Source organism: Pinus tabuliformis, chromosome 4_1 (assembly GCF_031772625.1).
Source record: "Pinus tabuliformis cultivar Carrire ecotype Pingquan chromosome 4_1, CPIR1, whole genome shotgun sequence".
NCBI classification, from domain to species: domain Eukaryota; kingdom Viridiplantae; phylum Streptophyta; class Pinopsida; order Pinales; family Pinaceae; genus Pinus; species Pinus tabuliformis.
The window spans coordinates 347404528-347476616 of NC_142303.1; the positions used below are offsets into that span (position 1 = coordinate 347404528).

At 35.3% G+C, this 72089-nt stretch overlaps 1 protein-coding gene and 1 pseudogene across 1 annotated transcript; one reads left to right on the plus strand and one right to left on the minus strand.

The window, feature by feature from the left end:
* Positions 1 to 15910: 15910 nt before the first annotated feature.
* LOC149175700 (rust resistance kinase Lr10-like) lies at positions 15911 to 40575 on the minus strand. The gene is made up of 2 exons (XM_089421209.1): positions 40314 to 40575; positions 15911 to 17181 (listed from the first exon to the last, which is right to left on the minus strand). Exons 1-2 carry the CDS (start codon positions 40573 to 40575, stop codon positions 15911 to 15913), a joined length of 1533 nt encoding a protein of 510 aa, XP_089277335.1.
* A 10364-nt stretch (positions 40576 to 50939) lies between these two features.
* On the plus strand, positions 50940 to 53049 carry LOC149175701 (eukaryotic translation initiation factor 2 subunit beta-like; annotated as a pseudogene).
* Positions 53050 to 72089: the final 19040 nt, after the last annotated feature.

The window sequence follows — 72089 nt, forward strand, 5'->3', positions numbered from 1 at the left end:
GTCTTTTTGACCTTCACGATCCATGAATTAATCTTTTCGATTCCATGCGTGAAATTTATAGATGAAATCATAAAAAGTTGTGGACGGTGGTTCATGCCCTCCTTCTAGCGCCAATTTGTTGACATGGCGAATTTTTGCTATACCAACAAGGAGAACTAACCCAATCACAGACCCCAATTAGACATGCTTTCGTTTGGAATGGCTAGTTCCAACGAGTTTTAAGGGACCCCGTAAACTGTTAAATGCATTGAAAGATTGCTTCTGGGAAGAAGACTTCAATTAAATCAACAAAATAAAACAGCTAACCACTATGTATTGAATCCTATCTACACTTCTTCTAACTACTCTAGTCTATGTCCTAACTATCCTAATCTATCCTGCAGGAGCAAAACAAAAGGAGGTTAAACAACATATATAAATCCCATGTCCAAATGAATCAATTGCTGGTCCACATAAGAACAAGGCTATATTAAATCCTAATCGCAATCCAATTACTTATACAAGAATATACATTCCTTTCCATACAAATATCACCTGAAACTGATGTTTAACAAAGTCTGGAATCAACAACCTTTCATGAATTATCAATGCTATTGAATTACGTTCAAATAACCAGGAATAAACATGAATTGCTAGTTACCAATATGCATAAAGAAAATCACATTTGTCTTTATACCAGAAACAACAGATGGATTCTAAACATATCAGAGAAAAGGGAAACAAATTTGAAACAACAAGCTCCTTCTTGAACCAAACAGTCCTCTTTATTCACAATAAATGAAAGTTGTTTTCTCCAAATAGAAAAATCCCTTCTCTCCTATCTGGAGGTAATATTTATGCCTCAAGCCCCATGACCTTTCGTCTTCCCCTGTTCTTTTCAATATACCAATTAGAATACACAGATTTAGAGCCATCAGTGTCACTGCTAACACGTAGAAGGCATTTCCTGTCACTGGAGTGCTTCATTTCCTCAAGAAATGAATAGGTGTTGATTAGAAGAGGATGACTATGTGTCATCTCTTCATGATGAAACCTGGGGAAATTTCACCTTCGAAATACACAGGCAACACCTCGAAAGATGACTGCCAACAACTGAAGCCAAATCTTTAAATAAAACATATCCGCATAGGTGACTCTTCGTATTCGCTCATGCATCTTTTATCTGGAGTTATACTTGAAGCTTATGCATCCATTCTTCGACCTCGCTTGCCTTCTCTTGGTCCTCGCCTGTAGAGATAACCAACATCAGTCATACTTATATAATTATAATAAAATTCTTTAAAAAAAACAAATCTTTCCTTCATGAAGTGCTTATAACATCAAAAGGAGCAATTGTGAAAGAATCGCCCCTTGGTTTTAACCCATGCATTGATTAAGTCCTGTAAGAAAAAATCCAATTTACACTGAAAATCATTGCATAACACCAGACCGGATGGTATTTCGAAAAGGGTATGAGTGGTAACTGGTATTGCGAGGAAGGCCCCTGATTCCACTCTTCAAGTGACACATAGCAGCTAGGAGGAAAGAGGATACCACTTTCTGGGCGGGTATTCCTCGAGCAACTCGTTCACCTGAAATATGTGTGGACCGTTGGATCCACAAGGATAAATCAATGGTGGAGGGACTTGACACAGCAAAACATAGAAAACCCCATGGCCGGGTCGTACAGCCGGACTTGAAACATTATAGATGGGAACCTATACCCTATCGAGTCCGCCATATGGGTTTTTCCATTAAAAATTGCGACCACATTGTTTTATCGAATACACAGGAATATATGTGAAAACTTGCAGCCGAGCCATACAACCGGACTTCAAAAATTATATACCGGAGCCTATAATCATCGACGGGTCCGCGGTATAACACTCTCCTTTGAAAATCGGGTCCGGAACGTTTTATTGAAAATACAAAGGAATACATGGGAAAACTTGTGGCCAAGCTGTACAGCTGGACTTCAAAATTTATGCACCCGAATTGATAATTATCAGCGGGTCCGGAATATCACAGCGCACCTTATATAAAGCTCTTGGGTTCCGCTGATTACGATATGCGATATAGCTCCAGACCTGATATATATATATATATATATATATATATATATATATATATATATATATATATATATATATATATATATATATATATATATACTACCCTTAATAGTCTTGGTGAGTCCGCAATGTAAGCCTTCCCTTTGAAAAACCCCGACTTCAATGTTTTTCGAAAAACACAAGAATATACGGGAAAACCCACGTTCGGCCGTAGAGCCAGACTTGAAATACTATATGCCCGGATCTATAGTCATCGGTGGGTATGGGTGATGGCGATGTGCCTTATATATAGGCCCCGGACCTCACTGATTGTGATATGCGATGGGGCTTTCGGACCCGATAATATATATATTGCGGTTAATAAAGCCATCGGGTCCGGTAAATAGTGGTGCACTATATATATAAGCACTGGACCTAGCCGATAGCGATATGCGATATAACTCCGGACCCGATATATATGAAATATGGTTAGTAATGCCATCGGGTCCGAAGTAGAGTGGTGCGCCTTTTATATAAACCCTGGACCCGCTGATAGAGATGTGCAATATGGCTCCAGACCCGAAATATATAAATTTGGGTTGATAATGCCGTCAGTTCCGAAAGAGAGCAATGCGCAGTGTTGATTGCAATAGGCCAAAAAGGGGTGATTTATGCATATTTGTGAAGAGTTTCCATTGTAAAGGGTTATAATGAGAATAAGGTGTGATAGAAGGCTTTTGAGGGTTAGAAAGGTTCCGATGGAGGAAATGAATGGAGGGTTAGGAAGGGCTAGAGATGAACCATGTGGTAGATATTCAAAGAGGGGGTTTCAACCATTAGGAATTGAAGATTTGACTCGGCAACGAGTTAAAGTCTCTAGGATAAAACAAATCACTCGGAGAGGTTAAAGATTAGCTTTAGGGGACCCATTCAAAATTGCTACCAAGGTAGGTTTTGATAGGGTGGTGGTTGTGGCCACAACACTTTGACAATTGTGTTTGTTTTTGAGTGAAAGACCATAAATTGTCATTTTTCATGAAGGGTAGTAGGAGAAACTCTTACTCTATTAATTAAGCATAAAGCACTAGTATTTTTTTATTCTATTTTATTAATTATTTATCTCATCTGACATCTCCTCCTTCCTTTTTTTGTATTTACTATCATTCACATATTTGGATTTGAAAGGATAGCTACGGTTGGAGTCATATAGGCAAAAAAAATTCATCGAAGTACTGCCCAACTTTAGTTCTGGGTTGCATTTGATTTCAAGTATTTCTTTTATTTCTACATTGCAAATCTTCCAAGACCATATATGTTGAGAAAAACTAGCACAAATAGAATTAGGGTTTCTTTAATAATTTTTTCTCTTATTGTATTGACAATTCTTGTGATATAATGTTAGTTCATCATCATCATTATTATTTTGAGTTCTTTATCAAGACAATGCCAATAAAGAAGATCACAATGCAAACAATAACAACATAAATAAGCTCTAGACCAGGGGAAACCCTTTCATAGGGAGAATACCCAAAAAATTCTCTTCTTATCGAAATTCATGGAATACTTCCAAGACCAATGATTAAGACAACTCATCAAGTGATAGGCCAGCCACCCAAAAAACAATGCTTCTCTCAATAACTTGGCTTATTTCTCTTCCCAAGATCAAAATCTAAACAAAGATAGATTTCTTCTCATACATGTGAGCTTTCCAAACAAAGAATTAATGCACAAGCCAATCAAATAGACCTTCTTTCTTTCCTCACTATCATTCACCTCTTTCTAGCTCTTAAATTGCCTATGACTTCTTGAAGAGACCGAATTACATGTGTGACTCAAATGAGGTCCAATACCCCTCCTTCTTTAATAAATCTAAGGCATTATGTGAGTTAGATTCTTCAAGTTGATTTTCTTATATTTACATTTACTTTTAAAGTTATATGTTGATTATGTTAGTGTTCCTTTCATCAAATAAATTCGAACATGAACATCACAAAGACAGGAACATAAGATGTAGGTGTACACACTTGACCCTTTGATTAAAGAAATACACTTACTCTAATCACCAACCTAGTTACACCTACACTTGTCTTTGCAATCATGGTTCTTGGCTCCTTCTGCTTCAACTTCAATATTTTGACCCTCCTTCTACAATAGTCTTGGTCCTCCTACTTTAGAAATCTCAGCCTTCCTGCTTCAGAAATCTCGGCTTCCTTCTACAATAGTCTCAGCCCTTTCTATAATCATGTATGTAACAAGGAACTTCCACCTACCTTTAATTATTTCTCCAATTCACATTTTTGACTTCCTCTATATAATGGTCTTATAATATTCTTGGATTCCTCTCCATTTCTCAGTCATATAATAGTTTCTCTTACTTCTTGAATGAATTCTTCACTTCTCTCCAAATTGTGAAATAGTAGGCTATTTATACATATTTGTCACTTTGCATTTGAGATGACATGAACAATTTGCCTTGAATCCACCTTGATTATCTTCTGTTCGAAGGCCAACTTTGAAGGATTAATGGTAATCCTTTTGGGATAAGGAATATATTTGGTGGAGAATATATTTAGACACAAAAGCATTTTTCATTTCTTAACCTTAAGGAGCCCAAGAAGAGTCTCTTACAAAAATGCCTTTGACTTTGACTCAACAAAATTTTGGCTTCACAATGCCCAAAAAATGTATTTTAAGGCAAATATTTAAGCATTTAGATTTTAGAGGCATGCCCCTTGCTCATTCAGTGTTGTCTTTTCAATGTAAAGTGAACCATTTTTTAGAGTTGATGATAAATGTTGAAAGATATGAAAATTACGTTTGTTACCCAAGTATCAACTCCCTGGAAATTTGTGGAATGAGATATAAGTCGAGCACAACATCCCTTTCAAGACATTTGATGACATTGCTTACTCATGGAGAGGTTACAAAACATGTATTTATTAATCTTGTAATCAATGCTATAGAAAAAATTCAGAATGAACTTAAAGATGAAACAAAGCTTGGAAAGTTGTAAGTAAATATAGAGATTTAGATTGAAGATCACATATGTTTAGAATGTTATCATGTGGAATTCCTTTTCATGAATTAATTCTTATTGGATTGACCAGAACCACCCTTGGGGTACCATGAATGAAATGTGAAGCAACGATCTCAAAATAGGTATCTAGAATAAGCACATGCTCCTAGGGGGGTTGCAGGGGAAAAACTATGGATATATTTAGATATATAACCTATTATAGTTTAAAACTAAAAAGGTCGTTATTTAGTCCCTTGACTCTCATAGGATATAGAGAGGAAAAGCGTATAAGATCACTAGTTAGCGAAAGATTGCCATGACAATAGTAAAATACCTTAATAATTAAATATAAGGTACCTTTATGTGTTTCATTTAACATGGTATTCAAACATTAATGATCATTCTATGTCCAAGACTTCTAACAATTTCACTTGAATGAATCAACTTATCTATGTGAAGTCATTTCTAGCTTTGTATGATCCCTATTGAATCAATCATAAAATACAAGCTCCTAGGGACCTCTTGATCAACTCTAAGTTTTATTAAAGTAAGGACCTTTTTATCAACTCAGAGTTTTAATAAATTTTTTATTCTCTAATTTCGATTATTGACGTAGTGTTTATCTATGATTAGTCATAGTTCACATTTACAGTATGGTTCACACTTAAAATTTGAGGCTCCCACTATGTAGATGTATTTCTAAGCTTCACTCTCTATGGTTTGTGACCATCTCAAAATGATATTATAGTATATATATACTATGATATTTCATTCTTTGTGGTATAATCTTCTAGGACGTTGAATTCTTCATCTTCATATATTCTTCAAAGGGCTTGACTAAGCCTCTTGAGGCTGACTTCATATTTGTTAGCCAAGATGTCACTTTTGTCCACCAAGAATAATTTGAATAAGAGAGCTGAATTGAATTTCTGAAGTAATTCTCAAGGAAGGTTGAAGTCACTACTGTAATAACCAACTAACTTCCTAGAAAATGTACTCGGTCAACTTCAGAAGTGATCACAAAAGGGAGAGTGAATCTCTCTCCAATTCTCGGCAAGAGCACCAACACAAACAAATATATAAGAAATCCAAGTCATTATATCAATGAACCCTTGAGAAGAACCAAACTATAGAAAATATAACCATATTAAGCTTCTTCACAGCTATAGATATACCTTGTAATAGAAGACCAAAATTTTCAATTGCAGACATAATTTGATGACCTTGATGATAGTTAAAATGATAACAAAAACCCCGTTAAGCACAATTCAGGAGTATCCTAGTTAATGAGTCCTGGAAATTTTCAACCATATTAGGTAATAATATACAACATAAATAAAATATAATGTTAGTTAAGGAGGAAAAATCTAGTGGGAATAACCCCCTAACTCAAAATAAGAGTGCTTTTATCAAAAAGTTCAACTTTTAAGAGCCTATGTTCTTCACTCGGAAGAGTTCCCACATAGACGTGAGTCTTTTTTGCATGTAAATATTGGTGAAGATTCTATATAATACCCAAGAGAATGGAAATACTTCATATCAATTACTCATTTATTCATGTTCTCTCTAATGTAGTGCATGCCAACCTTAATGTGCTTGGTTAGTTGTCTCTAAACCCAGTGTCTATAAAAATTGAGTGTATTTGGGTTAACGCATCATATCACTATAGGAAGTTGAACTTGTACACAAATATTTACCAAAATTTCTTAGAAGCAATGGATTGAATAAAAATGTTCATTATACCCCTATATTGTTCCTCTACTAATGAAAGAGTAGTAGTTGTATGCTTCTTGCTTGACCAATACATGGGATTGAAACCAAGTTAGAAAACATATCTTAATGTGGATTTTCAATATGTTATATAGCTATCCTAACATGAAACTACGTAGCCAAAAATATGTAAGGAAGACCCTACTGCATAGTGTAAACCATAAGTTTTAGTCACATGTCTAAGAATCGTCTTAGCTTCTTCCTAGATTAGCTCATATTGCTCATGCATGTATCCAGAAAGTGCTCCAACTAAGTAGGAGATTATTATGATAAAATGTGTAAGGTATAAATAATCCTAATCAACTATTTATATATAATAGGGTACACTAATGTTGTAGCATTTCCATCATCTAGATTAACTCTCAAAATGAAAGAAGTGGGAACCTCCTTGTAACTAATCATCTAAAATATGTCAAAAATGTCACTAGCATTTATGGAATGAATCAAATTGATCCTATAATCACCTTGGATGATATACAAACAAAGAAAAAATGAAAAAAAATCCCATATTAGTCATGGCAGACCTTTCTTTAGGAAGAGGTGCCAATTCCCAAGTGTTGATCTCCATTAAGTAGTTGTACTACTCTCTCATAGTTGCTTCACAAGAGGGGTTCCCCTGAACCTCTGCATAGGTTTGAAGTTTTGATCCAAAAATAAAATATCAATTGATATCACGTTAAATATCCATGATGGGTATATCTTATAGGGGCTCCACAAACTACAACTTGAGTCTCTATGGATTGGTAGGATCATTTGCTAGATCACCAACTACCGAAATTGTTTTTTATACCCTTTAAGGCCTTGGCTATATATCTACAATTTGTTCTACTATTTTGAAGTATTACGACCCAAAATTTGATCAAATTATTCTATGATGAAATATCGTTAATATTCATCAAAAGTAGGGGTGGCGAGGATCAATTAGGATACAATGGAAGTTATTATAAGGACCTTCTTCAAATATACCACTTCTATGGATGAAAAAAGTATTTCTTGAAGAGTCTAATAGTTTGTATATCTTAAATCCATCTAAATATCCCATGAATATGCACTTCATCCTTTGAGGATCGATGGACTTCCTCCTATTAGAGAGAATCCTAGCCCATGTGCATGAACCAAAATATTTAAAGTGAATAACATATAGTTTTTTTGTATAAATAATCAATGGCAAGACTATATTATATTCTTCTTTTAAAATGCAGACCACCATTGAGTATTGGACGAAAAAGGCCAATCATCGAATATTCAATGGCTATAGGTCAAAGTACTCATCGGATAATCGATTCCCGAATCCACGGATAGAAGCACCGATAATTTAGCACTCCTATCAAATAGAACTCTCATCTATCACATATCCAATGCCTCACCACTAACCTACGAGTGTCGATGCGATAACATTCTTGTTGCAAAATTTAGCTATATCATCGATAACATGATGCCTAAATGTTGTTGTTTCCCTTCGGACAAAATGACCTATGTGTCGAATATCTAATTGTGGACTGGCACAAAACCTTTTGGATATTTGACATTCGGTTTGTCACATATCCGATGATTTTTAGCATCACAAAACAAACTTCTAAATGTTAGTTTTTTAATGACCACTTTGGCCTTTTTATGTGTCGGATAATCGACATCTATGTTGTTGAATATCCGATGGTTAATAAAATGTCGATTACTCGACATAATTCCAGCAACGATTTCATGAGCACCTATGTGTCGGATATCCGATTCCAATAATTCGCCCCGTTTGTACTAGTCATAGAAATAATGAAATTGAGGGCCCTCTTGGATAGTCCCAACTCTCACCAGCCCTTCAGCTGACTAATGCCACCTAGGCCACTAAACCACTACCACATGAAGCATGAAAAATATTCCTACAATTCTATCCTACCACATGGCACATTGCGTCTTTGTCACTAATCATAGGTCAGTGCTGAATCGGAGTAAACGTCTTGTACAACAGGAAGACCGACCATAGATGGAAAACAACACATTAGTGAACATAAAGAAGTTTTGACCATGTGGACCAGCTTGATACAATGGTTGAAACTAGTCAAACGACTGCGACACCATAACATAGTCAATAGTCAATCATTCAGAGTAAAGCTAATTCCAAATAGGCTGACCATAGTCGCCTCTGGCTTTTAATATAGGAACAACGTCTTCCAGGTAGAAATTTGTACACATATATATGGTGTGAACTTGGAATAAGACGTCCAACTAAACATTCAAGGTATGTAGGCTAACACAAGTTTATTTATTGAACTGTTCGATAGTAAATGTCACAGTGAATATTATGCTCATAATCGTACATTACATTATCTTTATTTCCTTGCAAATAGATGATTCAGTGGCGGTCTACCCTACTCATCATACATTGAACATCATTGTGAAATAAGACTCAAGGGATCTCAACTAATGAGAATGTAAATAAATATAATTCAAATTTTTTTAAAAATAAATTGTTTTTTCTTTCTAATGTTCACTTTATAAATTGTCTCTTTAATTTTTGGTCAACTAGAAATTAATTAAAGGGTCAACGCAAATCAATTGCATTATATCCTACAAGTGACACGAATAATAATGGGCCAATGGATTCATTTATCATATTATAGATATATAATGTTGGAATACCATATAATATGTATAATATGTTTATATGCCATAAGTATTAATTAAATATATATTTATAATATAATAAATGGGAACATATATGTAAGTGTGCGTTATATTGTTATGATATATGGGTTATGTTATATATATATATATATATATATATATATATCTATATATATATATATATATATATATATATATATATATATATATATATATATATATATATATATATATATATATATATATATATAGATGTAGATGTAGATATATATATAAATAAGAGTTAACTGTGGTCATATGTGGTTGGGTATGACGCTTATGGAGGGGTTGTGGTGGGTCCATCCTATTTTAAAAGTACTTATTTCAATGCATGTATTGAAACAATTAACAATATGGCGTAGGGTAGGCCCACACATTATTTTTATTTAAAGTATGATGATTTGAAAATGGTGAGTGTGTGGTCAGTGTCATGCATGACAAGGTCCCACATGGCTATTATCTATATATATATATATATATATATATATATATATATATAGAACATTTTAATGTAAATTAGTAAGCATGTGCATGCTTTTTGCACGTTGTTTAACAACAAATTACTACAATATATGTGAAATAGTTAATATGGGAATCTAATCAAGGTTGTTGTGATGTTGATTATGTAACTATCAAGGAAACAACCGTACACGACATAGGCCTTGTGGGTCTATGATCATGAAGTACCTAGCAAGGTGGATCACCCAAGAGACTATTAGTCAAAGAAGGGGATATCTTAGCCTGGAAGAGCAAGTAAAACTTGACAACATGATTAATATGTTGGAATGCAAAGGGAATTATTTAAGGGCTTGAATGGTACCTAGAGGCCTATCTGGAGGGCCTAGGAAAAGGAGTAGTTGGAGGCTATTATGGCTTGGTACCCTGGCTAGTGAAGAATACTAAATATGCATTTAGTAATGGGAAAATAGATACCCATGAAGTTAGTTGCATATCATCCCTTACGGATAATTGTTGGTTTCAACCTATTGTATTAGTATATATGTTATTTATTTATGAATCAAAATTATTATAAGGATACAATATTCTTGGTATAGACATGAAAATAATGTGATGGTTTATTTGTTGAGTCATGTGGGTATATGTTAGGGGAATAAGACCCAAAGCACCACAATTAAGTGAAGTACTTAGTAGTGGATTAGGTAGTGAGTTATGGGTTTGAACTCTAAAAGTAATAGAAGTGTAATTATTCAAATAATCATACTTGATTTGATGCATCTTAGTTGAGAGCCTAGGTTGTTGAGAGCTTGGGACTTTGGTTTATATCTATGGTAACTATGGAGTTCTAGCATGAACTTAATTTGATGAGAGTCAATGAGTCCTCAGTTTGGACTCTATAACTCACTAATTAGTCAGTGAACCCTGTGAATGGAATCTATAACTGACTGAAGCCAAGTCATTCAGTTACCCGTGCTAAATTGGACGTTTCCTATTTATATAAGCTACTAAGCAGTTTTGGGAGCTTGGTGGATCAGGTTTAGGGCTCAAATAGTCGTGGAGTAATCATTCCATTGACTCTTGAAAGGCAAGTAGAAATTTTATTGCATACTCTGTTCTTGCATAGTAAAGATATATGATTATGTGTTAAAATATGTAATAATACAATATTATGGGTAGATTATTGATTTAATGGGTAGAAAAATCATTTTTGTCTAGTAAGTAAATATACCAGCACATGTGCCAATTAATCTCCATGGTAAATTGGTCATAGGTTGTAGCAAGAATACAATACATTTTGTAATAGGTGTTACAACTCATTATACAAGATTATAACAAGTGTTATCGCAAGATGGTAATGGGTATGCCATAGGTTAAGACAAACCTTTGACATGTCATGACATGTTTTTTATGCAAGTCATTACAAGACCATGCAGGTGTATGAAAGGATTATTGATAGGTTGGGGAAAGGTTATACCATAGGTCATAATAGGTTCAGTACAACCTCAGACACAAATTTGATTAAAGGTTTACTAGAAGTTCAAGCTATGATTAATCACTCCCATAAAGAAAATAGTCAACTTAGTATAGATTTAGAGAGGAAAATGCTTGAACTTGAATAGAAATGCAAAGAATTAGAGCAAGAAGAAGCTCAAAATTCTTTTAACACACTGCAAATGTTTTGGAAATCAAAAGATAGGAAAACCTCTACAACAATTATGTCAATTGATCAGGCATTAGAGAAATTTTGGAGTCTAAAATGGGTCTCCTAGGAATATTTTAAAATTTTAGTGGAAATAATAAAATAAGATTATATTACATCATCAAATTTTAGAGGGGAAAAAAAGAAAAAAAACTACTTTTTTTCAACTTGTATTTTCAACTTATCTCACTACGGTTTTACATAAATTTTGAGTGGGAGCACTCATTCGATGTAGAATTTAATTGCTCATGGAAGGAGTACTCATGCTACATATTTTTAATGGACCCTGCTACACGAAAAATGAGAAATGCATGGAAAAACATGATTGCAATCACGTTTTTCATTTATTTCTGATTTTTCATGTAGTAGTGTCCATCGAAAGCATAGAACATGGGCACTCTTTGGATGAAGAATTAAATTATGCATCAAACAAGTGCTCAGAAAAATGAAAAATGCATGAAAAGACGTGATTGCAGTCACGTTTCTCATGTATTTCTCATTTTTTACATAGCAGGGTCCAAAAGTATGAAATATGGTTACTCTTTAGATGAGGAATTAAATTATGCATCCAACATGTGGTCCTGCTTGAAATTTGGGTAAACCTATAAGAATATAAGTTGGAAATACAAGTTGAAAAAATAGTTTTCTTTTTTAATATTTTTACTTTTTTACTCCAAAAAATGCAATCTTCCCCTTCGTTGACATCATCATATTGAACCCTATTGGTTGTTATAATTTTTTTTTTGGTTTTATATTTTTGTTTTCGGGCCAATTTTTTCTTCAAAATTTCTCTAATTTTAACTGTTAATTGCATGTAGGAATTGTATACAACAAAAGTAGTAAGTAAGATTGTACGGAAATTATTTGCAAGAGTACAACTAGAAATTGTATATTGGGACATTATACAATGTTGTACTATAAGAACAATGATTCTTAGTTGAGGCACACTAATGCTAGAATGGCATAATTTTTTGTACCATTGCCACGTTACAGGAATATTGTAGAATTATGTTCAGTATTTAGCAGAATGTTTGCACGCATATGACTAACGTTGTTCTTTTTGAAACCCCATATGACATATGACCACGTTAACATTTAAACCCCATTTATTTTTCTAAGTTGAAAACTAGCTCCAAATATTAAGTTTCTTATAAATCTCAATTAATGAAAAAATATTATTATAAATATTTTACTGTTAATTTTTTTTTTTTCTATATTTTAAAATCAAAATAATAATTATTAAAACTATAAAATATTTCTAATTTATATAATAAAATAATGATTCTATTAATCCAAAATCAGTATGCTTATTTCAAATTTATAATATAAAATAAAGAATGAGTAACCAAGGGAATCTCTAATAAAATACAAAAATTTTATTAAATTATTTATAAATATTTCGACACAACACAACTAATTGTAAATTTATAACATAAAATAAACAATGAATAACTTCTTCTTTTTTGTGAGTAAAAAAAGTTCTATTAATTTTGCAAAATATTACATTTGATACTCAAAAAAACATTTGCTCTCCAAGCTTCAATCCAACCAGATTTGTTGGCAAGGATAAGAATGCAAAATTTAAGGAAAATATGCCATGCTTTAGATAAAGACCATAAACTAACCAGCTAGATATCCTAGAAAACACACGAAATGAAGAGACAAACAACCAAATTCACAAAACTATAGGTACATTTGGTGCATTACTAACACTGTGACCATGATGATCAAAATCTTGATGGGCATGAAACTCAACATGGGTCAGACGTGCCTCCAAATCATCTAAATTGTTATTGGTTCACCTCTGGCCTCTTAGCAGGGAAGTTAGATCATCAAGAATGTCCCACTGATTTTGTTACATATCATTAAGAAATGCAATCACTTCATTCATGTTGTCATGGTGTTGTCGATGCATGTCCTCAAGCGTGGTGAAGGTAAGATGAATTTGCATGTCAAGGAGTCCAAAGAAAATGGCTAAACGACATGGCCTGGGGATTGGACCGAGACATGCTCGAAGTATTCACCTAGCTCTACTCGAGTGATCCCCATAACTTCATCCCCACTTGCTTGATCGTCTCTTCCCCTTGGTGGGCCATGGTGCTCCATCACCCTCCAAGCCTGGCCTCTCTACTGTGACATAACAACCCAAACACTAGGGCTATGACACTGATTATACTCGATGATTTTTCTCCTAGGCTCTATCTCTTGAAGCCCCAGTTGAAGGATGGTACCGTCAATCACACCAAAATACACGAGCACCACCTTAAGCCAGGTAAAATGCCCCCACTTAATAAGTGCTCTAGAGTGGACCCTTGCACTTCTGCAAACCACAAAGAAACTCCAGCCAGAAACCCAGAGCCAAAATTGTCTTGACTTGTTACGCACATGCCAAATAGAATTCACTAGTAAACAAATATATAAAGCACAATTGAAACACACCACCACAGAAAGGGCCAGAAGGAACTAAGTACAAGTAGGGGAACCAATAAGAAACCTTACCAGCAACCTTCAGAGCATTTCCAAAACTGTCAAATTTCCGCTCACCACAGGGAAAAAGAGCGCTTCAACTCCACTCGGTTTTGAGAGCCAACCACCGAGAGAGGCTTCGGGTGCCTTATCACCAAGGTCCCAAATGAAATGACAAATTCCACTATTAAAGGAACATTGAGAACCCTAGCACCAATAACAACTACCGATAGTAATCTTTTCGAGAGAGTGATCATGCACAAGTTTGTAACCTATGCATACTCCATGATGTTTGCACCACCATCCCCATCTCCTATAACCTAAAAGAAAAGAAAAATAAAACCAGACATACCACAACCCTTTAAAACTTGTTGTGGCCTTCTCAAAGATTATAAGCCACACTTGCGAGTTGTCCAAATCACCTCCCTTGTACTCATTCTCTATCATTCACACAAGTATATTCCACACCAGCCCACGCTTCGTGATTCAAGGTCCTCCACCCCATCGAGGTAATGAATGAATTCTTCCAATATATAATAGAAATCTCTAATAAAATACATGATTTTTTTAAACTATTTATAAAATTTCTTAAAAAACCATAGAATATAATTACAATTTATTTTATTTCATACCCTTTTTCAAATAAAAAATATTATTATTATAATCATTATTATTCTAATCATCCAATCATTTAGAGAATATATATATATATATACTATTTTAATTATATATTTATAATTTTTATTATAAATTATTTTTTCATAAATTTTAATTTCATAAAATAAAACAATTAATATATTGTTGAAGTCATTAACTCATATTTGTTTTGTTTAGAAATTTGTTAGATTTATTAGAACTTTTGAATTCTAAATGTGTGATTGACATATTTTCTCAACAAAATAATTCAGTGATTGAGTTATTCAATCTATCTTAGTCGAGCTTAATATATAAATATGTGGAATAAGTCAAGCTTAATGTATAAATATGTGGAATAATGTTATGCGTGAACAATGTGCTCTTTCCTATTTTCTAAAAGATACTGCATAAAAAAAAATCAGTTACATTTGAAAGTCACCAAAGTTTTGTTTCTTTAATGTTAGAAGGGCTCCAAATTAATATACGATGGAAATATGACCTTCGGTTTTGAGCTTAAAGAAGTAGTACAATACAGTTTGGCTGAACCCCAACCCTACGACGGATTTATTCCTGTCCCCATTGGGGGAATATAGACGTAAATTCCTCTGCTACACATCTATGCAACTAACAGTTTATGTGGCCATGACATTCAAATTCCAACAATATACGTGTGCCAAGTCTTCGATGAAGAACAAAGAAACAAATTATAAAAACGATTATTCTATTCAGGCGATTGTAAACAAAAATTTATGAAAACGATTACTGTATTCAGGCGATTGTATGCAATATTACATTATGCACGGTCTGAGGTGTATATACTCACTGCATCTTTTTAGGAAGCGAGCATACTCACTGCATGTTCTCAGTAAACAAATCAAACCTCGAGGGCTGTCACTGCGTATTCAACTTTCCCTATAGTTGTCACCGAATCATTCTCACAAAGTATGGCATGGAGTGAGAGGATCGATTTCGCAACAATGCGAGACTTTGAAATAGCTTGCTCTACAGGCTTTTAGGAAGCGAACATACTCACTGCATGTTCTCAGGAAACAAATCATGGCTTGGGGACTGTCACTGCACTTTGTTGGAGGTCATTAGCTTTCTCCATGGTTTTCCGGGGATCGATTTCGCAACAGTGCGAAGACTGGTTTGCAAAAGACGATCAAATATGGAAAGCTACGAAATAAATTCAACTGAAGAAGAATTTACAGTGGAAGAGAGCATAGGATTTTCAGGCGTAGCCGAGGAATTGAAGGGTAACGGAGGATTGAGAACGTCCTCTCCATTTCCTTCTAACATTTCGACAACCCTCGTCATACAAGGACGATCTCTGGAGTTGTACTGAATGCACCAGAATCCAACTTTTGCGAGTCTCCTCGCCTTCTCCTCATCTGCAGCTTCTATTTCCCCACCTCTCAATCTCATCCCCAACTCGCCGCTCTCAATCAGCTTGAAGGCCCACTCGGGGAAGTATAACTGACTGGACCGGTTTACCTGGACATCGATATTCTTTCTGCCGCCAACAATCTCTAGCAACAACATTCCGAAACTATAGACATCTGATTTATCAGTAACAGGACCCATATCTCTCGACCACACCTCTGGCGCAATATATCCGGGCGTCCCTCTCGGCACCGTGATCGAAATATGATCTTCTCCCTTCCCACACAGTTTTGCTAGACCAAAATCAGCAACTTTAGGGGTGAAGTCGGCATCGACCAATATATTTTGAGGTTTGATGTCGAAGTGTATGATGCGTTTTTCGCAATCGTGATGTAAATAAGCAATTCCACGAGCCACACCCAAAGCAATTGAATACAATTGCTCCCACCTTAAAATTTCCGCATTCTCTCTTTTGGCAAATATAAACTTCTCTAGAGATCCATTGACCATGTATTGATAGACCAGTGCGCTTGTACGGCTTTCGTAGCAGTATCCCAACAGCCGAACCAAATTGATGTGATGGACTCGTCCAATTGTGGTGACTTCATTCATGAATTCTGTTTGGTTGTGCCTATTACTATCAAGAAGCTTGACCGCCATTAAAGCTCCGTTCCAAAGCTTTCCCTTGTACACCACCCCATAACCTCCTTCTCCCAACTTTTCTGCAAAATTGTTCGTGATCTTCTTAAGGTCTAAGAGTGAATATCTGGTTGGCATTGGCGCTTCATAAGCATAATCCTGTAGGAATTTCTCTACCTTTGTAGTAGAGCTATAAGGAGGCTGTCTTCTCTTCTTGGCATAAGACGTTAAGAACAGCGATACTATTGCCGTCAGCCCAACTCCTCCGAAGATGCAACCTGCAGTGGAATGGAGAGATTGGTATGAATGTGACCTTTCTCCATTAACCCCGATGAGAATAGTGGAAACAAGATACAAGTTCACAGTGGTTTTCAATCGAAAGAAATCATAGTTACCTATTACAATGGCAGATTTGGTTTTCCTACCTGCAATGCGGCCATGACAAATACTATGAGTAAAAGCAACGATCCATGGTTTTTGCAAAAATAATGAATACTTGACAATATTGCGAAACACATCGACATATATCCGTGTTCCAAAGCGATGAATGGATTGACCATTTAACACAGCATTGAAAAGAAATATTGAACTTGGTTCTGAATTGTTAGAACCACAACTCCGGTGACTATCCTGTTGGTATACGAACAAAGTCCCTATATTGACTAGAGGATCATGTGACTATTCTGTTGGTATACTACCAAAGTCCTATATTGACTAGAGGATCATGGGTACATAAGGATCATGGGTACATAAGGATGGACAAATATCTCCATTGGTATGAAGCTTTTTGGGGTAAAGCCCAAACATGAGGGCTTAGGTTCAAAGCGGACGACATCATACCATTATAGAGATATGTGGTGTCCAGAATCCTAACATATCCAAGCTGAAGTTATAAAAAAAAATCAACATTTAAATTTCAATATAGGGAAAATTGATATTAAAATATTAAAACTTTTAAAAGAATTTCCATCACTTTTGCTCCTGGTTAACATGTTAGGGAAAATTGATATTAAATATTAAAACTTTTAAAAGAATTTCCATCACTTTTGCTCCTGGTTAACATGTTATTTCTTTTGTAATTTGAAACATTTGTTAATATTAATGGGATTGATATGTTATTCTTGTCTCTAATGTTGTATAATTCTTTTCCAACAAAATCATGAATACACAAAATTATATCCTTTTTTAAAAAGCTGAGAAACCTGAACCTCAAATGAAATTTACCTGTTATTCCATGCCAAACCACTAATTCTCCCCATCTTAACAAAGGAAGAGGGAAATAATTTTTAATAGAGTATTTAATTTGTTACGAATGAGAAGATGTTTCAATAGTGATGAAATGAAGAGGGAATTTTTTTTTTTTATTAAAATATTTACATTGTTACAGATCAGAAGATGTAATTTCAATAGTGATGAAATAGTGTGTATTAATTGGCGGGATTAAAGCAGCCTGGTTAGCGGGTGCACTACGGACTTTGTGAACCCGAACACAGCTTTATCCGCATCCCTAATCATCCCAATTTATCAAAACCAAGACATTTTTAATAACAACGGGAAAATAATTCCCGCGAGTTATAGTTGAAAATAAATCTTTAGTGGAAGGTAAGAAATAGTGCCCGCGGATGGTGAACTATTCAAGCAAGGCGAAAACATGGAAGGAAAGGCTATACGAACGAGTTCATAGATCACGTGCTTCCATTAGCTGCGCGGCATCGGCTATCATTCTGACACTGACAAATGAGCGAAGTGCAAATAAAGCTGGATGGCTGCTACACTGTTTTACCCGTACCGAATCGAACCGTACCGAATCGAATTTGGTGTTTAGCAGTCGAATCGAATTTACACTTCTTTAGCCCTATTCTTTAATTTTGGAATTCCTTAGTTCGGATTCTTTCGTCCAGTTTTTAATTTTTAGATTATTTAGTTAAAATTGTCAGTACGGGGTCCATCGTTGCAATAGCAAAGGAACGGGGGAGTCTCATTTGAAACCGAAGCGTTGTAACCGCATATTCCATGACTTGCTTCACATGACCTACACCTCTTACCATCTTTGGGAACTGAAGCTGCTTGTATTAATGCCCCATAAACTGGTTGTTGTTCCACAGAACAACTCGAAGTCAAATTGCGCTTCTCGTAGTCACGTTGGGTTCTGCTGCAATTTGATTTTGGATCGTTTGCTTTCATGTGGAGAATCCTCCTCTCCACTTCAAGAGAACCTTTCATAGAGACCGGGTCTTAAAGTTTAAAGCCCAATCTTAATAACTTGAGCTTGTGCTTAATGGCATTTGTACCATAGAGCCTAGAGTCCGGGTTTTATACTGTCCATTTAAAAATGTTCAGAATGGCTGAAAAGTGCCTAATCTAGATTAAGAAAATGGTCTAATCATAATCATACTGGGTAAACTCAAAGGTTGTGCAGGGAAATAAAAGCATATGATTAGACCAAGAAGTGGGCATGCTTCAAGAAGTAAAACAGATGTGAAAAATATATGAAATAATGACAGAACTGTTGGTACTAATTTTTTTTTTTTCTCAAAAGATACATGCAAAATACATGCCTGTCATGCTAAAAATTGTGAGGCCTGCCACGAAGAGCAGAAACTGAATTCTTCCATTCTGTATATCCATTCTGGGGAACGCTTAGTTCCCACCTACTGAATTTCCTCAAATCTCACTGCCCAAGAACAAGAATCAATTAACTCATTGAAAACTAAAGACCCAACAAACCCAAAATGTTTGGCAAGCTCGAACGCTAAGGCAAATGAATCAGGAATGGTGACACCAAGCATGACAACCATCTGGGGAGAAAACCAATCCAATAGGGCATTGGTGTTGACTGCGTTTCTTGGTTGTGGATACCCTTCTAGCACCTTGGAACCAAAGAGAGTTCACTTTTCAAGGCATTCTAACAGAAGGGTGAGCTCATCTGAAAGTGAAAGTCATGGCAACGAGACTAAGAAAGGAATCTTTCACCAAAGTATTTGGGACAAGGATTGATTTAGGATTTAAATCATTTTTTTTAGTGTAAGGTTATATTGCTTTCATTTATTCATATTTATATAAGTATGGCAGTGTTTGATTTTATATATAATTTAAGAAATAATAAGTATGGTGGTGGTAGGTTTTATGAGTTGATTTTAGAGGTTATTAAAAAGTAGTAAAATTATATAAATTAAATGTCTAATACATCTTAATAAATGTTGATAGCTATTAAAATATTGATGTGTCATTTAATTTATGAGCTGTTTAATTTATGTTGAGAAAAAGTTGTGTTTAATCTATGTTGGGATTTTGTAAGGCTGTGATAGAAGTGGAGGTGTGAAACACACTACATAAGTTTTGAAATAGAAAAATTGTTAGAAATACTTGATTTCATTATCATCCAACGGTAATTTAAGTCCACAACAATTTTTCCATCTTGTGGATATTCTTTTTCATATAATTAATTGTATGTAGTAATATGTATTACCTACTCATCATGAGGTCCAGTTTTAGCCATTGTTTCCGTTCTTGCATAAGTCAAGGCATTTCCCTTGAACCATGGATCAATTGTAATAACCTACCTATTTTGTTTAATGACCCTCATTGTCTTGACTGAAGCCAATTGAAGACCCCGTTAACATTTTTTGGCTTTGGGATGATTCTTAAAAGCTTACATTGTCAGTTTGGAAAACATGCGTTTTCTTCTTGCTGAACTTTGTTTAGGTCTATGGCAATGCCATGCAATGTTTTAACTAGCCTATATGGAAAGCTTTGCTTTCATCATGGTTGGCAACAAAATGTGAAGTCAGGTAAGAGTTCCATTAGGTAATCTCAAGCCTCATCCAGGGGATACAACATGATGAAAATACAATGAAAAATATACTTGTGTACAAGATATTCCTTATGTAGGTTTCATACCTAGCCCTAGTGGCGTGATTTCTATATGATGGATTGTACAATCATGCCTTACGTTCCACATGTCAAATGCAAGATGTGACCACATTCTTCATACGATTCCTTTTTTTGAAATTATTTCAAGAAGCATGCCCTACGATCAATGTTGCAATGGATAACATAGACTTCCTTTAGCTTAGGTAATAGGTTGCAGAGTTATCTATCAAAAATTTCCCCAAACTTTCACCTGATCTAACCCCTTTTCCTCAACGTGCACAACAAGGACCATTAGCATCCATATATAGCTTTACAATGGAGCCAGTAATTTATGCCCAAAATGTGTCCCAATCTAAAGAATGTAGTCAGTTCTATTTTACATACGAGGGTGGCTTTTAATTCTGTTGATAGTAGATTATCATTATTCTTATTAAAAATAAAGTAGATTTTCCATTCGGATAGTAGGATTATCTTTCAGATAGTATATTTGTCATTCTTCATAGAGGAAGTCATAATAACAAATCTCGAGTTTAAGAAGTAAACAACTATGAAGCATGGGAATTCAGATTAGGATGTGTTGAAATACCCTATATATCATGTTAATCATTATTCTATGGGTGGTGGAATCTTCTAGTGAAAACATAGATTGAATACCCTGGACATGTGTAAGGCTTATTGTGATAATTGCTTTTAATGATCTTAAACTAAATGAGAATATCAATTCGTAGAGAATTTGGGATTTTAGAATGGGAGCTTATTTAGTCAATGAAAGACCAATGAAAATATTAGAATACACTTTTACCCTTATTCTAGTGTTGAATAAAAATGCCGTGAAAAATAATGTGTCTCTAGTTTTGGATAAAAGGACCCTCAACTTTCTTCGCAACTTTTTTGGTCACTGGCCACTTGTGAAAGGAGTAGGCATCTTTAAAAATGCGTTGCTATTTAGAAGGGAAATACTAATAGCAGGAGGGCAAAGGCAATTATTCCATTCATTTATTTATTTCTCATTTGTCTGGTCATATTGTGAGCTGCAATATATATCATGAAATTGTTTTAGTACTAGTAAACAATGATTAAATATATAATAAATTTGAACCTTTGACATTTAAAGGACATTTCTCTCAATAAGTATGAAAATAATTCTGGAAACAGTTTTGAAGTTTGGAGTCTTTTATTTTTAAGTTAACTAATCAGTTTGGAAGATGAAAAACCAGAAACTTGGAAGAGTGGGACTTTTATATTCACTATGGTATTAAAGAAATTATATGCTTGAAACTTATACTAGCGCCTTCTATTGGAATTGATAGTGCATTAATCCGTTGCTTATATTATATCCGAGTTCAAATGCTATTTTCCATGGTGGACAGTTGAATCTATTTCAACTCTAATTGTTATCAAGGGGTTTCACAAGGTTGTCACATGAGCATCTATGATGCCCATTTTGACTTAGATAGCTACCCATACTAAGGCTCTATTTTGCAGTTCCATGTTATTATTTATGAAAATTATTTAATATTGATGCATTTGGTTGGACACGTGAAACTACTTAGGTTTGATTTTGATGATGAAAATGTTTGATGTATGACCTAATATATGACATACTTGGTGATGATTTATCTAGTGCATGACTTATCAAAGCTATAGTTGCTTCAGTATAGCTTAAGTGGATATGATTTATCTAATAAGTAATGTAATGAAATTATGATTTTCTTCCAATATGAACTACAAAATTGACACATGGATACTAGACTTAACAATGTGATGATTATACGTCTTGTTGTTATATAAATGCATGAATGAGAGCTAACCCATAGGGGGGGAATAACTATATGATAGTTGAGATCTACTCTTCCATTGAGGGAAGGTCGAGACATCCCATGGGGAAGGTATAATGTACATTATTCTACTACATTTGGTATCTACTTGATATGCACTCTTATGACACGAGTAAAATGCAAATGACAGGTGGCAAGACGACCTGACTGGATTATTCAATGACAAGTCCAACCAGCTCTGCAATGTGGTCCGTGTTAGGGCGTTGACCCTAGTTCTGAAGGAGGGGTGGAGGCATTTCCCACAGTGTATCCTCCGAAACGTGGAAGCATGGCAGGGCAATGGTGGACACACTCCCCTAGACGTATGATGATGATTTCCAGTTGTCTGTTGGGGAAGTTAGGTCGATATAGTTGACACTTCCACCATGTCGGTTTTATCAGTGGTTAGTATGGCCGTTTCCACTGATAAAGAAGAAGAAGACAGATAGGGTGGGAATGGAAGTAGGTCAGGATGGATAGGAGGATATAGATTAGTTGGAGACTCTTGATGGGAAGTAATGTCATTGTCTGACTTATCAAATTTTACTACTATAACTCTCTCTGGTTTGGTATGCTTTCGAACTCCTTGTATCTTTTCGTTCTAACTTCAGGACGAAGTTTTCTAAAGGAGGGGTGTATGTAATGCCCCACTTAAATCTTATCCTTCAAATTTTATTAATGTTTACATTATCTAAAAATATTGAGAAATATTGATCTAATATAAAATTCATGATTTCTGTTATTCAAATTTCCAACTTTCTTTCTCAAACTGAATCTTAGGTAGAACATGGTCCTCTCCATTTAATTACATCTCACATTCCCAAATGTACTCTCACATTTACTTGGGAGAAGACATGGTCCTCTCCATTTAATTACATCTCATTCCCAAATGTACTCTCACATTTATTTGGGAGAAGACATAGTCCTCTCCATTTAATTATCAATATATATATATATATATATATATATATATATATATATATATATATATATATATATATATTCATCTCACATTCCCAAATGTACTTTCAGATTTACTTGGGAGAAAACATGGTTCTCTCCCATTAATTTCCCAATTTTATATTCATATCACATTTCCAAATGTACTCCGAGCTTTGTTTGGGAGAAGAGAAGTCAACTGTAAGGATGGATGAGAAGTTAATGACATTGATCAGAGGTGGTTGAGATGGAGAAGAGAGGGAGGGTATAAAAAGGGAAGGGGGAAGGGAGAAAAGGGAGGTGGGGTCTTGCTTGATTTTGGGATTGGTTGTGATTTTATGATTGCTATGATTTTTGGAGACCTTAGGAACCTGTGGAGGTTTCTTGGGTTGTTGAGAGGAGGGAATTATTGTTCATCTTGGTCTGGATCAGTCATCTTGGACACACACACTACATCTGGTTGGACTTGGGCTCGGACGGCTGGGGAACCTGTGGAGGTTTCTTGGGCTGGGAATTATTTCCTAGTTGGTTGGGAGGTAAATCCAGTTGGGTCAGTCAAGAGGAGCGTTCAGCAGGAGCAGGAGCTCAAAGGCATCTCTACCAGCCACCGGTATAGGTATTCCTCTATAGGTTACTCATGTAAATTTAATTAAAATGAAGTGTTCACCATAAGTTATAAGGATTAGAATGTAAATGGTAAAACTTTATTTGTTTAAAAGTCTTGTAAGAGTAAACTATTGCCTCTTATTGCATTTAAATTCATCAGAAATAGATCTGTGAGAAGACCCTAGGATAGGGCTCTTACAATAACAAATATCAATTTTTCTTTTAAATTATGTTTCATCGAAAAGGACATAGAAAATGAAAAAAATAGGTTTAAAAATGCATAATTTAATAATAACATCAAAGGTTTTTTTTGTAGAGAATTTTATATACGTTCGAGGTTTTAATCATTTTGGATGAATAAAACAATGGTTAAATGTAACCGCAAATTCAAAATAAATTATCAATTTTTTTTATAGAGGTTGATTGTTTCCTTTGTACGAAGTGCTAAGGTGGGGAGGAAGCTGTTATTGCGTGGAGTATGAAGGAAGCTTTCATTTTTCTTAAAATTAAAACATTTAGTTAGATAATCACAATAATAAATTTTTTTACGTACATTATATGTTTTCATTGGATTTTTTATTTACCATTATGAAAACTTGTAGTTAAGAATACTCATTGCGGTAAAAATAAATCTGCATGACTTAGTAAAATTATTAACATCTAAAATTTATATTAAGCAATTTGATTAAATCGAAGCAAGGAAAACACCAAGGTGCAAAATAAGCTTTCATTGTGCAGAGTGTGGAGGTTCCCGAACACGATGTGGATTTGTGAGGTCTTGCATAGGTGTGGAGGAAGCACAAAGAAATCATTTTCCACATCTCCACACTCTGTACAACATTAAAAGATTAATATGTATAATATTTTCTAACTTTAGAGTAAATAGAACTACAAAGCTTTGAGAATGAAAATAATAATAGTTGTCACACATTATGTGTTTTCATTGAAATTTTTATGTGCCATCATCGTGTTATACCTGTATTCTTGGGAGATGTATGCATGATATCCAAAACTATTGTTCAACCTTCATGTTGGAAACAATGTTTAATACTCAAAGGGGGGAGGGTGAATTGATATTAAAGCTAATTTTAATTGTTATGCCAATATTTCTTTTTTTCAAAAGCAGATGCATACCACATGTATGTGGGAAGAATTTGTTGTTTGTACCGAAAAACAATGTAAATAAACCAAAGACTAAACAATGAAAACCTTGCAAATTAGATTAAAGAGAGAAATAAGATTTTGGTAAAACATGAGAAAAAATACCCTATCCATGTTTATAGATGAAAACTCTAGAAAATTGAGAGAGTAGTTTAGTTATATGTATTAAATGGATGGTAAGCTTAGATAGACATCAATTTATAATAAAGATAAAAATAATTATTTTACTATACATCTCATATTTGCCATTTTTTTTTTTGTTTTTTTGTTTTTAAATTAACTAAATTATAATTTTATTTTAAATTATAACTATTATTGTTATTCTTAACCACTAAGATTCGTTCCCTTTTAAATAGGTTTTATTACAAGATCATGAGCCATACCATGATCTATCAATATCACATACTAGAAAAAAGGCAAATTTAATTTAAATTAAAAGTTTTTATAACATTTTTTAAATTTTAATTGAAAAGCACAAAGGGCATAACTATTTGTGATATAAAGTACCACCCACTATATTGACTACCACTATTAAGTGGATAATCAGATGTTAAATCCCTACAATCCATCTATTAATTATTGATAATTAAATTAAAATTTTGAAAGCCCTTTTTAAAAATAGATATGCCTATGCACATAGTAAGATTTCCCAAAGTAATAAACGTGTTTCATACATATATGTTGTGTTGATTTATATAGAAACACAAAATGAAATGATTGCATCTTGTTATTACGTCCCTTATTGTAGGGATATATACTATCAACTTTACAGTCTTTATCCTATCATATTAGAATGTAATATTTATCAACTTAATGTTTGACTTGTGATCCTAGAATGTGGTGATGAAATGGCCTGGTTTATGAGTTTAGACGGTGTACAAGGGAAGTGGGTGGTCTATAATTTGTCTTCATTTGGTGAATTTCTTGATCTCATATTTGGGTTTATCTAGGAAGATGTTTCACTTAAATTATCACCGTAAATCCTAACCTGAATACATTAAAGGAATAAAGTAGATTACCATCCTTTTATTTTTTATTGTTCGTTCTTTAGTGTGCATAGGTCTACATGTGTGAAAAATTCTTATCAAATATTGCTAATGTAGAGTTGTGATATGATTTCACTTCTATGGTTCCATTGTATTTTTTTTATTCATATTCTCTCTAAAGGTTTGGTCTTAATGATTCCCTGGTAGCGTAAGAGTTCTTGACATCTAAAGGATTGATGAGGTGGAACATATACTTTCTTTAGAAGTTCAAAAATCATTTTGGTTTCCCTTGGAATGGCATACCTTTCCATCTTACCACTAGAGAAACTCCAATTTTCCCTATTTGCACATCTGAAGCATGCTTTTCAACAAATTTTGTTTTGGATTAGAGAGGTCTCTCACATACCTAATTTTGAGGTCCATAAAAACGTCTGACTTCCACTAAGGTAAATGGGCCTACAACTTTGAATTTTCAACATTGTTAAATTTGTATTAAGCTTATGTTCATTAGCTTTCTATGATTGTTATTTTGGATGTGTTCTTGGGCTTGGTGATTCTATAGTGTTGTAGGGGTTTTAAGAGTTCAAAACATCAGCAAGGATGTTGTTCACATTTGGGTTATACTATGTCTCTAATAAGGATTTTGGTAGCATTAGGGGTTGTGGGTTTTAATTTTCTTTCTCATTTTCTTAGTATTGTGTGTGATTTTGTGGTGTTTGGTCTTTGAATCTTGTTATAGTTTAACTATGGTTGATTTTTAATGGTTAACTATTATTGACTATACATTGACTTTGGTAAAATATGGTTAACTAGGATTGACTATAGTGTGTAGTTGAATTTGATTAACATTGGTTGGAAATCATTGATTATATTATGTGGTAAAAGTTTGGCTTAATTTTAGTGATATTGTCATATATTAAGGCCCTAATAGACATTCATTATTATTTTATTTTTACGATAGTATGTTAGCCCAAACCTTTCATCATATCCATTCATTATAATTGTACCCCTTGTCTCCTAGCTATATATATATATATATATATATATATATATATATATATATATATCCCAAGTTGGCTTAGTCTCAGGGGATAGTATCTTGACTTTTCTATTGAATTCATTGTAAGGGAACGTTTTCCCACCACAATTTCATTATATACATTAACTTATTATCATTTTTAAGGTCCATGGTTCAAACCATTTGGTATCAAAACTATGGTCCTAGGGTGGGGTTTTTCTACTTCAATCAAGTCATGTTGGAATTTTCACTACAAGTGCTTTTTTATAATCTTAAGTTCGAGAAATTTTGAGAAGATTGAGGAAAAATTTATATGTATAAGTGGTAAAAATTTCATATTATGTTACAATATACTTTAAAATATATAGCCATTGGTAGTTAGGATTTGTGTTTGGTCCTCAAATTAGTTTCGAGCGAGCCATCTTGGAATTTTCATTATAATTGTTTTGTGAAGTTTTAGATACAGAGAGTTTTAAGAAAATTTAATATAAATATCTACATACACATGGTCAAAATTTCAAGCTTCATTTCACTACAAATTAGGAGATATGGCTAAGGGAAATTAAGGTTAGTGACTAATCCTAAAATTAGTCTCAAATGAATCATTCTTTTATTTTCAGTACAATTTCCTTTCTATGAAGTTTCAAATGGTGAAATTTTATGGAGACTAAGGAGACATATCATAATAATATGGTCAAAATTTTATATCTTGATCCATTATAATTTCATAGATATATTGTACGGAAGGTAGACTTTGTGACGAATTATTTTTAAAACAATGATCTTGGAGTTTTCACTATATTTTTTTTTTTCCAATGAGGTTTCAAACTCTAAAATTTTTAGGATCTTGAGGAAATGTAGTGAACTACATGTGGAATTTATTTTAGATTTTTAATCGTTATGATTTATGATGTATATCTTGCACAACTTTAGATGATTTTAAGAGTATTTTTGGGGCTTAATGAGCTCTTTGTTTTATCTTTTATTGATGTGTTTCAACGCCTTTAAATAAAATAGGATTTTTTATTTAGAAGGGAAAACTATGATTAGGGAACAATACACGTAGGAACTACAAATGATTTCACCCATTTGGAAATAATTTTTGGTACCCCTTCAAGTAGTATTGCATTAGATAATACTTGTACATAGAGTTTAACTTCCACATACCTTTAGTTATTTAGTAAGTCCCGTAGGTATACATAAAACCAACATTAGATAACATATTTAGCTATATTTTTTCTATATTACATTGGGAACAATGCCCAATGATACCACAATATAGTACCTAGGTAGTTGAGTGCTAGGGCTAAGGTAATGGTCGATATTTCTTAGTTAGTTTATTGAGATATTGGAGCGAGAACTATTGTTGGATCCCACACATATACCATAGATGCAAAAAACCTAGAACTCCCTTGAGCTTAGTAATTAATAATTTTTTTCCATGGATCTAAAGAAAGATCCAAAATTGACTTCATTAACCAAACCTCTAGAAATCTCCTCCATGAATCATGACGAAATAGAAGGCATGCAATATCATAAACAAGAGTTGGAGAAGAAAGTTAAGAAAAGCAATGATATTGTGAAGGTTGAATTGTCATAGACGCAAGAATTAGTTAGAAGGGATATGTAACAAAAGATGGACAAAAATAAGTAAGAAATGGACAAGAACATGAAATAGTTGGAACATAATATTATACAAGTCCTATATGAGAGGCTTCCTAAAATTGATAATATGAAGGATGGGGCTCATGAAAATTAAGATAATATCAATTTTGAACAAATTTCAATAGTAAGAATATTTTAGAGGGGATTTAAATCCAATAATGGAGTTACTTATTGATGGTTTCCAAACAAAGTGAAAAATCCCAAGGTTGAATTAAATATTTACCTCCCTAAACCAAATAGAGATCTTTTTTTTTGAATTGCATAATATTATGGATGATAAGAAAGGGATTCACGTAGAAACTTAAAACTTTTAGATATAAACCTATTAATGGTAAAGGAAACCCTATTCTTATAATTTCCTTTGGAGTTTATTTACAAGAGACTTAGAAGCATAATATGGAAAAATTGGGGAACATGACTAGTTCAACCAACTCACAAGAATTAATCAATTCATTGACATTGAAGATTATAATATATAATTTTAGATATTGGCCACAAGGGTAATTAACTGAAGTGATGTAAATTTATTGGAATCTTGTATATGGGTGGATTAAAAGAAGAAATTATTTTCCTAAAATATCCTAAAATATTAAGAAAGCTATCTAATTTTCTCATCATACTCAAGCCATGGATAGGAATATACACAAGTTTTTCATTAGAGAGTACACATGAAGAAAATATAATTTAGGGTTCATAAGGAAACCCTATCTTTGCCTGCATGAATATCATATAAAGAAATGGAGAAAAAAAGAGCATAACTACCATGCTTAAGTTGTAACAACAAATTCTCAAAATGGCATAAATGTATAGAAATAAAATTGTATGTCATGGAAGATAACGATGAAGAGGAAACAAATCTATCTACATAAAGAAGTTAGGAATAACTTGTAAACTTAAAAAAGTGGGAAATAGAGGCCAAAAGTTTGCACAATATTGATTTAGATAGGTGTGAAATGTTTGTTCATGCATTGCTAGGTTTTCCATTACCTTAAATCGTGAAGAATGATGGTTAAATTAAGAAGGAAAAGGGCATGGCTATTATTGACTCAGGTACTGCCCATAACATCATTGATAAAATAGAAGCAATGAAATTTGATTTTTTTGTGTATCGAGTAACAATTTTGAATTTATTGTTGCAATGAAGGGAGTATTCATTTTGTGGGAGAAATCCACAACATTAAAATGAGTATGTGATAATAGAATCTGGAAACCCCAATTTATGTCATTCCATTGGAGGTGAAAATGTTATTTTAGGATTCAATGGTTGAGAACATGAGGTACAATTTCTACAAAGTATGATGAATTATTCAAGAGATTTGAATTGGAATGCTTTCAATATGAACATAAAGAATTAAAATATACATATTCGTAAGTCATCAACTCTCAAAGAATGGAAAATATCCTAAAAATGTTAGAAAGGCAGTTATGGTTAAATTGTATTTTATGGGATTTAAGTGGGAAGATGAAAATATTCTAAAGGAATTAAATTTCACCTTGTAAAATAATTGTAGGGTATTCCAAGAAATTCGTAAGGATATATTTCCATTTAAGGTCATGAACATCAAATAAAAATAATACCTAGAAGTACTCCTCCTAATAAAATGCCTTATAGATAACCCCATCAACAAAAGGGGGCAATTGAGAAAATGGTACAAGACATGTTAGACTAAATTATTATTCACCTTAGTAGGAGTTTATTTTCAAGTTTGATAGTGATGGTGAGAAATAAAGAAAATTCTTAGAGGTTGTGTCCCGAACATAGAGATCTAAACAAAATCACCATTAAGGATAAGTTCTCCATTCAAAATTTTTATGATCTATTATATGAGCTTCAGGACATGGCTTATTTTACAAAGGTGGACCCTCAAAAAATAGAAGATATTACAAAATGGTCTATTCCTAAGAACATCAATAGTCATATAGGACTTTCTGTACTCATGGGATACTTTAAAAAATTGGTTAAGAATTATGCAAACGTTACGGGACCACACACATCTCTCTTGATGAAAAATCGATTTGTATTGAATAATGAGGATACTTTGGAATTCTCTCTCTTAAAAGGGTTCCATGTCCTTTACACTAGTATTGGCAACACTTGAATTCTATAAAACAATCATAATAGAATATGATACGTCAAGACAAGGTATTGGAGTGGTATTAAGACAAGAAGGTATACCATTGGATTTTGAAATAAAAAAATTGAAGGGAAAGGATTTGGTGAAATCATCATATGAAAATGAAATGGAATAAATTTGACATGCAATAAAAAAATGGAAAAAATGTCTCATTGCGAGCCACTTTAGAGTCAAGATAGACCATTGTAGCATAAAGTACTTTTTGGAAAATAATGTTTTCATTTGAAGAGAAAAAAAGGGTAGCTAAAATGCAAGAGTTTGATTTTGAAGTAATCTACAAAACTGGTAGGACAATGTCATACAAGATAATACTTTTAGATTAGAAGAAGCCTCAAGTTTATATTATATTACATCTTTTATTTTTTATGACTATAAGAACCTTACCATCAATGCAAAAGTGGCAAAACTAGTAAACAAAAAATATAGTGTATAGAGGAAGGAATGAACTTTGAGCAGAAGAGAGATATACTTTGGTACAAGGGTAGAATATTTTTATACCCTTAATCAAAGTTGAATCAAGAAATATTAAGGAAGTTCCATGAATCTCCAATGGTAGGTCATATAGGGTTCCTTAAAATATATCAAGGAATCGAAAAAGATTTTTTTGGAGAACGAATGAAGATATTAAAAAAATTGTAAGAGAAAATTAGGTTTTCCAAATAAATAAAAGAGGGGTAGTAAAATATTCAATGCTATTTTAGCCATTACACATACCCAAGAAAATATGGGAAGAGATATGTGTGGACCCTATTATAGGGCTAGCAAAATTTGAAGGTTGGGATGTCATTATTGTGAAACTAAAAGTACAAAAATCGAAATCCAAGTGGCAAAAGTGTTCATGAAGGAAATTTGTAGACCTTCTAAGTTTTCTAAAGTAATAGTAAGTGACAAAGATCCAGAATTTCTAGGAAATTTTTGGAAAGAATTATGGAATGTGAGTGGAACAAAACTAGTGATGATTTCAAAATATCATCCACAAAGCGATGGCCAAACAAAATTAATTAACAAATATGATGTTTGTCCTAAGGATGAACCACATTATTTGGTTCAAAATGTCGACCAAAAACATGAGATGTGATTAATCCGAAAGGAAAATATGATGTTGTTCTTCAATAAAAAAATATCAATGGATGAAGTGCCTTCTCTAATAGAATGGTGGTATAATACTACATATTGCACATCTACTAAAATTACTCCATTTGAGGGCCTTAATGGATATCAAGGCCATATTATCTCATAATTTTTTCAATATAAATCCAAATTATATACAATAGAGACAAATTTGGAGAATACTGAAGAAATTGTGACAATTCTTAAGGAAGAGATTCAGATGACACAAAACAAGATGAACAAGCTAGTCAACATCGAAGTGAAAGACAATTTGAGGAGGGTGATTAGGTATTTGTGTGACTATGACCATATAAGAAAAATACACTCACGCAAAAAAAGAGTAACAAATTAGCTCCAAAATTTTATGGACCCTAGAAGATTATTCACAAGATTACACAAGTGGTGTATGACGTAGATTTTCCTTGATCTCACATTCATAAGTTTTTTTCAAGCATCTTTCCTCAAAAAGGTTTTGGGACAAACTATGCCATTGCAAACAAATTTTCTAGAATTAGATGAATTAGGGATGTTAGTTCTTGAAGTAGAAAAAGTTATAGATAAATGTTTTCTATCTCTTCAAAATATAACCATTATGGAGTACTTACTTAAGTGAGGAATATTCCTTCAGAAGAAGCAAATGTTTTTTTATCTCTTCAAAATAAAACCATTATGGAGTACTTAATCAAGTTGAAGAACAAGTCTCTAGAAGAAGATACATATAAAAATGAATAGTTCATGAAGAAAAATCCTCAATTTCTTACTTTGAGGGGAAATTTATTTTAAAAGACATGAGCTATGTTATTGATCTTGGGTCCCTTTATTAACGCCCTAATAGACATTCATTATTAGTTTATTTCTTATATTTGTAGGTTAACTAGAATATTTCATTGTGCCCCTCTGATCCAGGTGGATATTGGTGGCCACCTGCCAAGTCCACCTAGACCCCCACCATTGTCTTTCTCAGCATTTTCAGTTTCCTTAATTGTAGCACAACTTACTATTTTTAGCAGTTTTTTTGGGTCCTGAACATCCGGAGCCGTTTTGAGGCCCTAAACGACGTTATGTTGCCCGTTCCAACAATGATAGTGCTCGGATAGATCTTTCTAATGAGCTATTGTATGCGTCAAACGGAGATCATATGCCAAAGTTACGACCCCGGGAAGTTGATGTACCAATTTACCCCAAACGGGGCCCACAGTTTGGCGTTTCATCTCCTAGGGTTAGGTTTTGGAATGTTAAGGGTTTTTCCATTGTTTCTCAACAATAAATAGGCCTTCGAGCCTCATTGTAACACAGTTCAGAGGCATGTAGCCATCACATCTCTTCTCAGAGATAAGCTACCATCGCCCTAGCTGGTTTATTTCCATTTCTGGTTGTAAGCATATTTCAGTATTTTCCATTAATGAAATGAAGTATTATTTCCGCTGCATCTTTGTGTATATGGTTATCTCTGTAATCTGTTGCGTTCCTGTCTAAATCCGGATCAGTGGTATCAGAGCGGTCTGCTTTTTCTCTGTTTTTCTTTGCATGTCCCCAACAAGGTCGGGATATAAGGAGTTAGGGCTTGAACTGGTTGAACCTTTGCAAGACCAGCCTCGCAAATCCCGACGGCCTCCCATGGCGGACGAGAAGAAAGACGAGGGGGCAGGAGATCCCATCAAAAGCTTGCTCGAAGAAGCCCTCGAGCGACAACGGAACGCGATGATGGACAGCTTTGCCCAGATCCTTCAGCGGCTACCCAGAAGCGGCGCATCGGCTTCCAGCAGCTCCTCTGGAAACGCCACACCCTTTAAGGTACAAGTTAATTTTGAAATCCCCATATTCGAGGGTCAGATAGACGCCGATGCCGTAGATAAATGGTTAAATCTGCTAGAGGGTTATTTTTCTGTTCATGAATTTTCGAGTCGGGAAAAGATTGTTTTTGCTCTTCTCAAAGCAACCCCCCACGTCAAGGACTGGTGGGAAACCTACTGCGAGCAGAAGGATGAAAGTACTGGCTCACTATTTTCAGCCACACCCACCTGGGATTCGTTCCGGAATGCCATCAAGGAGCAGTACTACCCTGTCAGAAGCTATGAGGATGAATACATAAAGTGGACCACGCTGCGGCAGGGAAGGGACCAAGACGTGCCGGAGTTCACCAATCTTTTCCATACCCTTCGCACAAAGTTGGGTATCAAGGATTCAGAGCAACATTTGATACTCAAATACCGTGGCTGCCTGCACAAGTACATCCAGAAAGAAATACAATTCCTAAATACCCCCTCGCTCGGCACAGCATACCGATATCCCGTCAAGGTCGAGCAGAAGTTTAAACAAAAGAAGCGAGACTTTGGATCTAGGAATCCAAAGCAGGGGAAAGGTGCCCCTAAACCACAGAACAAAGGACAGAGCCAAGGCGGGACATCCCAAGACAACCAGCCGAAGCTACAAGCAAAGAACAACGCTGCGAAGCCGAGAAAGGACACTGGAAAATGGTGCGAGTTCCATAAGAGCTCCACTCACAACACAAGTGAGTGTCGGGCCAAGCAGTCACTGGTGGCTGAGCTAAAGGTTTCAGAATCAGATGCATGTTCCGACTCTGAGTCAAAACCCGATAAGGGGTATGAAAAAGGGAAGCAGATCATTGATGCGGATCCCAGTGCCACTGTTGCTACCACAAAGATCCAGAAAAATGAACCCGAAGATCCAGAGGAGGAGGAGCGTCTCTTCCACTCCCAGATGTGGGTAAAGGGCTCCCCGATACAGTTCATTGTTGATAGCGGGAGTCAAAAGAACCTCATTTCGGCAGAGGTCGTGAAGCGGTTGGGCTTACCGACCACAACACATCCACAACCATACACCATTGGGTGGCTTCACCAAGGGCGAGATCTTCGCGTGAGCCAGCAGTGTCGCCTTCCATACAACATCAAGCCCTTCACGGATGAGGTATTGTGTGACATTGCTCCCCTTGAAGTTTGTGATGTATTACTAGGACAACCATACTTGTGGAAGCGACATGCTGTGTATGAATCAAGGCCCCGTGCCGTTATTATTACATTGGGAAATAAGTTGTTCAGGATACCAGAGGTAGCACCACCTGCCGCCATCTCTTTGATTACTGCAAAACAATGCAGTAAGATCATTTCCAAAACCAGGAAATTTGTTTTCCTGATGATACGCCCTCAAGGGAAGAAGAAGACAGTGGCTGCGGCCTCCAAACGGGGTCCCTCTGCACGACAGCTACAGATGGACAAGATTGTGGAGGAGTACGAAGACATCTTCACCTCCCCGGCAGGGGTTCCTCTGCACTGTCAAGTCAAGCACTCCATCGATCTGACCCCAGGTGCGCCGCTACCCAATGGACCAATTTATCGGCGCTCCGTTCTGGAGAACAATGAAATCAAGAGGCAGATTCAGGAGCTCCTGCAGAAAGGTCACATCCGTCCGAGTTCATCGCCCTGTGGGAGCCCGATCGTGTTGGTACAGAAGAAGGATGGGACGTGGAGACTCTGTATTGACTATCAGGCGCTGAACAAGATCACTGTCCGTAATAGGTACCCGATCCCGCGGATTGATGACCTCCTAGACCAACTAAAGGGGGCGAAATATTTCAGCAAGATCGATCTGAAGTCAGGATATCACCAGGTACCAATCGAACCCTCAGATGTGTGGAAGACTGCCTTCAAATCCAAGGAGGGCCTCTTCGAATGGTTGGTCATGCCTTTCGGATTGACGAATGCTCCTGCAACCTTTATGAGGCTAATGGATGACATCTTGCGGCCATTCACCAACTCCTTTGTAGTAGTATACTTGGATGACATTCTGATCTTCAGCCAGAGTTGGGAAGAGCACCTCCACCACATCCGACAGGTTCTCCAAACACTGCGGCAACACAAGCTATGTGCCAATTTGGAGAAATGCACTTTTGGCATGACCCAGGTTCAGTATCTGGGATACATCATTGATGAACAGGGGGTGCATGTCGATCCAGCCAAGGTCCAAGTCATTCGGGATTGGCCCTCTCCAACCACTCTAACAGAGCTCCGCAACTTTCTAGGTCTTGCCAACTTCTACCGCAGGTTTGTGCTGGGGTTTTCTCATATTTCTTGGCCCTTGAGTCAAGTCACCAAGGGAGGGGCGAAAGCAAAATTCTTTTGGTCTGAATCTCAACAGAAGGCATTCAGGGAGTTGAAGGATCGCCTCTGCACGGCACCAGTGCTCGCGTTACCAGATTTACAACAACCATTTGAGGTCGAGACAGATGCCTCTGACTATGCTATTGGGGCAGTCCTTACTCAACATGGACATCCAGTGGCATATCACAGTGAAACACTTTCAGACACAGTCCGGAAGTACCCCACTTATGATAAAGAGATGTATTCCATTGTACAGGCCTGCCGACAATGGAAGCATTACATTTTGGGGAAGGAAACGGTCATCCACACAGACCACCGACCCCTGCAGTTCATACAGACCCAAGGGAAATTGCAGAATGATCGCCATCAGAAGTGGTCTACATACCTGCAACAGTTTCACTTGAATATCAAGTATAAAAAGGGCAGCACCAATAATGTTGCAGATTGCCTCAGTCGACCACCGATCATGGCGCTAACCACCGTGCTCAACTCTTGTGGGCACGAGACTTCTGATTGGCCACTTCTCTACAAAAGCGACCCAGAATTCGGCCACACATACCAGACACTCTTGGAGGGTCGGCATGTTGCAGATTTTCACCTCCAGGATGCCCTATTATGCCACCTCGGTCACCTTTGTGTTCCTTCAAGCGAGCGTGCCAAGATGATTTGGGAAGCACACTACAGTCGGGCTGCTGGGCATTTCGGGGTCGAGAAAACAGTGGCAGTACTGCAAAATTATTTCTATTGGCCGAATCTTCGACAAGATGTTGGGAAGTACATCCGATCATGTACTGCCTGTGCCATTGCCAAACCGACCATTAAGAAGAACGGCCTCTATACCCCGTTGCCTACCCCTAGTCGACCTTGGGAATCCATCTCCATGGATTACATGTCAGGCCTTCCTTCCACTAAGCATGGAAATGACTGTGTTTTTGTGGTCGTCGACAGGTTCTCGAAGATGGCCATTATGATGGCCTACAAGAAGAATATCACAGCAGAAGCCACTGCTAAACTCTTCTTTGAACGAGTGTGGGTGCACTTTGGGATCCCACAGTCTATCATCTCAGATGGGGACAGTCGGTTTCTCAGCACATTTTGGTCCAGTCTCTGGTCAATGCTGGACACCAAACTCACGAAGTCCACAGCCTTCCATCCTCAAACTGATGGCCAGACAGAGGTTGTCAATAGGATGATTGTGCACATTCTGCGCATGTATAACTCAAAGCATCCACGCACATGGGACGAGAGCCTCCCCTATGTTCAGCACAGCTACAACCGAGCTCTTCACAGCTCCACTGGCCATAGCCCTTTTCAGGTGGGTTTGGGATTCCAGCCACTATGCCCCATTGATGTGGCCATGCCACTTGCAGCTACTCACATGAATTCAGCTCATGTCCAGTCCGAAACAGATAAGGCCACCAGCTTCATTGAGCGCATCCAACATATTCGCCAGCAGGTCCATGACATTCTTGAGAAATCAAATGCCAAGTACAAGCAGCGACATGATCAACATCGGGTGCCACACAAGTTTCAGGTGGGCGACAAAGTCTGGTTGCATTTGCAAAAGGAACGCCTTACTGGAGCCTATCGGAAATTGAGACCACTCCGATATGGTCCTTACACCATTACTAAGGCTATGGGAGACAATGCATTTGAGCTCAGCATTCCCCCATTCCTTAGCCTGCACCCAGTGTTCAATGTGGACCGCCTTCGGCCATACTTTCCACCATTGCTAGACACATCCGACATTGCAGAACAACTCAAACCCACAGAATTAAATCCAGATTGCATGGAACAAGCTGCAACTGATCGAATCATGGACACACAGATCAAGAACACTCGCCAACAGAATATCCAACTGTATCGAGTTGTCAAAGCAGGCCAACTCCTTCAGCAGGGCAAGTGGCTCACCAGGGAACAAGTTCAGTAGAAGTTTCCTCATCTCATGGAGGAGCTCAACGCAATGGGGACCATTGCTTCCTAAGGGGGGAGGAATGATCCAGGTGGATATTGGTGGCCACCTGCCAAGTCCACCTGGACCCCCACCATTGTCTTTCTCAGCATTTTCAGTTTCCTTAATTGTAGCACAACTTACTATTTTTAGCAGTTTTTTCGGGTCCTGAACTTCTGGAGCCGTTTTGAGGCCCTAAACGACGTTTTTTGGGGAATCCGGGGGCAACATGGGTCCATAACATGGACCGATGTTGCTCGTTCCAACAATGATAGTGCTCGGATAGATCTTTCTAATGAGCTATTGTACGCGTCAAACGGAGATCATATGCCAAAGTTACGACCCCGGGAAGTTGATGTACCAATTTACCCCAAACGGGGCCCACAGTTTGGCGTTTCATCTCCTAGGGTTAGGTTTTGGAATGTTAAGGGTTTTTCCATTGTTTCTCAACAATAAATAGGCCTTTGAGCCTCATTGTAACACAATTCAGAGGCATGTAGCCATCACATCTCTTCTCAGAGATAAGCTACCATCGCCCTAGCTGGTTTATTTCCATTTCTGGTTGTAAGCATATTTCAGTATTTTCCATTAATGAAATGAAGTATTATTTCCGCTGCATCTTTGTGTATATGGTTATCTCTGTAATTTGTTGCATTCCTGTTTAAATCCGGATCACCCTCATTATAATTGTATACCTTGTCTCCTTTATATATGCCAAGGAGGATTAGTCTTAGGGGATCATATCTTTCCTTTTTGTAACAACCTCTAGTTGTTTTTCCATGTAAATAAAAATAAGACTAAGGTCACGGGACACATTTTCTAGGGTAAATGTTGGGTAAACATCATAATGGGCATCACTTTGAGTTTAATAATGACTATGGAAATTGGTAAAGGCATTGGCAAAGGAAAAGTGAAAATAATTGACATTTATTTATGAAAATAAAGGAAAATAGGATAAAAGGAAGGTGAAGAGACACAAATTTGCATGCATGGAAATTAGATGAAAAGTGAAGGAAAATGAAGAAAAGAGAGGCCTCAATGATAAAAAGGCTTCTAAGGATCAATTCACAGTTTTTTTTAGTTAATCCCTTTGTCAGTTTAGCTTTGGCTCTCTCATTTCACACTCTCATTCTCTCATACTTTTGCACACTTAGAGCATTCTTAGAACATGCTTGGAGCACTGTAGTATTCACTTGGATTTGGAGAAAGAAGGTAAAGGAAAGCAGGGAAGCATAAGGAAATAGTTGGATCAACAATTACAAGTCGAATGCCTTGCAAGTAACAGGTTACATGTGTGATTTCCTTGTTGATTTTTGGATGCATGGTATATGCAAGTGATTCTCCAGTTAGATTGACAATGGGTTTATCCTTGCCTTGCCATTTCCTAGATACCCTGAAGTTTGGCACATAAACCTGAAGTTTGAAGATTAAAAAGATTGTTGGAGTGCCACTATATGCAGTTTATCATTGTACCTAAATCAAGAACTAGCTTGCATTATACTTTGAAAATTTTTCATTGATAATTTTTGCATTAGAATTTGGTACTTCTGCATGTTCTTTTATAGCAGTTCAATTAATTTAAAATTAGTGCATATTTCTAGGCAAAAAAATGATAACATCATTGAGATGGAAAATTTCCACAATAGAAATGAATCATTGCTGCCGAGAAAATCAATAGGCTCACCATCCATTTAATATAAATTCACAGGTGAAAATATCTTATCAAAATTGAATATGCGGCATATAGATTACAAATTTGAATAAGTAACAAACTTAATATGATTGAAAGCTCTATCTTTGTAGTTGCATTCCCAACGTTCTGGTTCATGGTTCCAATATTTGACATGGCTTCTCTCTGCGTTGGTGGTCAAGTGTATCACAATGGTCTTTTCAGCTTTTGCAAAAGCTTTGTTGATTTCAGCGGTTATGTAAAAACACGGCTCAAGATTAAAATTACCTCATGTGAAGGCAAGTTCCTTTGTGTGTAGAATATTTTCCAATTTAGATTGAGCTTATGTGAGCATGGCACATTCGATCCATCTACAAATAGAAAGACAATGAATCACATAGCCATCGAATTCGACACCTGTGAGAATGAATTAGGTTCAGATCTGGATGAGAACAATTATGATGGCTGAAATGAAACCCTGCAAATAAACGCTGCCTATGAAGACCGACCAATTCTTAAGAGATTCAAGGTATTTTGGACCGAAATTTCTGCTCGGAGATCTTGCCTGAGTCGTTTCTCACTATAGCCTTTGTTGGAGCACGAAGGTCCAAGAGAGAATCGAGTAGGGGCCTGATGATTGGCCTTCTCGTCAGTTCGATTGTCGCCAGAGTGGTTACAAACAATCATGGGTGAAATGAAACGCACAGGAGAATGGCGGGAGCGTTGAATGGTCACTGGCGGTGCACTGAAATCAAACAATTGCTCATCCATGATCGCAGGTCATGGGTGGAATGAAACACACAGACAATCGTCGTTTCAAATATATTACATTCAAAAAATAACATATAACATTTTGCGCAGTTCGCTTCATGCTCCCTTGCAGCAGAACAATAGATATGCTTGTCAGACGAAGCATATTCCAAGCATGTTCGCTCCAGATTTAATCCGGATCATCCAAAATTTTATATTAAAAAAAATCAATATCAGCTCTCCCACCCAAGTTGAAATAAGGAAGCAGGCATACTCGCTCCAAATTTAATCTGGACCTTCTAACTTTTTTTATTAAGAAAAAATCATCGGTTCTTCCACCCCGAGTTAAAATAAGTTAAAATTTTATATTAAAAAAAGTCAATATCGGCTCTTCCACCCAAGTTGAAATAAGGAAGCCAGGCATGTTCGCTCCAAAGTAGTCAACATCAACTCTTCCACCCCAAGTTAAAATAAGGAAGCCTTCCGTTAATCAATTCATAATAAAATATTTATTTTATGATATATTTTATTCAGTCAAAATTTAAAAAAAATAAATAATAATAAATAAAAACTAATTAAATTATAGGAGTTGTTTATCCAGGGTAAAAATGTTTGAAATAGATAATATCTAAATGTCTAAATGTTTTTCAAGTTTTATTTTTTTTTTAGGTTTGGTAGGAGTACATCTTCATCATGTTCAATTTCTCACCTGGATCTGTGGGATAGCACAAAATTTGAACCCAAGACTTCCGATTTAGTAAAATTTTATTTCCACGACCATTACTAATTGAGCTACCTCAAATCCACAAATGTCTTTAAAATTATAAAATAATAAATAAAAATGATAAAAAAAACAAATCTCAAAAAAAAAAAAAAAAAAAAAAAAAAAATCCCCAAACAAAATTTACTATGCCGATAAAAATACACGTCAAGTTTATACCCTGTTGTTGCCTATAATAACCCCATTTCTTGGGTTTCAAAGATCAAATTCATAACTTCTTAAACCCATTTCTTTGGTCTCAAAGATTAAATTCATAACTTCTTACACAAACTAGCACTTGCGAAGTACATTTAAAATAAAACATACCATACCATGGTCATCTTAACTAAACAAGCGGTTCCAATTGGTTGCTTGGAAATTTAAGATAAAGCATATTATAGCAGCCTATGATTGAAGTTTTAACGTCTACATTATGTATCGTTTATGGGATTATTAGTTTGGGTGTTTTTTACCTTTTTTAATTCAAATTAATAATGAGTTGATCTAATCTTCTAACAGTCTTTAGACATAGTTAAAACCTAAATATGTACTCTAAACACTGTTGAAACTGAAATATTGTACCTGCATAACACTTATATCACTCTGATAACCTGTGATCTGCTCCATAAGCTTTGCCTCTACAAGACAACCGCTTACAGATCTCTTCATCTTTCTTCCCATTCTCCATACTCATCATTGTCAGCTTATGCTCGGGCTTAGTTAATCCCACGGTTGGTACACCAATGGGTACATCCTCTCGTTCATCGTAAATGTATAGTTTCCTCATATGGGGAATAATCATCGCATCAAATTCCTTCATGAATTCTATACCCAGTATGGCTTCATACTCATCTATCCGCACTACGGTGAAATTGACTTTCCCTGTCCATTCATCAAGTGTTACATCTACCTTTTCAGCTATACCAATCACAAAGTCTGGAAGAGAATTCAGTGCCTTCATTTGTGCTTGCACTGGTACAAACTTCAGCACAATCCTTCTCGCAGTATCCTCACTCATAAAGTTGTGAGTTGCTCCGCTATCCACCATAGTAATCACATCAAGACTCCTAAACTTCATTTCAACATACTCCAATTTGTTTCTTTCCGGGTCTCTCCTAGAGATGGCTTCCATAGCCACTGCAACTCCCAATATCTGCATAACTCCTACGAAAGTTTCTTTTTTCTTCGCATTGGACTGTGCCAAGGCAGCCACCTTTGGTCTTGAAGGACAATTCTTCACCGTGTGTGGTTCCTCACATATCCAACACTTCAACGGTTTCTTCATCTTCGACTTGTCATTCGATCTCGAAGTCTCCTCTTTCATAGTCTTCTCTTTCGATTTGTCATACTTCTTCTTCTTTTCATCAGAACCCTCATCATAGTGTTCTACCAAATGATCCATAGCAGCAAAAGCCTCCTCAAGTGTCTTAATCTTTTGCCTCTTCACTTCATTCCGCGCCCAAGGTTTCAGACCTATGATAAAGTTGAACACCTTGTCCCTTTCTGCCATGTCTGGAAGTTCCAAAACTGCACTTGCGAACTCTCGCTGGTATGCCTGCAGACTTCCCGTTTGCTTTATATATTTTATCTTCATCCTCGCATCCCATGTTTCGTCTTGTGGACTAAAGTGGGTTTGCAAAGCCTTCTTCATCTCATCCCACAAAGTTATGTCCCCAGCATTGCCATTGGCAATTTGGTCCATCCTCCTTCGCCACCACATCTTAGCATCCTTCGTCAAGAATTAAACAACGACCTTCACTTTGTTTTCCTCATCAGATAATCCCAAGCACTCCAAGTACTATTCCATATCCCATAGAAAGTTGCCAAGAGTTTTCGCACTCCTCGTTCCATCATAAGAATCTGACTCTTTGACTTTGACATGAGTCACACCTCCACCTGAGTTGTGTCTCATGGCCTTCTTCAAAACTACGATCTCATCCAGAGCTTCATCAAGAGCTTGCCACAATTTCAAGATTTTAGCCAAACCTTGATCTCTTGCTTCACCAATCTTCTTGACTTCTTCTTTCATTTGTGTATACTCCCATTCCGTATACTCGTATCAACCCTTGAGGTCTTCAAGTTCTTCCTTCACTTTTGCATAGCCTTCATGTTCGGCCTTTGTTGAAGATATGTGAGAACCCAATTCCTCCATTCGTTCCAATACCCTATTCAAGAAAGCTTCTCCCGCATTATGGCTAGATTCACCTATCATAATCTGAGGTTCCTCTGCCATCTCTACTATCTGCTTTCTTTGCGATCTTGTGTAGACCATAAATTGTAAATCTGAATCACCTTTCAGATTCCTTCAACCTGAATCACCAAAGCCCGCAAGTCACGAACCTCTTGAAACCACCTATCACAAGTGTAGTGGATCTTGCAGCTATGATACCACCTATCACGCCCCTACACTGGCGATACTCTTCCAACTGCGCTATAGGAGGTACGGCACTACCGACCCTTTTCTTGTTAACAATACTAACGATTGTGGACTACACCTACTTTCTATACTTAGTTTATTTTTCAACAGCTAAACATATTTTTCATTAACACAGCAAAAACTTTCATCGTACCATTAATCATATTAACATCATTAACATTCAAGTGTACAACAGATTATCATGGGAGGGGCAACTCCTTGTAATTATGAGTCTTCCTGTATCAATAATGTTAATATTCAAAATTCACATATAAGCTTACATCCAAGGGAAATGCCAAGTTTCACCTTTACACTTATATAAATTCACCTTCCTGCACCTATTGTGCAGCCTTGCCCAACCACTGGGCAAAGTCACCCATTCGTTGTTTCGTCATGTCGCCCGTCATCGTTCACCCGTGCACGGCCCACCATTCACCTATGCACGCCCCACTGTTCACCAACGCCTTCATCGCACAACTCAACCTTCGTTTGGGCGTGCCCACCACGACCGCCCAAACACTTCACCATTTACCCGTGCCTGAGCTTGTCTCATCCGACTCGCCCAACAATTGCACGTTTCACCTTGTTTCGTTTCATCGCGCCTAGGCACGTTCACCCAACTCGCCCTTCCGTCGCGTTCACCCGTCGACCGTGTCATCGTGCCAGGTGTGCCCGCACGACTCGCCCATCAGCACGCCTTCGCACGCCCAATGCCCTCGCCAGTTCACCGTTTAGCCCACCCAACATTTCACCAAACGTTGTGTGTCCGCACCCTGGCTCGCCCTCGCTCAGCTCACCCTACCTTTGTGCACTCGCACCCACCGGCCGTTTAACCGTCCAACCGTTCAAACATTCATTCAATCGCCCGCCGAACTATGTCGTGTGCGCTTGCCCGTGTCGTCTGACCCGCACTTTGAACGATCGTTCAATCGACCTGTTCAATGGTGCCCTCAGGTTCTGCACACCTCCACGACACACCTTCGACCTGCGGCTCGGGTGCCTCGGCCCGTGTCCACTTGCACCTCCGCCTTAACTTTAGAACTCTCCAAATTCTCACTTCACCTCTGCGGCTTGTATGCTTGTTGATTTGCTTGAGTTTGATGATGAAAACTCCCTCCACCATTACCATACTTATACACTTCACCGCCATGGATTGTCACCACGTTGGCTCACCCAGTTGACCATCCATTCGTCCCATCCTTCTAACTTTCCGCACGTCGACTTGTTGGTTAGGCGCCCCCACCCGGGATCACCTCACCTTATAAACCAACCGCTTGTCCAACACTTAGCCAATTTTACATTCAGCGTCGTGTTTTCTCCACATGGCTGTCCGTCTCACTTGGCTCGCCTGCACTCCTCCATCGTGCGCTCTCGCCAAACTCGTCCACACCTCTGGGGCCTTATAATAAGCATCGAAAACGCATTCGGAAGACAAAAATGATCAAGAACTGCAATAGAGTGAGCTAGGCATTCTTAGATAATAGTTATTCTTAAATAATTCAAGAACGTCTCTTAAATTGAACGAATCAAGTTCAGACTTTAAATTAGTTTTTAGCAAAACATCAAATAATGTAATCTAGTTCCATGGCTTTTCCTATCCCTTCCCCGTTCAAATATATGTATTTCGGGGGCTTGTGAGATACATATGTCGTAAGAGATGCCATCACACTGCGGGACGGATTCGGAATTTTTTAGCACGAAGAGAATTGTTATTGATGTTTTTTTTAGTGTGAGTTTTTGAATTTTCAGGTGCCGGAATTTTGTGGAAAAATTTGAAATGAAATTTTGATATGTGTTATTTAAATTAGTTTTTTAACTGCATAAATGGATGATGAGATTCAGCGTCCTGGAAAACTCCTTTGACACTTAAATTGCACTAGATTACCCATCAAACTTGTAATTTTAATAAATTCTTACTAATTTTTTTCCAAAACATAGCACTAAAAACAACTCCATTATTATTAACTTGGAAAATTAACATCACGGCGAAGTCTTTGAGCTTGACAGCAACAGTTTCAGTGAATGTAATGACTTGGTGATCATGAAGTCACGACTCACGAGTGTATATAATAGATATGGCCCTCACGAGTGAATATAATAGATATGGTAGCCTGACACTATAACCAATACACCCTTCAATTCATAGATATGAATGGTAGAATGGTATTTTCGGGCCTCCAGCGTTCTCATCCACACATGCGGATAACACTATTCGAAGTATAAATATCGGTAGACCTTGCTAATACAATGTATATGACTATTGGGAACGTAGAAATATTCAAAACTTGAGAAGTCTAAGTTAAGCCGTAAGAAGCACGTTTCCTCAGGCAAATATCAAAATGTTGAAAAGTTGTTGCACACCACATGGATGTAGACATTATCTCTTGTTTGTACTAAAAACCAAAGTAAATAAACCAAAGACTAAACAACGAAAACAATGCAGATTATAAAAAGAAGATTTTGGTAAACTAAGAGAAAGGCTTCCTTATTCAAGTGTTATGCAAGTGTATTAGATGAAACTTTTAGAAAAATGAGATGGAGATTATTTATATAAATTTAAAAGTGGATTAATTTAGATATATAAGTATAATTACATTAAAAGTATTAATGTAGTTTATATGAGTCGAAAGTTTAATTTATATTCACCATTGATAAATATACTATTTATATCTACTAAAGAAATATTATTGAAATAAAAATCTTATTATTATCATTATAATTAAAATAATTATAATCATTATTATTTAATTTGAAATTATCTAATATAAATATGAACCTTAGGAATATGAATCCTTAGATTAATAAACTCTAGGGATTTATATTATAAACTTAAGAGAATAATATTAAACCTAATGGGTTAATAATAAAACCCTAAGGGATTCTAAACCCAAAGGAATAATATTTAACGAAGGGATTATTCCATAGGGTTTATATTCTCTTGGGTTTATAGTATTAATCTTTTGGATTTATTATTCCCTTGGGTTTATAAAATCAATCCCTTGGGTATATTAATCTAAGTGTTCATATTCCTAGGGTATAATATTATTCATAGGTTTATAATATTAATCCCTTACGTTCAATATAAATCACGGTCAACCAAGGGTGTATATACTTTAAATTTATCATACTATTCCCTTGGGTTTAATAATATTAGTGTCTTTGGTCCACTTGGGATAGCTCAATCGGCAATGGCTATGGAAATGAAGTCTCGCTGAACCAGAAGTCTTGGGTTCAAATCTTATGTTATCCCCCTGATGAGGGTGAGAAGTTGGACATGAAGAATATGTAGTCCTACCAAGCTTACAAAAAAAAAAAAAAAATAAGATTAGTCCCTTCGGTTTATAATACCTTGGGGTTATAGTATTAACCCTTGGGTTTATAATATCAATCCCTTCGGTTTACTAATGTAAGGGTTCATATTCTTAGGGTTTAATACTAAAACCCTAAGAGATTATGAACCAAAGACAATAATATTAACCTCATGGATAATAAACCCAAGGGATTAATACCAAAATCCCAAGGAATTATTAACCCAACAAAATAATATTAAACCTAATATTAAACCCAAGTAATTAATATTATAAACCCAAGGTATATAAACCCTAAGAAAAATATTATAAACTGTAAAATAAACAGGGTTATTCATGGTTGACAATGGTTGATTTTCATTTTCAGACAATCCTTTTCACACTGCAACGTTGGACCATGGTTGAACATGATCAACCATCTTCATTCAAGGGTTTATAATATTTATCTTATGGTTTATATACCTTGGGTTTATAATATTAATTCTTTTGGGTTTATAATCCCTTAGGTTTAATATTAAAACGCCAAGGAATTATAAACCCTAGGGAATAATATTAAACCCTAGGGACTAATATTAATTACAAACCCTATAAATAATATTATACTATGGGAATATTATACCATTGACTTTTTAATATAAAACCCAATGGATTATAAACCCACTGGAATAAAATTAAACCAGCATAATTAATATGATAAACCCAAGGTATATAAGCCCTAAGATATTAAATACCCTCGAATAAACATGGTCAGCCATGATCAACCGTCGTCCAGCATTGTGACAACGATTGTATCAAAATGAAAATGAACCATTTTCAACCATATTTATAAATCCAATGTATATAAACCGTGGTTGGCCATGATTTATATTGAAACTAAGGGATTAATATTATAAACCTACGAATAATATTATACCCCTATGAATATGAACCCTTAGATTAATATACCCAAGGGATTGATATTATAAACCCAAGGGATTAATATTAGAAATCCAAGGGAATATAAACCTTAGGGTTTTTAGTAATAATCCCTTGCGCTTACTATCCCTTGGGTTTATAATCCCTTAGGGTTTTATTATTAACCCCTTGCATTTATTATTAACCCATTGGGTTTATAATATCAATCTATTGGTTTTATAATACAAATATTATAAACTCGAGGCATATAAACCTAATATAAATATTATAAATACTAATATAAACATGGTTCAGGATAGTTAATTTCCATATTGACCATCATTGATTTTCATATCGAGACAATCTTCATTACAACACGACGTTGGACCATGGTTGACCACAATTGATTTCCATATTAAGATAATCTTTGTCACAATGTGACATTCGACCATGGTTAACCATGGTTGGCTATGGTTGACCATGGTTGGCCTTGATTAATATTAAGAACCAAACGGAATAATAAACCCAAGGGATTGATATTATAAACCCAAGACATCAATACTAAAACCCCAAGGGATTATAATCCCAACGGAATAATATTAAACCCAAGGGACAAAAATTATAAACCCAATGTATATAAAACCTAAGATAAATATTATAGACACCAAAATAAGCATGTTTGAACATGGTTGATTTTCATATTGAGACAATCCTTATCACAATGTGACATTGGACCATGGTTGACCATGGTCTATTTACATATCAAGATAATCATTGTCACAATGCGACGTTGGACCATGGTTGATTTTCATATCAAGACCATCTTTGACACAATGCGACGTTCCACCATGGTTGACTATGGTTGACCACGGTTGATTTTCATATTGAGACAATATCTATCACAATGTGATGTTCGACCATGGTTGACCATGATCGTCCATGATTTTCATATGGAAACAATTTTTGTCACAATGCAACATCCACCCATGGTTGACCATGGTTGGCTATGATTGATCAAGATTAAACATGGTTAATATTATAAACCCAATGGATCGGTATTATAAACCCAAGGGGTTAATGCTAAAAGCAAAAGGGATTATGAATCAAAAGGAATAATATTAAACCCAAGGGACAAATATTAAAAACCCAAGGCATTTAACCCTAAAATAAATATTATGAACACATGGGTTGACCATGGTTGATTATCATATTGAGACAATTCTTATAAGAATGCAACATTAGACCATGGTTCACCATGATTGATTTACATATCGAGGCAATCTTTGTCACAATGTGATGTTGGACAATGGTTAACCAAGGTTGATTTTCATATCTAGACAATATCTATCATAATGCGACATTAGATGATGGAAACCCTAGTATATTTTCATATCGAGAAATTTTTCGTCACAATGCGACATTTGAGACCATGATTGATTTACATATTGAGATAATCTTTGTCACAATGCAACGTTGGCCATGGTTGACCATGGCTGACCATGATTGATTTTCATATCGAGACAATCTTTGTCACAATGCGACATTTGACCATGGTTGGCCATGTTTCATTCTATAAAACATGGTTGACCATGATTGGCCATGATTGTCCATGATTTTCACATGGAGACAATTTTTGTCATAATGCAATATTCGACCATGACTCGCTATTGTTGACCATGCCTCACTATGATTGACCATGATTGATATTATAAACCCAAGGGATTAATATTATAAACCCAATGAATTAATACTAAAACACCAAGGGATTATGACCCCAAGGGGATAATATTAAACCCAAGGAATGAATATTATAAACCTAAGGTATATAAACCCTAAGATAAATATTATAAGCATATGGTTGACCATGGTTTATTTTCATATTGAGACAATTCTTGTCACAGTGTGACGTTAGACCATGGTTGATTTACATATCGAGATAATCTTTGTCATAATGTGATGTTAGACCATGGTCGATTTTCATATCAAGACAGTCTTTGTCACAATGTGACTTTAGACCATAGTTGAACATGCTTGATTTTCATATCGAGATAATCTTTTTCACAATGCAACATTAGACCATGGTTTACCATGGTTGATTTTCATATGGAGACAACCCTTGTTGCAATGTGATGTTCGACCGTGGTTGAACATGATTGTCCATGATTTTCATATGTAGACAATTTTTATTAAAATGCGAGATTTGACCATGGTTGACCATACATGGCTACGATTGACCATTATTAACCATGATTGATATTATAAATCCAAATGAACAATAAACCCAAGGGATTGATATTATAAATGCTAAAATAAACATGGTTGACCATGATTGTCCATGCTTTTCATATGCAGACAATTTTTGTCACAATGTGACATTCGAGACCATGGTTGATTTACATATGAAGACAATATTTGTCACAATGCAACATTGGACCATGGTTGACTTGGCTAGAATAATATTAAACCGAAGGTACTAATATTATAAAGCCATGGTATATAAACCCTAAGATAAATATTATAAACACTAAAATAAACCTGGCCTAACATGTTTGATTTTGATATTTAAAGAACCCTTATCACAATGTGATGTTGGACAATGGTTGACCAGCTTGAGCATGAGTGATTTTCAAATAAGGAGAATCTTTGTCACAATGCGACATTGGACCATGGATGACCATGGTTGGTTCTCACATTGAGACAATATTTGTAGCACAATGACATTGAACTATGGTTGACCGTGATTGACTTTATAAAACATGGTAGACAATGGTTGACCATAATTGAATTTATAAAACATGGTAGACAATGGTTGACCATGATTGACTATAGTTTACCATGATTTACTATAATTGACCATCGTCGATCTCTCATTATTAATTTCCTTTCTATCTTTGATTTCTTATTCCAATGCATCAATCTTCTATAAGCATTTTTTGTTTTTATTTAGTTTAAGATGGCACGTTGTCAAAATTTGAGTGCATTAAAAAAAACCAATTGGAACGGAGTCATGACTTTTATATCCCATCTTAATTATTACAATCAAAATTCAAAATGTTTTTTTGCTACTAATTTTGTATTCACTGGGTTGAGGAGAAAGAAAAAGAAGCTTGTGAAAGGAAGTTTTCAAGATGATGATAATGTTGATAGCACAAAAGACGTTATTTGGATGAAGAAGGGGAGGGTATTATTTTGCAAGCTCGATATCCCTCGAAGGGAACTGTTCGAGATTACAAATATGAAGATTTTCTTGGCAAAGTGTTTAATATTTTGCATGAGAACAATCCAGAACTTGTTGGTGAAAAGCGTAGAACTGTTATGGGGCCACCTCAAGTCCTTCACGAGGGTACCAAAAAGACTATATTTGTCAATTTTATGGATGAAAGAATAACTTCGGCGTAAATCACATGTAGATAGACATTTGTCGACGCGTTTCGAACCAACTAGTGTGGTTCATCGTCAGGACAAGTTTATAGATATAAGAAGAGCTTCAGCGTAAATCACATATAGAAAGACCTTTGTCAACGCGTTTCGAACCAACAAGTGTGGTTCATCGTCAGGACAAGTTGAAGAAATAGATCCAGCTTAGCATGTTAAATAGTCTGAGCAGAGACTCCAACGGCTAAATCGAACAACGGCTACTTTTGACCTTAGGACCCAGGTCAAATTATTATTCATTAATTTAATATTATTATTATTTTTAATATTAATACATAAAATATTTTTAATGGTTAGTTTTAAAAAATTAATTAATTAATTTATTAATAATTATATATATATATATATATATATATATATATATATATATATATATATATTAAAGTTATAATATTAGGTTATTAAAAAAAATAAAAATAAATAAATAAATAAATAAATAAAATACTTTTAGAGGTTAGTTTAAGAAGATAATTTACTTATTTATTTAAATTATTTAATAATATAATACATGTATAATAATAGGTTGTTAAGGACGAGAATAATTTCAATGGTTAGCTTAAAAAGTAATTTATTAATTTATTTATTAATAATCATATATATATAAAAAGTTAGGGTTAAAACTATAAATAAATAATTTAAATGGTTAGTTAGAAAATGTAATTTATTTAATTTAATTAAATTATTTATTATTATATATTAATAATATAGTCTTAATATAGGTAAATTTTATAGTTAAATTATTTATTAAATATAATTAATATTATATTAGTAATATAGTCTTGATATTAATATATTAATAATATTAGTAGTCAAATTATTATTTATTAATTTAATATTAATATTATTTTAATATTATTATTATTATTCTTATTTATGGAAATAAGTTAAATTAGGTAGAAATATATAGATAAATAAAATAATTTTAATGGTTAGTTTTAAAAACTTTAATTTAGTTTATTTATTTAAATTATTTATTAATATATATATATATATATATATATATATATATATATATTAAAGTTATAATATTAGGTTATTAAGATAAAAGTTATGTGGGAATTAGTTAAATTGAGGACCTATTTTTTTTACAAACAAGGTAAATGAAAGATGCTAGTTAAATCAAATAAATAATAATAATAAAAATCAGCAAATAAATAAATAATAATAATATATATTCTTTAATAGATAAAAAAAAATAACAATAATAATAATAATAATAATAAGTAAATAAATATTATTTATAATAATAAATACCAATATCAATGAGGAAAAAATAGAGCGACACAAAATACACAGGAGAAGGATTGGAAAGAGTCCAGAGCAAGAGGGATAAACCATAGGAGATAGGAAGGCTCCAGGAGAACCACGAAAGCGAAAAAGATGAAAGAGGGGGGACAGCCAAAACATGTGATGACATTGTTGATTGCAGAAATAGAAACAAGTGGTTCTCTTAACGGACGACAAGGGTTGGTTATTAAGGGAAGGTTCGCCCGTAAGAATTTTGAGGGTATTTTAAGAAGATATATCAATTAATATATAGGATATGCAATGGTTGGAAGAGTCCAGATACTATCCTTTCAAAGGAGAATCGACGTTGTGAATAGTGTGGATGTTCACGCTCTGTGGCACCTATCAAGGTTCGGTTTGTTGCTCTTGTTGCCCGCCATAAAATTGGCAGATAAACCTGAAGTTTGATGATTGAAAAGATTTTTGCGGTGTCACTATATGCAGTTTATCCTTGTACCTAAATCGAGCACTGGCTTGCATTATACTTTTGAAAATTTGTCGTTGGTAATTGTTTGCATTAGAATTTGGTACTTCTGCATGTTCTTTTATAGGAGTTCAATTAATTTAAAATTAGTGCATATCCAAGAGAAAACATCCATGGTAAATGAAAGCACTATTTTCTAGGAAAAAAATGATAACATCCATTGAGATGGAAAATTTCCACAATAGAAATGAATCATTGTTGCCAAGCAAATCAATAGGTTCACCATCCATTTAATATAAATTCACACGTCAAAATATCTTATCAAAATTGAATACGCGGCATAGAGATTACAAATTTGAATAAGTAACAAACTTAATATGATTGAAAGCTCTATCTTCGTAGTTGCATTCCCAACGTTCTGGTTCATGGTTCCAATATTTGACATGGCTTGTCTCCGCGTTGGTGGTTAAGTGTATCACAATGGTCTTTTCAGCTTTTGGAAAAGCTTCGTTGATTTCAGCGGTTATGTAAAAACACGGCTCAAGATTAAAATTACCTCGTGTGAAGGCAAGATCCTTTGTGTGTAGAATATTTTCCAATTTAGATTGACCTTATGTGAGCATGGCGCATTCGATCCATCTACAAATTGAAAGACAATGAATCACATAGCCATCGAATTTGACACCTGTGAGAACGAATTAGGTTCAGATCTGGATGAGAACAATTATGATGACTGAAATGAAACCCTGCAAATAAAAACTTCTTACAAAGACAGATTCAAGGTATTTTGGACTGAAATTTCTGCTCGGAGATCTTGCCTGAGTCGTTTCTCACTATAGCCTTTGTTGGAGCACGAATGTCCAAGAGAGATTCGAGTAGGGCCCTGATGATTGGCCTTCTCGTCGGTTCGACTGTAGCCGGAGTGGTTACAAAAAACAATCATGGGTGAAATGAAACGCAGAGGTGAATGGCGGGAGCGTTGAATGGTCACTGGCGGTGCACTGAAATCAAACAATTGCTCTCGTCCATGATCGCTACACGAAGGTCATGGGTGAAATGAAACATACAGGCAATCATCATTTCAAATATATTACATTCAAAAAATAACATCTAACATTTTCCGCAGTTCGCTTCCTGCTCCCTGGCAGCAGAACCATAGATATGCTTGTGAGACGAAGCATATTCGCTTCAGATTTAATCTGATCGTCCAAAATTTTATACTAGCATTTGCACCTGATGTTGCAAAGAAAAAGCAGTAAGGCATAGAGTGTGGAAGAATAGGGACATGTGAATGGGCATTGTTGAAAGCAAGGGTGGATAATAATGAGTTGCAATTGAAATTGTTAGTTATGTGTATGCTGAATATAGATATTTTTTAAATAATAGTGTGTAGAAGAATAGTGACATGTGAATGGACATTGTTGAAAGTTACACTTGAAACTATTAGTTATGTGTGTTTTGAATATGGATAAGTAATAGTAGTGTGTGGAAGAATAGAAACATGTGAATGGACATTCTTGAAAGCAAGGGTGGATGATAATGAGTTATAGTCAATGTCATATAGAGGTTATCCATTATTCATGTAGCAGTTGTTGTTTATGTGAACATGTTTTTGTACATTATTTTAAGTTTTTTGTTTTGTATTTAGAGATTTTGTTTTTCCATATGTTACATATTTAAGAATGAATTGTCACTTTTAAAGAGGGCACACAAGGTTGCTAGTTGTCACAAAATATTCCACTGACTATAAATATGATTTTATTTGTTGTATAATTCGATTTACCATCATGCGAGTAAAAATTAAATGTCCTTTTCCTACTACGTGGTTCTGTCAACTAGGGGTTTCCAAAAATACAAGTGAATGCCATCAAACTCCTCACTAAAATCAAACTCTCGGTGAAATTTTCGTAGATATAGGGATGCACAAATTCCTTAACTTGCCAAAACTCTATTAAAATGACATTTTTCTCTACTAACTTCATATGAGATGTCGTGAACTTTATTTTGGATAAAAATTTCACTGTGTTTTTAATATCCCAATTCATGTTCTGTAACACTCACTTTTAAAGGCTTGAAATGCAAATTATGGTTCAAGCCACAACTTTATAAGGAACATATGCACAGAACATGCTTAGGACAACCAATGCAAATTATATTTGCATTATTTAGCAAATCCTGCTTAGTAGAAACACTTGTGATAGCTATCAAATTTCCAATTTGTCTATCTTCAACTAAACCCCTCTGACAATACTGAGATTGCCCAAGAAAGAGCAACTAGAATGAAATAACAAGTTGAAATATCATCGAAAATCTATACCTCTGATTGTATATGATGGCTGAAATGTATCATAAAGATACACTTTTGTCAAAGATAGTTAAAAATAATGCTAGAAAGTAGCAACCATAAGCTTAACTGACAACCTCTGCCCACTCATTTCCATTCAAATCCCATGGCAGCAAGGCCTAAAGTGCCTACCAATAAAAAAATTGCTTCGATGAAATAAGTTGAAAAAGACCCCATCCGACAACATACGATACGAATACTATCTTCCCCTGCCTGTCACAGACCAAAAAAGGCCACATATCATATACAGTAAATGTAAATGTGTCAGCTGAGGGAACCAATTACCCAATATTATAGATCAAGTCCTAACAAAACTCCAAAAAAAGGCCACATATCATATACAGTAAATGTGTCTGAGAGACCCAATTACCCAGTATTACAGATGAAGTCCTAACACAACTCCATTGTTCTACGTGCTGGGTAGAATAGGAATGGTCACTGCACCAAACCCCTTTTTCTTGAGTACAATATATCCATTATAGTAAGTTTTAGATTAAATTTAAAACATGTTAATTAAATTTTAATATGAAATTTTAATGGTTATGAAGATGAAGCATTAATAATATGATTCCTTTCTAAAAAATTGTTTATAATTTTGTTAATATAAAAGTGAAAAATTAATATAATAAATTGAATTAAATTGTTTTATTATTATTATTATTATTTTAATTTAATGTTTCGTTATGCATACTAAATATTTTTTTCATATAAAACTAAATTTTAAATGTTTACTCATTTACAAATACTACAACACATACCCCTTTTTCGGATTGATGTTTATGAGTAGTAGGCCAAAACTTGCCAAATGCTTCAATTTCTTTTCCAAAATTTCAGAGATGCCTATTTGAAAACCCTTGATATATCAGTGTTTGATCTGAACAGGTTTCAAACATACTGGTTGTTGGGTTATAGAGATTTTTGTAAATTGCTACCAAGCAAGGAAGAAGTCAAAAGCAGATTGGTATTAAAACCATGGCTGCAGCTCAAGGACTTGTGTTCTTGTCCCCAAATAAGACACTGCAACTGACATATGAGGGTGAGTTTTATGAGGTACTCATAGCAAAAGCCCAGCTCTCTGTTATAGCAGAAAAAGGGGGCATACCCTCATCTACAGATACTGTAAAGCAAACGTAGCCACATTTTGAATATTGCTATAGGGGCTTAGAGCACACTATATTGCAGGCTGTAAAGACTCCGCATTCAAAACAAAATGGAAAGATAAGATGAGAAAAATATTGGATCATAAAGCAATAGAGAGTATAGTGGAAGCATGGGATCCTTATAGTTATTGTTGGTCCTCCTTAAGCCTTGCTAGGATTGGTGGCTTAGGCAAGAAGAGTGATTTTCTAGGTATCATTTTCATTTTGTTGCTCCTATGGGGCTTCTTAGATTCAGAATTTGAAGGGACCCAACATGGGAAAAGTGTTGTTTGGTGGCTTGCCTGTAACACATGAACTGGTACTTAGCCCCAGACAACTCAAGAGTGTACAAATTTCGAAGGACAAAGGATAAAAAGGAGTTACTATTAGAATTTAAAATACCCTCTTAAAAAACTCTACCTGGGATTTCTTGAAAATTTTAATTTACCAGGCTCTTCATTTCATCAAAAGATAAGAGCATTAGTGTAAAAGAAGGATTGAAACTGAAAAGTAATGAACTGTTATCATTTTTTTCCATTCTACCAGCGTCACAAAACATGTATGTACTAGTTCACTCTAAATGATGCATGATTTATTGCAGAGATGGTAAAAAACTCAATGCTCATTTCTTTTGATCTCACCGGAAATTCGCATTTTAAAATCTTCTAAATCTATTAAAATAGTAACAATATTACAAAATTATATCCTATTTTCCAGTGATTAGGAACTTTACGGCCCTAAAAGCTTTATTATGAGTAAAATATTATGTTTTCATTGTCTTCTAATAGTTTTGTGTGAACAAACTCCAAATTTCTTGCACCATTCCGACTTGAACTAAATGTGCAGGTGGTATATGGTAGGTAGACAGAGTAAACCTGCAATTGTTTTGGAGAAATCTGTAGAGCTTGTCAATCAGTAATCCTTCAAAAGGACCAGTGCTCTTATTAGTCTTCAATGTGATTTTTCCTAGAACATACACAACCCTTGTATTCTTTGCCAATTCAAGCTACTGCAATTCCTCATCTACAGAGTAGTTACTTTCTACCAATGTATTTCTGCTTGCATAACTTCTGTCATGTGAGGAGGAATGAGTTCCTCTGAGCTTGAGATAGTCTTTTATGCTTTCAACAACCTGGTTGATAAATTCAGATCCTTCAATGTTTGGGGCATCTTTGTAGCCATATTGGGCTATGCATTTATATACACTCTTTGGCTCTAGTTTTCCAACTATAAATCTCTCCGAAAAAATCATTGTCTTGACTGGAATCATTCTTATGATGACAATGACAAGAACTTCATGCAGAGACCCCACATTCTTTTCATAATGTTCAATAATCGATGGTAAGCCAGAAATAAGGTCACTGTAGAAGAAACAAGTTCCTGGTACATGTGAATTCACTCGGGTAACCAATCCATTCAAAACTTCTATGCTGAGTTTTCTTCGTGCTAAATTTTTATACTTTTTCTACCTTCCATATTTCCAAGAGAAGATTATGGTCAGAAAATTAGGAAGGGACACCAACTTCCTTGTGGAAACTTATTCAATATAGATGATAGATAAACGCCTTCAAAGATAGCAAAAAAATAGAATGAAGGGTAGTATAAGAAAAACATGTATGTTCAAAACCACAAGCATGACCAAGGTTACTATGCACATTGTAATGAACATAACCCCAACAACTGCAACCCCTGCACCACCAAACACCTAAAATTATCCTTGGAAACTCAAAAGAATCCATAAGAAATACCAAATTCTGTTGTCAAATATAAATTTGGATATTCTTACCATTTGCATTACTAATTTGTGTTCCATCCCAGAATCCTACGATAATTGCAATGTAGATAACCATGAGAACATAGTTAACTTCAGGTGAATAGATTTGACCCTCGTAATTTTGGGAGGTATGCAAAATCTTCACTTGAGGGAAGCAGCTAAGAGGCATGGATTATTTTATGATTGAGAATGTTGTTGCAATCAATGCTTTGCTAGCTACAATGGTTGCTAAAGTGGCAGCATTCCATCCATAGAAAAATGAAAAAACATAACTATTCAACCTATCTTTTATGTAGATTTTGAGGGGTTACAATCAGAAGCATCCAAGGGGTGGTAGGAATGAGAGGCAGAGGGGGGAAAGGTTATCTTTTACTCCAATCGAACTACATAATAAACCTTTTCTTGGGGTCTACTATTGAGATCAAATAATTAGGCTCAAGCCTATGCTCTCCTTCAAGTATTATCTTTGGCCCATTCTCACAATATTTTTAACCTTGTGAATATTAGGGACTCTAAAATTATCATATGGTACTAAGAATTCTTCCAAAGGATATGTATCTGAAGAAAATTCTTAAGCAAGTTTGAGCCCTATTATGAATTTTCATTCTTACAAATTGTACCATGTGTTGAGGTAGAATAATAGTGAAGATGATAAGTATGATAATCAAGGCACATCCCTGGCCTTGGGTAAAATATTAATCAGTGACAAACAAAAAATATATTACATTATTTAATGAAATTGTTTTGGGTTAAAAATTATCAAATTTTGAAAAGAAAGTGTGTCAAGTGGTGTTTCAAAAAGATAATATTAGTCTCCTCTTCCGAGTGCTTGTTAGGGCTTGTTTGAGTTTTGGGTATGTGAATCCGGTGCCAACAACATGTAAGGGGTCATATCAAATAATATTCATGACCACCTCCTTTCTAATTTCATTAACTCTGTGAATAATAATTCAAGATGGTCTTTTGTCATCTTAGAAATGACACATTTTAGGGCTTTTGGGCCCTATTTGATTGAGTATTACAAGGGATTTGGGCATAGCTTTCCACGTGGAAATATTTTGGTAGTGATTTCAGATGTCATTTCCATGATTTAGGTTATTTGGAAGAGATTATATCATGATTAGGAATTAAATTTTAATTGTGGTTTGTACTATTTCCTTGCAAAAAACATCGCAATGACCATAGGAAGGTAGATAGATTTATGGGTACACATATATTACCTCCCAGTTCTTCAGCGTTGCAAGGTGTGTGACATTATTATTCATTATAATTCACTTCAATTTATTTCTATGTACCTTTTTTCCCCAGTGTAGGCTCCTCTCTTCAACTTGTTTTTTGGACTCCATTGGATTTTTAATGGAAAGTAAGGCCTAGATTAGTAGAATTTTGTTGCCGTTTTTTGATATTTCACATGGAGTGGTTGAGGTAGAACATTTAGGATGAAAACCAATGCATCAATGGGAATACAAATATAGGAACATTTCTACTTATTCATGCAAGTGGTAAGCCCCTTCTTTGTCAATTCAATGCAATATTTAGAAATGCTTTATGTCTGGTAGTCATGTTGGGTTCTTTCATTCCCTTTTATTTTGTCATTGAAATTTTGTTGAGTTTGTTTTGGGCCTGTATTTAGGTTGGTATAAACCCTTGGTGGAATTTGAATTTGAATTTGAAGTTGATGCTCCTAAGAAAGAGACTTTTTCAAGGAATTTCTATTATGCCTCACCATTTTGGTAAATTTAGTGTCAACTGATGGAGTAGATGCAACAACTTCATGAGGAAGTTTTTACTCTGTTGTTAAAATATAATCATATACAATGGAAATTTTTATTGATCATTGATCCATTTTTCAAAAGATATAAGATGAACTATCTAGCCCTCATGAGCATTTTGAGGACCTACAAGTGACTCTCAACCAACAACCTTTAGATTTATCTACATCTAATAAATCACTTTGTTCTAAGAAGGAAATCCTTTCTAAATTTAATGATCCAACACTAGCTTTGGAAAATGATACATAGCAGGAAGGTTTAGGCTAACCCACTCCCACTTATTAGCATGTTTAGAAACTGTTGTCAAATTTTAAGCGCTTTTTGGAAAACATTTACCACTAAATATCATAGGTCAGTTATATCTGAAGATTGGATATTTGAGCTCTTGGGAATTTGGAATAGACTTCCAAACATTGGTTTTTCATTTATTTCTTTCCCATTTTGATGCAAAATTTGTGACCTAAACACATTTTTTTTAATATCTTTTCTCATTCCAGCTAGAAAAAATACAACGAGACACATCCAAACACTTCGGATGAAAACCTAATATATATACAACACACTTATATTAGAGCAGTACATACTTATATTAGTAAGTCCCCTTTTGAAACTTGCTTTAAAGATTTGCAACCTTCACCTTTGGATGTTACACATGGACAAAAAGGAGGAGTGAGGGAGGATCTCATAGGGGATGCATTAAGAGTAGAAAAATAATTGAGAAGATTAGATAAATCCATTTGCAAGTACATAAGACATTGAAGAAATCAAAATAAAAATATAGTACCATGAATTATTAGCATGTAACAAAGAATTTATTTAGAGTAGGAGACAAAATATAGTTGCAGTTGAACAAGGAAATACTATAGGGTCCTGATGGTAAGAAGATCAAGGTTTTGTGGTATGAACCTTTTGAGATATTGGAAAAGGTGGGAGATAATTCCTACAAACTCAACCTACCTTGATACATGCACATTTACTCAATAATGAATGTGGAAAGTCTCAAACTCTATGAGCCTTCCATTTTGGAATAAGAAGAGGATCATGCGTTACCTTCCATAGAGGACTTACCTCCAAATGCCCCAGCAGAGTTGACAAAGCATACAATTTTACAAAAGAGGTCAAGAATTAGAAGATAGGGGTAACATGACCTTTGGTAGATTGAGTTGAAAGGAAAAATACCAAGAAAATATAAATAGTACTCCAAGAAGAAGGTAGAGAAAGAATTTCCTCACCTAATTCAGTATGAATTTTGAGGATCAAAAGCCTTCAAAAATTGGAAGGCATGATTTGTATCAGATCATCATATTATTTTTCATTTATCTCAATTCTTTTAGAGTGGAAAAAATTGGATGAATCAACTTGCAAGGTCATTTTACATTTAACCTATTTTATGATTCGATTCCTCTTCTAGGTCCTCTACTGGGCTTCACAAACATTCTCTAACAATATTCTACAATTACACGTCTCTAATCTAGACTTAATTTCATCCTTTACTTTGTTCCTTCATGCCATAAAATACGACAGACAATCCTTTTCACAAACTTCACAGATGATCGAATATTACTTCCCCCCAAAAAATGCCAATCTCTTTTTCCTATTTATATTTTACTGGATTGATCAGAAATGGCAAGGCCAAGTATCAAGCTTTATGATTTTGTTTTTTTTCTTACAAGAAATCTTGCCCGAATGACCTAAATATAGATTGATTCCTTAATTCTTTGGAGCTTAAATTGAATTGCATGAAACCATATGATGTGATTGTATTCTATAAAAATATAGATCTGAGACCTTATGAGCATTGTAAATTAAAATACATCAGATATTTTTGACTTAGATTAAATCTTCAACACCGAAATTCATTATTCACTGCATAAGACCAAGAGTTGTGATGACAGGTTAAAACAACAAACTATGACTCCTAAATTTTGACCATATTGTGAAGCTCAACAAAAATGGAGTTGTATGGGACTTGCAAGAAATTTCCAAGCCAAGTAACACAATGTGTAAATAATGTCAAATTGGAGAGAAAATTTGAGTGCCCTTCAAACCCAAAGAAAATTCATGAAGGAGGCGACTACAACTAGTTCACACAAATTTATGTGGGCTCGGAAGAACTGAGACTCCAAGTGGTGTGGTTGAAAGAAGAAATAGATCCATGCAATACTTAGTAAGAGAAATGATGGAATCACTTAGTATATTGCTTGAGGAAAAAACAATTATCTATATTCGTTTCTTTTATTGAAGTTGAATATATAGTAGCTACAACTTGAATATATAGTAGCTACAACTAGTTGTAGTCAGATTTCATGGTTGAAACAAAATCTACATGATATGTAAGCTACTTATGATAAACCCATTCCAATCATCTGTGATGAAATAGATGTAATTGACTCAATTTGATTTGAAATAGCAAAGAAGAAGAAGTGCGAAGAAGGATGAAGAAAGGAAGAAAAGAGTGAAGTTTCTTGGGAAAATATCTCTCTCTCTCTCTCTCTTACATGTATGAAGCTAGGATTTCCGTGAAGCTGCAATTGTAGGAAGTCGAAATTGCAGGGTCGAAATTTTGGGATGAAGTTGTAGGTTGAAGTTTGGAAGTTACCTTGAAGAAGATCTTGCTGGAGGATGACATGGTGCTTGGTGGGGTTGTTGGCTCTAGTCTTTGGGTCTTGGAATTCTCTTTGTAAGTAGATTCTAAAGAAGAAGAGAAGCATTTTATGGGTTTTCCCCTTGGAGGGGTTTTGCCCTAGCTTGGAGCCTATATCTTGTGTATTTTGTTGTGGTGTGATCTTCATTGTTTTGGTAATTGCTTGAAAATATAGCACTCCTTTCTTGATACTCTGTCTTATTTTTTGTCTCCCCCATTCTTTCCTCATTCTGGTTCTATACATTATTACAAGAAAAGAGAAGAAGAGTTCAATTTTATTTTGTGAGATCTTCAGTGCTTGTGCTTTCTTCTCCCCCTTAGCCTTTGCTTATTCCCCTAGAGAAATTGAAAATTGAGATTGATATGGGGTTTAACGGTAAGTTTCGCTGGGTGAAACCCACGAGATGAGCATTCAAATCTCATTGAGTATATATATGACCTGTTGTGTCTTGGCTAGAAGAATAGGCGACCCCATAGCGGACGTCTCGGCTCTTGTTGAGGCATAAGTTTCTTGCTATTGTGCGTCTTGCACGTTGTTGCAAGTAGCCTAGGTTTATAGTGGCAGCCAGTTAGATTTGATCCTGGGTCTGTTCAGGATAACTCTCATCAGTTACCGATTATCCTAGATTTAAAAAAAAGAAAAAAGAAAAAAAAAAAAAAAACTACCAGTATGGAGTACCTGTGGTGGTGGATCTGTTTTGCTGGATCAGGATAAGTGTTTCCCCATTTAGCAAAGCTAGTTCATACCTTGGAGTCTTGCTGCGAAAACTTATCAAAACTTAGTTCAATTTACAACTTTAGATAATAAAAATACAGAATTTCATTGGAAAATACTACAAGTTGTGAAAACTTATCAAAACTTAGTTCAATTTACAACTTTAGATAATAAAAATACAGTTTTTCTTTGGAAAATACTACAAGTTCTTCACGTGTGAAAATTATGTTTTCTTATGCTTTCACTAATATTTAATCTTGATCTTAATTGGATTTGAGAGATAATCTTCAAATTGTCTTCCTCCCTATTCACTTTATCTTCCTTTTATCTCTTTGACTCCATTAAAAGGCTCTAGTTTACTAAACAACAAGTTCTTATAGAATAAGATGCACTATTAGGCATATTTGAGTAGGCATTTAGCTCATTTTCGTTCTGTTTTAGATAGATTACAGTAAGATTAGCTTGCATTATGGCACAGAAATAGAAGTGTGTGTGTTTTTCAGTTTTCATGCATAATAATCGTAAAAAATCATTTAAAAAACTCAAAAAATTACATAAAAATAACCTTCAATTCATAAAAACAGTCGACTATTTGTTGTGGTTTATGTGTACTTTTCAGCCTCTAAACAGTCAATTTACAGTTTGTTGTAAATTCATTTTTGTTGCTTTTGGCATATCCTTCATAGAGTAATTGCAATAGACTTCGTCCTCTGAATTATAGGTAAATATTGCACCATTTGCCATCTGAATTTTTATCCATTTAATCACTTATTGCTTGTTGTGTTTTCCATTATTACGAAAATACTTGTCTAGGACAGTCGCTGGTAGTTTGAATTGGGTGGCAGTGACCATTTATTGCATTGTAGTTTAACTCACCAAGTCATCTAAGGATTCTCCCCCGTAGTTAACAAACACTAACCCAAAGTGCAGCGAATGAGTACGTGGTGACAGTGTACCATTTCCAGTTACACTGAAACAGATGGTTTCGAATGTTAACAACAGCGAATGAGTACGTGGTGACAGTGTACTATTTCTAGTTACATTGAAACGGATGGTTTCGAATGTTAACAGGTAGATCGGATTTTATCATCCCCTCTTTCTGAGATGAAATGAAATGAAATGATATTTTAAGGTCTACGGGACTAAAAATAGTCTATGAGACCATTAGTTCCCAGTTTTTTTTCCTCCTTGCAATTCAGTCTTTTTCTGATTCAAATTGATGATGACCTGACCCAACCTTCCAACAATCCCCTAGCTAAAGAGAAAATGCCAAAAAACTAATACTAACTAATATGATAAAAAGGCAAGAGAAGTAAGATGTTGATATCCCAGCAAAAGCAAGCTAGCATATGGACTTTGAACCAGAAAACAAGAAGCATGCCAACAAGAACAGCTGCAAGAAAAAAATCGGCAAATGACGAAGTAATCTCAGGTCTTAAGCCTGGGAGCCTATATAAAAGCTATTGAAGCAATTGTTAAAGAAGTATCAGGTGTCACGTCTGAAAGACAAGTATAAATTAATATTTTATCTAGTTATATCTCTGTAATAACATTCCCGAGAGATCTGGGAAACAATGTATGTTTTCTCATTGGAAATATATAGAAAGTCTTTTTCTCTAGCATATGGACTTTGAACCAGAAAACAAGAAGCATGCCCACAAGAACAGCTGCAAGAAAAAAAAATTGGCAAATGATGAGGTAATCTCAGATCTTAAGCCTGGGAGCTTATATAAAAGCTATTGAAGAAATTGTTAAAGAAGTATCAGGTGTCACGCCTGAAAGACAAGTATAAATTAATATTTTATCTAGTTATGTCTCTGTAATAACATTCCTGAGAGATCTGGGAAACAGTGCATGTTTTCTCATTGGAAATATATAGAAAGTCTTTTCCTCTAGCATATGGACTTTGAACCAGAAAACAAGAAGCATGCCAACAAGAACAGCTGCAAGGAAAAAATTGGCAAATGATGAAGTAATCTCAGATCTTAAGCCTGGGAGCCTATATAAAACTTAAAAGCTATTGAAGGAATTGCTAAAGAAGTATCAGGTGTCACGTCTGAAAGACAAGTATAAATTAATATTTTATGTAGTTATGTCTCTGTAATAACATTCCTGAGAGATCTGGGAAACAGTGTATGTTTTCTCATTGGAAATATGTAGAAAGTCTTTTCCTCCCGACCAAAAGCAAAATATCGAACTCTATGTTTATACGGGATGAGTAGGGACAAGACAATAGCCAAGTTGGGTTAAGGATTGGCCCAAAAAGTTATTCAAGACAGTTGGAAGAATTTTGGTGATGAAGATGATGTGCATCACTAGCATGGCAAGATTGAAACGAATGGCGCCGAGCATACAGGAAGAACCTCGTGGCTCGTGGCTCGTGGCTATTGCTAAGAAGGGTGAAGAAGACTGAACAAAAAAGGTTTTCACAGTATTCCTAATTACATGATTCAAAAGACAATTCCGAGAATTATTGTTGTACATTACTTTTGAAAGAGGGCTTAACGCATTGGCAAAATATTATCTACCTAATGCATTTGGGTGAATTACTTCTCAACTCAATGATGTACCAGTCTGCAGAATCAGGTCCTTTTTCAAGTGTGCAATTCGAGTGGTATAGCCCATTACAATTTCCATTCAAACTCTCTTTTATTTTCTAACTCCAATGCGATCCATGATTGTCAAAATGTGAAAACAAACCTAGCAAAAAATTTGCAAATTCCAATGCATTTTGGACACTTGTGACCACCCAATGTTGAGTTTCAGAATTTTTAAATAAAACATTATCAAACCCAGTGAGACCGTTAAAGAACATTATATTCCATTGTAAATCTATTTTGAGCAGCCTAAAACTTAATCTATAGGAATCCATGAAATAAAGTTTAAAATAAGCATACTAGGAGATCAGAGTAAGGGATTTTAACGAAATTGCTTGTTGGAACGTGGGCTTCTTGAACGCTAGCCTTAGGCTGCCCTGTTTTTCCAGCTTTGACGTGAAATCTTGTCAGCGTTGCATTTGGATTAGTGATTACAGACGGGGAGGAAAACGGACATGAAATCTGCTTAGGAAAATGCTACATACCGTTCATAATTGTGAATGCAGTTACACTCTGAAAGAAAGTAGTAAATGAGTATAAGTATTTCTGGATTGTTTTCAACACGAAGTTGAATGGGAAGACAGTAGAAATAAGGAAATAAGATAATTTTAAAAGGGCCAAAAATATTATATGTTATTAAAAAAAAGCGGAATTATGTGATTGGAAAATGAAGAAAATATTTCACGATCCGCGTCTTACCTACGGAAAGTTTTTCAGGCTGATCTTAGTTGTCAGCGTTCGATGCAGGGTTATGATGCAGCGGTTTCAATATCTGTTGGATTTTGAGGATATTAATCTGAGGTCTTCTTGTCTTCCTCGAACTTATAGAGCCGGCAAGCTTAATAATGGCTTCTGCCTGCCATGAAAATGACGAAATAAGCCTGCGAATAAATTAAAGAACGCGAAGAGGACTAAAGATGCAAATGTTACGTCAAAAATATATACGAAATTTGTTGTGAATGTATTAAATTTGTTGCTGAGATCAATATAATACCTTCTCAGCCGGCACATTGTAAACATTCACCATTCCATTATAAAAAATAACAAATTGAACTGTGGACTGCTGCTCGGGGGGTTTTGCTGGAACTGATCTGCTTCAAATAGTGCGCAAAACAAAACACAAAGTTAGCCTTATCATACATTTAAGCTCGCTCAGCTATCAAGAATTCGTAAATATATCAAATTACAAATGTCTGGAGATGAAAATACCTACAAACCGGATCAGTTTGGCTGATTGCAAAGGGCATAATAATGTTTCTTTCTGCAACTCTACTGTTTGAACTGAAACAGGTGCATACGGGAAATAATTCCATCAATTCCGCGTGACTAGATGCCTCAAAGCGTCCACTAAATCCCTTGGCCCGATGATTGACATGAGCCAAATCGCCTTGCTTGTCATCTGAAAGCTTGATTGACGAATGCGGTTTTATCCGTGACAGATCTTGCACTGTTACATTCATCAAAATAAATACGAAATCAGCGAAAACATTCTACTAAAAAAAGAATAGAGTGCTAAGTTTGAGGGTTTCTGTTGCTGATAATCTTGCAACTGATCATCTTGAAATCAGAAACAAGAAACGCCAGTTAGTGATCGATCACATTCTATCAAGAAAGGATAACCGCCGGTTACAACCGCCCGCGTCTAGTCACATGTAAATCAACGGATGATCATAATTCAATCGTCTAACCAAAGATCCAATGGTGTACAGTGAAGATAGGTAGACAGTAGGGGAGTTAGTCTCAGAGGGAAACGCCTTACGGCGTAATTAAAAAATACTTCCACCCAAGTTGAAATAAGGAAGCTAGGCATATTAGCTCCAAATTTAATCTGGATCTTTCAAAATTTTTTATGTCTCTGAATTTTTTTATTTTATTTTTAAGGCTTGCTAAGAGTACATTTTCATCATGTCTAATTTTTTCTCTTAATCGGTGGGATAGCACAAGATTTGAACCCAAGACATCTGATTTAATAAGACTTCATTTCTACAACCATTTACCAATTGAACTACCTAAAATAGACAAATTATTAAAAATTATAAAATGGTAAATAAAAATAATGAAAAAACAAATCTCACTCAATAATTTAAAAAAAAATCCTCAAACAAAATTTACTATGCTAACAAAAATACACATCAAGTTTATACCAAATTGTTGCCTATAATAACCCCATTTCTTGGGTCTCAAAGATCAAATTCATAATTTCTTAAACCCATTTCTTCGGTTTCAAAGATTAAATTCATAACTTCTTACACAAACTAGCACTTGCGAAGTACATTTAAAACAAGGGAGCCACTGTCGTAGCGGTAGTCCCTGCCGAGGTTGAGAAACTCCAACTGTGAGTCTATGTCTATCCTCTCTGTGGGTCTTTATGTTTTGTCAATTTATGTGTGAATTCATATTATAAAATTAACTACTTAAAAATGTTGTCTTCTTAATGATGACACCTACAGATATATCACAACATATTTAAAGGTATTGAATGGGAGGCTTAGAGTCCCGCTACAGATCTTCCACAGTTCCACACATATTCCTTGCAGAGGAAGGGACTTACACTGATCATGGTAACTGAATTTAAATACTGATTATAATAATAAAGTTTTGCATTCGGCTTCTGAGAAATTTTTTTAACTTCATACGCAGTTGTGGCACTGAGATTTGGATGAGTGGATATTCTTTTGTCTTGGCATGCTGCCGGCCACTGCAGATAAAGTGGAAAATATTTTTGGAATATTTAAAGGGATAAATAATTTTGGAATAGTTCTGAGTTATGCAATTGATATGTGATAAGCTCTCTGGTAAACAGTTGCTCTGCAAATTAGGAAGATGCCAAGGTTTATTTTTGGATTTGTATTGTTTTTTTTAAATATGTGGCTATAGTTTAAGATGTTCGTCACTCGACATTTGGATGCAGGTTTGAGAAATAGTTCAGTGTCAAACCTCACTGTCGGGGTATGCTCCAACTCCAAGAAAGTAACCTAGTTAAGAAAATGTTGTGCTTCATTGAAATTTTCTTGGGTTTCTAAATGGGTCACGTTCAAGAGAATAAACGTGATAAATAATATAAAATATTCCATGTACAGATTATAAAAGTTAACACATTATCTTAAAATTTCTAGAATATTGTACGCACGTTTCCGAGAGAAAAGGAAGCTACATTGCATGATCACCACTTGTTACATTGCATGGTCACCGCTTGTTCTCGTTCGAGATTACAATATTCATTGCATGGTAGCCACTTGTTCTAGTTGAAGATTAGAATCTTTTGATGAGTAATGTAACCACAAAATCAGAGCAGGTTGTAGTGAAATTCGCTCCTTTTAAATTTAATGAAAACAATGTACAAGGTGGAACAACGAGTTCCAGTAATACTTCTACAGCATGGAATTACAAGCATGGGTTTAAACATTCACCTAGTCATGAATAATCTAACAATGCTTGAAGGCTTTGATTCTGGTTCTGCTACTATACTACATAGGGTGAAGGAGCCAAGAGAACCGTTGAACTTCTTGAGTGTCATGTTGTTCTCGTGGGTAATGAAACCAATGCTTGAACAATTGGGGTTTATTGTAAATGACCCTACGTAGTGGAGAGTAGTTGGGGTAGCTGCCATGAAACTAAGGTAGTTGCCATGATACTAACACTGAAGCAGATTATTTCTCTTCCACAATGTAATTAATACTACCAGGGATCAATGAAGACTTGGCCCTGGTTAAATTCGCTCCTTTTAAATTTAATGGAAAACAATGTACAGGGTCGAGCAACTTGAAATTTAATTTTGTGCAGTTAATATGAACCTTTCTAGTTCAATAAGCGAGCACCTAACAGCAAGGAGTAGGATGAAGTGGTACAGGAAATCTCCTATATCAAGAAGATGACTTACTTCTACTACTGCATGTATTCTCTACTTACTTTCCCAAGCGAAGGTTTTTTGACAATCATGGCTACTGGACTAAAATTTGTAACGAATATAGGCCCAAACGTTGTAACGAATGAAGGCCCTTAGAGGTGATATCAATGGATGGAATAAAAGTTGTGGCTCTGTTCATTTTTCTTTTATGAAATGGATGTTGTGTGTGGGTTGTGCGCCTTTTTTTCCTCTCTGGAAGATATTGCCAGTGTGCGCGTTTTATTTTTTTGAAACGGATGTTGTGTCTGTTTCTAACGACACATTATATCACAAGAACGCCCGCCACGATTCTTTCCTACTCCGAACAAAGCAAGTGGCTATTTTTGTATGGGATCTGGAATCGCTAAGTTACAGAGTTACACATAGCGTTTGAACTTTGAAATTTGACCGATGCTTTGGGAAAATGGATCCCCATGCCCTTCCCGTAGGAATACGCCCAGCTTTGTTCGAATCTCCGGCCATTTTAGCTAGAAGGTCCATCAAATGCCTGTGGTTTGAAAATCAAATACGGTAAAATGGGTGAGGCTTCATTCACGACCGTGGAACAAGAAGGGAAGAATATCTGAGATACGCCCAGAAACACGACGAAAGACAAAGAAAGAGAATGTTACATGTGTGGTGACGTTGGATTTCAGGAACTCTTGTTCAAATGCCACATATGCCACCACCGATTTCAACACCTGTGAAACTCTGTCTCCTAGTGATTTCATCAAATACAATCATTCTCTCTGATATTCTATAAAATAGTTATTTTAATTCTGATATGTGAATTGTGTGAGCACTCTTACAGATATTGCAGTAGGTTATATTCTGATCAATTACATTAAGACGACACAAATGTATGTGAGTGGTGTCTCCATTTCCAAGGAAAAGAGAAAATTCAGAGCCAAAAGAAGAAAGTTGAATTGCAGGAAATGGGTAGTAAGAATGCCAAGAAGGTACCTGACAGTGACCTTGTGCCCAGGTCAGCATACACAAGTGCCATGGAGCAGCCTACATCAGTCACCATGAAGAAACCCATAAAGGCTAATGCTAAGCCTAGTAGTCTTAAACTCGACATCAAATTTGGAGGGAGCAAGAAAATCCAATTTGGAAGAAGCAAGAAAAAATAGCTATTCGATCTCTTACAACACTACAAGGTAACCGCTGAACCCTACATTAAAGTGCCCCGTATAGCTACCCTGACAAGCTCCATCAAAGGTGGATTTTGTCGACGGTATAAGCTTCTCTCGGGCGTGGTACACTCCTAAAGCTAGGGTTTGTTATGTGCTCCGAAATAGAATTTCATGGTTCCACATTTCTCCTCAGATTACTATATTCTATGGCTCTAAATAACAATATATTCTAACTGTCTTAGATAGATTTCTTAATCCTGTGAAACAAATATACATATCACAGGTATTATTCTGAATGTTGATGGTTATGTAATTGAAATTTTTGTTGCTAATTCCATAATATGATATTGTATTCTTCATTTTCGTTTACTCTCAGTTGCAGTGTTAGTTAAAATTCCATTAGCTATTAGCAAAATTGAACATGTTAGACACATTAATATTGCAACCACAATGGTCCAACAGTTTTTATATATCATTTAAATTACGACTGACATGGTTGAATGGTGCCTGTCATTACTTTGATATATTGCAAATACATAATTAATGCATCTCTTTTCTGTACATGCTTGTCGATTGATTTGTGTGCAGTAGCAATAGTATGTGATGGCCGAAAAAAAAAACCATTCGGTACAATTTAAAGTTTGTGCTACAAGCAGATTTTATTGGATGGACTTTTGGGATGGGTCCGAATATTTTACCGGATGGATTGAAATCTGTTGATCATGGTATAGTTGGAAGGTAATTTATTCAACGTGAGCAGTAAATCCTAGTTATTTTTGTCATGTAGAGTAATCTTTGACTAGTGTATCAACAAGTTATCAAGAAGGCTCGGCTAAACCACTTTAGATTTTCCCTCAAAATAAAAAGTTAGCAACAGCATAAGCAATGTTGTTAATATAGAGGAGACAACTAAGACTATGAGAATGTCAATTTAAAATGGGCCTAGAGGGATACCTTCGACAGTCAGGTTAAAAATGGGACCTGAGGGAGACCTTCACTGGACT

Excerpts from the sequence above, each read along its gene's own strand:
- LOC149175700 (XM_089421209.1), bottom strand. The coding sequence starts at position 40,575 with ATGGATGAGCAATTGTTTGATTTCAGTGCACCGCCAGTGACCATTCAA. Across the intron at positions 17,182-40,313 it reads CTTGAATCTCTTAAGAATTG|GTAGGAAAACCAAATCTGCC; the intron begins GTCGGTCTTCAT and ends GCCGCATTGCAG.